Raw genomic sequence first — 70,254 nt, forward strand, 5'->3', positions numbered from 1 at the left:
GAGTACGAAGCACTTCTGCATGGCCTTCGTGTAGCAATATCACTTGGTATCAAACGACTACTAGTATATGGTGACTCGCTAGTCGTCATTAACCAAGTCAATGACGAGTGGGATCACAACAAGGAAAAAATAAACGCCTACTACAAGGAAGTCCACAAGCTAGAGAACAACTTCTCAGGCCTTGAGTTTCACCACGTCGTCCGCAACAACAACGTAGCTGCTGATGTGTTATCAAAAATGGGCTCCCCATGCAGAAGTTCTAGCATGTGTTATCCAGGTTCTGGATTGATAGGTCCGCTGCAAGGTGGTGGCGGCGCTCCGCTCTTGCGGCATTTCTTGCTCGTCGTTGAGTTCTTTGAGCTTCGATCTCTTCTCGGACAACATTGGCGGTGAGTTCATCTTACAAGACATCATCCGGGTGATGCTCATGTCGCATTTCTTCATCCTCTTGTCCAATAATGGCAGTGAAGAGTTCTTACTCTATAGAGTGGCTTCCTAAGCTTGAAGTGATGACCTCTGTGGTGCCACCTTCCTCGTAGATGGGCGACAAAGGAGCTCCCTCCTAGTACGGGAGAGTGTCGAAGTAGGCGATGAGGCGCGAATCGTCGTCTTTGGCAAGAGGGGGTGGCTTCATGTTGGACCAATAGATGAATCTGCCTTGGGGAGTTGATGTGATTACCAGGCCCTGTTGCAGACTTCATAAGGGAGTCTCCTCATCCGGATCTGAGTAGTAGTCAAGGTTCACGATCGTATCCGTAATGGATTGTGATCTGGATAAGGGAGCCTGATAAATAATGGTCGCATTACGGAGTTCGAATGAGAATCGACCCGGGTGATAGTCCAACTCGCACAATGGCTTATGTGCCAGCTCATGAAAGTCAATCTGACTGGCAGAAAAAGTCAAGTTGAACTTGAACTCGTCCCCCAGCCTCTGACTAGGTCAGGAATTGTTAATTCGCCGAAATTCTCGATGAGATCCCCTAGAGTTTGGCGCTGGAGCTTCATGGTTTGCTACTTCTTCTCTGGGATGCAATGTGGCAGTGGAGATTTCTAGCACCGTCTGCGATTCAAACCCAAGAGTTGAATACAAACATCGTGCCTACTTCAAACGTGACGATTGGCTTCATGATGACTTGTGCCATCAAGTTCGCTAGTGGATTCTCGGCGAGTCCCCCTACCTGGCGTGCCAGCTATCGGTGTTTAAACCTGGCAACCTACCGAGGGGGTGCTCGAGGTAGTGTTTTGGTTAGGGGGGCTCGTTGAGATCAAGAACACGAAGGTAAATATAGACACATGATTTAAATAGCTACGGGCTGCTAGATTGCGTAATACCCTACATCCTTTATGTTGGTTGGATTGAATCGCTTAGGAGGGGGTCCCTGCTTCACCTTATATTGTTGTGGGCAGGGTTACAGGTCCATTGGTTACAAGAATACTAGTCGGATATGACTAGAGGAGTTCTACTCTTATTATAACGAGTACTTTCCTAATCCTCGACTAGATCCTGTCTTTCCACGTAGACTACGCCGTCATGTGCCATGGTCTCCATGTCAGATGCATCTCGGTGTCCAACCCCATATTTAGGACTGTCCAAACCTTCTGGTGGACCCATAGATGTATGTACGACACTACAGTCTAACTACGTTTGTCGACCCGTAGCAAACATACAACACTCCGTATAAATTTGGAGCGACGAACCCACGACTAAGAGAACTAATCTCACTTATAAATAAGTACTGAACCAAAGAAGGAATCACGAATACTCACTTAACTACAAGGAAGCCAGCATCCGTAGAGGTACATGCCCGGGGTAGAGTGCTGAGGAACTCAGCACTCCTCTGAGCCACTCCCCCTCTCTCTCCATATCCTAAGCACTAGCCTAAGCAAGGCTTCACCATGGAGCTCTTCTCGTGATAGGAATGGAAGTGGAGTTGAAAGGTGTTGGTGGCGTTGTGTTTTGAAATGATACCCCTCCCATCATATTTATTGGCTCTTGGGGTTGGTTCCTGAAGGGAATATCTGGGGAATCTTCCACAACTACCTTAGGGACACCGTCAACCACCGCCACGTGGCAGATGGAGATGAGAGGAGGTAGGGGTGGTTCAGCCGAACCAGAGGTTCGGCCGACCCCCTACAACCTCCTTTCACACCGCCTTTGCTCTGGGTCTCTACCCTGTGGGTCCTCGTGTGGGTACAGGGTGCTTGGTGGTGAATGTAGTCGGTTTCCTTCCGATTGTGGGCCCATGGATCCGCGTGCTTGCTCCTGATTGGTTGAGAGTGTGTTTCCTTGCTATTGAGGTGTATTTTTTTCATTAATGGACCTGCATACAAATATTCATCAACACTTATGGAATTCATTAGTACTAACTCCTACCACTATTGTTGATGCTCATTCTTTATGTGCTTATGCAGGAGTTGATGGCGTAGATTTGGTACTTAAGAGCCATCAACAACACCCCCACACTTAGCTGTTGCTCATCCTCGAGTGAAGGAGAAAGGACTAAGGTGAAACATAACTTTCAAGGTATGAAGCGAGCATAAGAGATATTCCAAGCCTTACCTTGTACTTGTGAACTTTGAAGTGTCTATCATGCCATCTTGGGTAGTTGAGGAATGGAACGGTCTTGAATCAAGTCACCTCAACTCCTTATGTCAAGTAGCTTGGGATTTTTCAATAATTTTTCAAAAACAAACCTTGCTTAGCTCCTCATTTGATTCTCTTAGATCGCTCAATGTGTATATATCCTCACCAAGGCATATGAATTACCTTTCTTCATCCTACTTCTAATTATGGCTATATGTGAAGCTCAAGGTAGGGTACGAAGGATAAGACATACTTGTATCACATATATTACAAAGTCAAAAATTGGATTGAAGGAGGAAAAACAAGTCATATAATAAGATCAAGATGTGCACGTGTATGGATATGGTGGATGGTACATGAAATGGAAACTCCTTTTTGTATGACCTCTCTCCCTTTGTAAATTCTTTTTGAGAACATGACTATCTTTCTTTTTCTTTTTCTTGGACCTTCATGTGTCCAATTCTCTTTTTATTCAAATACTTGGACCTTCACGTGTCCATATTTTTTTCGATAGCTCATGTGTCTTTTGTAACAGTAAATTGAGAGAGGGACCAACACATACAATGGAGCATTTATTTTGTGGAGTGGATGGTACAATGCTAACTTCTCATAGAAGCATAGCAACGGATATATGATGTGCACATGAATCTTGATCATGAAAGTATGAAAAGAATTCTTCACAAGGGTCACAACAATTTGACAAAGCTCAATGCATGGACAAGCAACATATGCACAAGGTTTTTGGGATAACTCATCATATGGCGTTGGTAGGACTTTGGCAAGGACTTTGGCATATCAAAGAGGAGCTTGCAAAGGCTTTTTAAATTTTCAAATAAATTTCCGAAGCACTTAAACATCAAGAGCGAAGATCATATCATCAAATCATATCACAAACATCAACTACTTAGATGAGTATGATGTCCTAAAGATATTGGTTCACAAGCATCAAGATATTAAGCATGGAATAAAACATATCTAAGCCAACCATAGAAAGCATGTAGAGCAGGTGGAGCTTGTTAATTCATTTTATTTGAGTTTGATTTAGTTGATCGGATTTAAAATTCATTCAAACTCATGAACCAGGGAGATCAGGGATAAAGAGACACAAACCGATGCGGTGGATGAAAATGGGCCTGAGTGGGCCGAACCATGGGTTCGGCCGAACCCCTATGGGTTCAGATCCGGCTCCCCTTTCGCTTATGTGCTGGTGCAGCGTAGTGTGCTTTGTTTGTGGGTGTTTGTGCATCGTTTCAGCTCTAGAGAGTCCATGGCTCTCCCCCACACTTATTTTGTACCTAGGTGCTTCTTCCAAAAGACAAGCAGTGACACAAAGACTCTACCGGGATGGATGACCGGTGAGTCTGAACTTTATTGAATTTAAAAACAAAGGCGCTTACAAATTTGATTGGAAGATAAAATAAAGGGAAATAAATAAACCTATTCTAAAAGCGCCTAATGGGAAACGATACAGGGGGCACGTCTACTTAGCTGCATCATAGAGATCGTCATGCCTTGTGGCCTTGTACAAACACTTTATCTTAGAGCAAATACCACGGCGGAGGACATAGAAGTTGTCCTTAAGTTCTTCTATTTCTAACTTCCACTCCGCTATGCATCGCTAAGCCTTCTATTTCTAAACGCAGGTCTACTATCATGGAGGTTAGCTGCTTAACCGTGGGAGCCTTTGGAGATTTCTCATCGCTGTCCTGGTGTTGGCCCCCCGGCCTTCTGATTGGCCACGGTGAGAGGTGCTGCCCGACCTTGCCACCTCCCGAAGACGAACCAAAGAATCCGACCAACTCCTTCTCCATAGGAGTGAGAGCCAACTTGAGTCCATTTCCACTTCCGTCGTTCGGGGTTCACACCCCAAACACCTCAAAGTGAGATGCCCACAGTGGCATCTCCAACGAGTAGGACGCTGAATCGGAGCTGCTGCATCCACCGGTCTTCGATGGCCCCGAGATGTCAATCTCCTGGGCCGGCTAGACTCTTGCAGCCTCCCTTGGGCGAATGTCGCCAATCGTTGGCCTTATGTAGGGGCTCGTCCCACGCGCACGTGATTTTGGTGTCTTCCTTGGCCCCTCAAACGGTATGATGACTAGGGGGCTCGACCTCTAGTGTCTGGACCTATTCCATCGACAGATCGCCGATAGGGACAATGACATTCGTCGGAGCGATTTCCCCGTAGAGATCAAAGGTTGAACCTGAGTTGGTGAAGGGAACTGTGGCAGAACCATCCAAATTAACAAGATTAGAGTTTACTCAACTTTGCCTCACATGTGAACCAACACTTTAATCAAGTCAATCTGGTAGTCTGTCAAGTTATACCCGATAAACCACTTGTTTCGGATCGAAACGAAAAGCATGCTCACATGAAGGCGAGTCCAGAGATTACAACAATCAAGTAAATTTCAACCATAGGTCCCACTTTAATTATTACACCACAATAGTTCAAAAGTGCATAAAGTAACTTGTTCAAAGTTTGAGCAGCGGAAATAAAATGGCAACTAAACGTCGGAGCAAAGATGTCATGGTGAAGCCTACCATGTCATCGGTTACCACAATCCTCACCGACTGAGGATGCGTCCCACTCGACCGTCCAACCCGGAGGGAGCTGGGTCAGCCAAGTCAAACTAGCAGCACATTCATCGATGTCTACCACAAAACCTGAAAAGATAAGCCACAAGCAAGGCTGAGTATACTAATACTCAGCAAGACCTAACCATCGGGTGGTAACTACTCCACCAACTTCTAGACATGCAAGGCTTTTTGGCTGAGGGTTTTGTTTTAGCCGAAAGCAGCTAAGATGGGTCCTTACTTTCAAGTTTTAGCATCAGGTTCTAGTAGATTAACCAATCTAGGTAAGCACCTATTCTAAGCAACCAAGTTGAGCAAACATTTTATTCCAAGCATCATCATAAAGATAATAATTCTCTGTTTCATTCTTACTCAGTGCAAAAGTGGGTCAAGCAGTCTCAAACTATGAGAGGCACACGATTCAAATTGAGTTTTTAAATCTTGCAAGGAGAACCTAACCCCACGACATTGCGTACCACGATGGGTCCACACATATCAGCCGTCCCCATCAATCCCCAGGCATGTGTCAGGGCCACTTCCCTTGGATACAATGCCCCACGGTCCCGGACGACGCCATACCATGACTGCCCTTGTACCCACATGATGCATCAGGGGAGCTAAGTTCCAGAGAGAGTGGGACGGGATGCTCACGTCACGGTTCAATCAAGTACTAGGCTTCCCCATCCCATACTAGGTATGAGATTAGTACTTTCAAACACTTGACCACAGCTCTAAACACATTTCGACCTTCGCATCTTTTCCTAGACAGACGGGGCAAATTCCACCAAATCAGAACCAAAGCCCGACCCTATCCGTCATCCTTGTGGTTGCAGTATAAGTAAGCAAGCAACTCCTATAACTCGTGAGTGATAGGAAATCACTTGACTTTTATCGATTCCCTATTTAGCATAGCAACTACACAGCTTAACATACTAGTATTCAGTACATAGGTACCTAGGATCATGCAGCTAAGGTTTCAAGCAACACCTATGAACTTAAATGCACAAACATAAGTACCATAGATATTACATGAACTTTAAAATCAGGGTTATACTTTGAGGCTTGCCATTATGCTCTAAGTTAGTAGGGAGCTCGTTGGATGCTTGGCTAGGTTCTTGCTCAGCCTCGATGTGGTGCAGCTCGGCAGGTACTTCCTCAGTCGTCGGGAGCAACTTGTAAGTTTCGTCTGCGAGGTTCGCTTCTACACAAGATGCATATGCAGTAGTTCAAGATTTCACGATTTCATATGCAAGATGCATTTCATGAATTACTGAACAAGTCTAAAATGCATTTCGACCACATTCACCTAGACAAGATTCCCAACGTTCATTTTCTTCATGAAGTAAGGTGTGTTGTGATTTAAAACCCGGGATTGACTTTGATGGTGATTGTGTACACATATAAGGTTTTAACAACTTAGACTTCACAAAAAAAAGGTGGGGTCACTCTAGGGTCGCTCAAGGTTCATTTGGAAAGTTATCATGTTTCTGAATTTCTGAACAACCTAGATGTACATTTCCCATTTTACCCTTCTCATTCATTATTTGTTTTTATTCCATTTAACTAGCTACAACTTCAAAAATTGTTTCCGGTTGCATCAAGTGTGGTCTGGTGCTGGAACTTTTACAGAGGCTCCTTATCATCATTGGTGGGCTATTGTAAAATTTAAGACTCATTTGATTTCTACAAAAATCATCAAAAATTAAACAACAACCTGTAGCAGATTTCATATAACTATTTTTAACTCAAGTTTCAGTGGTAGCTTGGCTCTGAAATTTTTACAGTGGGTTCTCTATGTTCAACAGAGGTTACTGTAGTTTTTCCATGATTTAATAAGAATGACATCTATTTTCCATATTTTACTCTTATTAAACCATGCGCACAAGTTTAAGCAAGATCAATCATGCCCCCAATAGAAACCAATATTTTTCTTAGGGAAGTACTTGTATCAGGAACTCAACAAAAGTGGTTTCACATTTTTATCAATTTTCTTCCATTTATAAAACAAAAAGCAAGATCAAACCTAGGATTTCAATGTGTGACTCAAATCAGTGTGTTTATCATCTATACTAGTGCCACAAAATTCATATCTAGAACAAGCATGACACAAGTGTTCTAACAGAGGTGGATTTACATTTTTACCATTTTTGTGTGATTTATGGGGCATTTGTTGGCTTAAACACAAAATAAAACCTAGAGAAAAACCTAAAATAGTAACATAACCTAAACTATTTTTCAATGACATTAGTCAGCACCAAGAGTCTAACAAAGTTGGATTTGTAGTTTTAGCATTTTTTTACAATTACCTATGCATTTTCAAAGTTCCAGCCATTTTAAAACAAAAGTAAAACAGAAAAGATAAAATGCTTCGCGAACAGGCCCTCGAAACCTTTGAAACCTTACAGATAGGTCTTGTACTTTTACGCGATAGACCTCCAAAAGAAAAGGGACCTTGCAATGTGGTCCTTGCTCGCGGCTTGCTGGCGTAAATTCAACGAGCGGCGACGAGGAAAAGGTCGGGAGGAGGCTCAGGCGCGACGAGGAGCTCACCTTGAGGGGTTGCACTGAAAGGCTTGAGGGCGGAGGTGGCTCAACGGCAGCAGTTCACGGCGGGGTTGTTGCAGCGGCGGGAACGTGCTCTGTTCTGGCGCCGGTGGTGGCAGTGGTGGTCGAGGGAGGGCTCGGGGAGCTGTGCGGGCACGTGCGTGATACACCTATGGGCTCAGCGGGCGGCGGGGATGGCCGGAGGGCCAGGCTCTACGGCGAGGTGCATGGCATCACTCTGGTTTTGCCCGCGGAGGGGAGAAGTAGCTCGATGAGGCACCGGTGAGGGCCTTTGAGCTCCTTTTATAGCGTCGGGGTGTGAAGAGGGTGCTAGGGGTGCAAGGATGACCTCGGGTGCGCATTGGGGAGCAGCGGTGCCGGTGGGCATTGGCGCAGAGCCATGGCGGTGGTGGTTGGCGGTGATGCTACGGGCGCGTGGGCTGGCAGTGGGCATTAGTGAAGCGGGATCGAGACGGGATCCTTCTCCTTTGCCTCGCGCACGGGGTTGGTCAAGAGAGGGAGCCCGAGTTGTTGCCTCAACGGTGGCATTGGGTGCGGCGGTGGAGCAAAGCAATGGTGGCGGTGGCGCGCGCTGTGTACTGGGGGCGTGTGCGTGGATGCCGTGAATCCATTGGCTGGGGAAGCTACAGAGGAGGGGGATGCGCTCGCGAGCGCGTTGGGCGAGACGGCGCTCGAGCCATCACCTCCTAGCTAGTGGTTGCCCGGAGTAGCTGCGCCAGGGGCACGACGCCGCCTGGCGACGTCGCGGTGGAATGCGCGGTGACCACATACCGGGCAGCAAGGTTGGAACGTGGTGGCGTGCAAAGTGGCAGGTTTTGAGCCGCGGTTTGGGGAGATTTCGAAACTGAACTCAAAATTTTTCAAATCTAGAAGTTTTTGGCCTAAGTTCAAACTACAAGTTCTATAAAAGCCTCATAACCGAAACTCTGCTAGATCAAGAGATAAAAGATTGAAAAGTTGGGAGGAACGCCGGTTCAAAAGAGTTAGTTAAATTTTGGGATTGAGTTTGAAATTCACTAAAGTTTAACCCAACTTTTCAACCTCTTCCACTCCAAACCAGGAAAAACTCAAATAATAAAAGTTGTTTGTTTTGAAAAGTTCTATAACTTTTGTATTGGCAAAAATTTAAGCTATTATATAAAAAAACTAATTTATCAACTGCCCCCAATTACTGCTTTTTAGGGCATTTTTAGCCATTTAAGGTTTTGCAAACTTAATTTAAATTTATCTTTTGGATTTTTGAGATGTTTTCTACATTTCCATCCTAGTTTGGGTGTTTTTTACACTTAGCTTTTTGTTTGACCTATTTTGAATTTAATTTGCCCCCTTTTTGTCAACGTTCATGTACATTTGAATTTCAAACATGACAAGGTTTAAGTTCTAAGTGTGATTTGTGACTCTTAATTTCTTTAATTATCCTTGTAAGGAGCATACTAAAACTAGGGATGTTACAGCCTACCCCCTTAAAAAGAATCTCATCCCGAGATTCGAGTGATGAAAAACTTAGGGTGGCCGTGCGTGTCCCTTTTTGGTCGAAAAGTAAACCGTGGAAAAACTGGTTGAGATTTGAAGGACAGGCGAGTTATGGATAGAGAAAGTATCCGTCAAGGCTGGTGCACCATATGGAAGGTCCATGAGATTGGTGAAGTTCAGCATTCCTTGTCCGACTTGCACCTTCGGCCTTTTGCCCTTATTATTCTGATTCGAGCTATGTCCCTGACTTTGGGCCATGTTCTGCGGACAGTCCTTGGCAAAGTGATTCAAGCTCCCACAAGTGAAACAGCGATTCCCATTGCCAGGGCAAAGCGGTTGTGGAACATTCGGCCTTGGGCCCTATTGCTAGAAATCAGGGAAGTGAGGAGCTCCCTGCTGCTGCGGCGGCCTGACGCCCCATCTGCCCTGTTGCTGAGTCCTCTGAGGAACTTGTAGTGGAACTAGTCTAAACTTCTAAGCAGGGGCACTGGGAGATGGCATCGGGGCCTTCCTCTTCTTGTCGGCCTTGAGGGCCATGATGCAGTCCTCCTAGGAGATGGCTAGATTCACTAGCTCATTGAAGGTATTCACCTTTATAAGGTTCAGTCTCTCCCAGAGTTTGAGACTCAGGCCTCGGCAGAAACGATCCCGCTTCTTCTCGTCCATGTCAGCATGACAACCAACGTACTTACACAGGTTGTTGAAGGCCTGGGCATACTGCAACACGTTGAGCATGCCCTGGGTGAGAGCGAGAAACTTGTTCAGCTTCCTCTCCAACAGACCATCAAGGATATGTTGTCCCCTGAAGGCGTTCTTGAACTCCTCCCATGTCACCACATGGTCAGCGGGTAGCATGGCATGGTAGTGGTCCCACCAGAGCCACGCAGCTGCTGGGCTGCGAACTTCACCTTGTTCTCATCGAGGCAAGGCAAGGTGAGGAGCGTGAAATTGGACTCAACAGTCCGGATCCAAGCATTAGCGTCGAGTGGCTCCTCTGTTTTGTTGAACAGAGGGGCTGGGTTGTTGGGATCCGAGGTAGGCTACACTAGCGCAAAATAAAATTTTTCTACCGTGTAAACCAGGAATGACTGTTGCATACGGATCACGGGATTACCACTAGATGCGTAGATGCGGAAGTTGATGAAGCGTGTTGGGGCAGTGTAGTCGATCACACGTCGACGTCGAGCAGCTCCTCAGCAGCTCGTCCACATCCAGCAGCGTCCTCCTCGTGCACTGGCTCGTCAGGTTCCTCATCGTAGCTCTTGTGCGGCAGCTCATCTAAGTCCTGCAAGTGCTGCAGATGCAACACCTCCAAGGTATCCACATGTGCGAGAAGGAAGCATCGCAAGCCGAACTGCTAGGTCCGTGAGTTGCAACAAAGGCGAGGGCGTGGGAAAGGGCACGGCTCTGGTTCGGCCAAAAAGGGTTAAACCCTAGGGCGCCCCCAACCCCTCAATATATAGGGGTTCCTAACGGGCCTCTAGGTCCGAGGCCCATTAGTACAACTAAACCTAGTCCAATTCGGATCAAATCCTCATTAGGCTTCCAGCCCCTTAAGTGTGTGACCCTATAGGTTTGTATACGTATAGACATGGCGCGAGTACTCCTACTCGCCCAATAGTTGGTAGCGGCCTCTAGCAAGACATGCCAACTCCTATACGCACACGAAGATCATATTAAATGAACCATCACAACATCACGTACATGTTATTCCCTTTGCCTCATGATATTTGGTCTAGCTCCAAGCTGACCACTCTTTCTCGATGCTGTGATTCGGAATCCCTTTCTAGGTTAACTCTTAACCTCACATAGTATGGCCATGCATTTTTGAATCCGATCACTCGAGGGGCCTAGAGATATCTCTCCCAAATAAAGAGGGACAAATTCCATCTTCACTAACCATGCCTTACAGCATGCTTCTTGACAAACCTGAAAGTTACCTTTATAACTACCCAGTCACGGTGTAGCGTTTGATAGCCCCTAAGTAAGTCGATCCACATCTTGAGTACATGCGACAATCTCAGGTCTAAGGACAAAGCGTACACATTGTGTAAAGAGAGAACTATGTAACTCGCGTTGGGTCAGTCCTAGCACATGTCTCTACACATGGCCACATTATTAGTTTGACATCTCCATGTCCATAACTTGTGAAACATAGTCATCAACTAGTACATGTGCTAGTCTAATATTCATGTGTGTCCTCACATGAACTCCGACTAGGGACAACTTTTAAAATAACCATACAAGTAAAGAGTTTCACACACAATTCACATAATTGCAGATTAATTCAAGTAGCCTTTAATGGATATTCAATGAACACAATATAAATCATGGATACAAATGGAATATCATCATTTCTATTATTACCTCTATGGCATACCTCCAACAGTCTCCCACTTGCACTAGAGTCAATCTAGAAGATATCTAATACCCACAGCTCTTATGTGGGCATCATGCTTAGCTTGCGGGAGAGGCTTTGTCAAAGGATTGGAAATATTTAGATCCGTGTGTATTTTGCATATCTTGATCTCACCCTGATTCACGAAGTCTCGAATGAGATGAAATCGCCGCATTTCGTGTTTGTTCTTCTAGTGATTCCTTGGCTCCTTTGCTTGCGCAATAGCTCCATTGTTATCACAGTAGAGATTCAATGGGCTGGAAGCATTCGGGAACACACCAAGCTCAATAAGGAAATTCCTTATCCAAACACCCTCCTTCGCAGCTTCCGAAGCCGCGATGTACTCAGCTTCTGTCGTAGAATCAGCCACCGTCTCTTGCTTGGAACTCTTCCAACTAACAGCACCACCGTTTAGCGTAAACACAAATCCTGATTGTAATTTTGAATCATCTTTGTCGGTTTGGAAACTAGCATCGGTGTAACCTGTTACAACGAGTTCCTCCTCACCTCCATAGATGAGGAACATATCTTAGTCCTTCTGAAGTACTTAAGAATGTTTTTCACCGCCGTCCAGTGACTCTCACCCAGATCAAACTGGTGTTTGCTTGTCATGCTTAGTGCATATGGCACTCTACTCATGCGATCCCGCTCATCAGTGGTCGAAGGACACTAAGTCTTGCTAAGGTGTATGCCATGTGACATAGGCAAGAACCCTTTCTTTACCTCTTCCATGCTGAATCGTTTCAACACTTTATCAATGTAAGTATCTTGGCTTAATCCTATAAGCCTTCTCGATCTATCTCTATAGATTTTGATGCCCAGAATATATGCTGCTTCCCCTAAGTCCTTCATTGAAAAACTATTTTTCAGTGAGGTCTTTATGGACTCAAGCATAGGAATGTTATTTCCAATCAGTAATATGTCATCCACATATAAGATTAGAAATACTAAAGAGCTCCCACTAACCTTCTTGTAAACACAAGCCTCTTCTTCGTTCTTAATGAAGTCAAATCCTTTAACGAACTTACACATTTTTCAAATAAAGTTTCTTGCAAGTTTTATTCAAAAAAGGTGTTTACGACTTGTTGCTTTCTCTAGGTATGCTTTTCTAGCTTTGATACCAGCTGTGGCAGAACCACCCAAATTAACCTAACTAAAGTGTACTCAACTTCACCTCACATGCGAACCGATACTTTAATTAAGTCAATATGGTAGTCTGTCAGGTTATACCCGATAAACCACTTCTTTCAGATCAAAACGAAAAGCATGCTCACACGAAGACGACTCTAGAGATTACAACAATCCAGTCAATTTAAACCATAGGTCCCACTTTAATTATTACACCACAATAGTTCCAAAGTGCATAAAGTAACTTGTTCATAGTTTGAGCAGCGGAAATAAAAGGGCAACTAAACGTTGGAGCAGAGATGTCATGGTGAAGCCTGCCATGTCATCGGTTACCACGATCCTCACCGACCAAGGACGGGTCCTACTTGACCGTCCAACCCGGAGGGAGCTAGGTTGGCCAAGTCAAACTAGCAGCACATTCATCGATGTCTACCACAAAACCTGAAAAGATAAGCCACAAGCAAGGCTGAGTATACTAATACTCAACAAGACTTAACCGTCGGATGGTAACTACTCCACCAACTTCTAGACATGCAAGGCTTTTTGGCTGAGGGTTTTTTTTTTGCCAAAAGCAGCTAAGATTGATCCTTACTTTCAAGTTTTAGCATCAGGTTCTAGTAGATTAACCAATCTAGGTAAGCACCTGTTCTAAGCAACCAAGTTGAGCAAACATTTTATTCCAAGCATGATCATTAAGATAATCATTCTCTATTTCATTCTTACTCAGTGCAGAAGTGGGTCAAGTAGTCTCAAACTGTGAGAGGCAGACGATTTGAATCGAATTTTTAAACCATGCAAGGTGAACCTAACCCCACGACATTGCGTACCACGATGGGTCAACACATGTCAGCCTCCCCATCAATCCTCAGGCACGTCTTAGGGCCACTTCCCTTGGATACAATGCCCCACGGTCCCGGACGACGCTGTACCGTGACTGCCCTTGTACCCACATGATGCATCAGGGGAACTAAGTTCCAGAGAGTGGGACGGGCTGCTCACGTCCCGGTTCAATCAAGTACTAGGCTTCCCCATCCAATACTAGGTATGAGATTAGTACTTTCAAATACTTGACCATAGCTCTAAACACATTTCAACCTTAGGAACTTTTCCTAGACAAACAGGGCAAATTCCACCAAATCAGAACCAAAGCCAGACCCCGTCCATCATCCTTATGGTTGCAGCATAAGTAAGCAAGCAACTCCTATAACTCGCGAGTGATAGGAAATCACTCGACTTTTACCGATTCCCTATTTAGCATAGCAACTACATGACTTAACATACTAAAATTCAGCACATAGGTACCTAGGATCATGCAACTAAGGTTTCAAGAACCTCCTATGAACTTAAATGCACAAACATAAGTAGCATAGATATCGCATGAACTTTAAAATTAGGGTTAGGCTCTTGGGCCTGCCTTCATGCTCTAAGTTAGTAGGGAGCTCATTGGATGCCTGGTTGGGCTCTTTCTCGACCTCAACATTGTGCAGCTCAGCAGGTACTTTCTCGATCGTCAGGAGCAGCTCGTAAGTTTCGTCTACGAGGTTCGCTTCTACACGAGATGCATATGCAATAGTTCAAGATTTCACGATTTCATATACAAGATGCATTTCATGAATTACTGCAGAAGTGTAAATTGCATTTTGACCACATTCACCTAGATAAGATTCCCAACGTTCATTTTCTTCATGAAGTAAGGTGTGTTGTGATTTAAAACCCGGGGTTGACTTTGATGGTGATTGTGTACACATATAAGGTTTTAACAACTTAGACTTCACAAAAGAATGGTGGGGTCACTCTAGGGTCACTCAAGGTTCATTTGGAAAGTTATCCTATTTCTGAATTTCTGAACAACCTAGATGTACATTTCCCATTTTACCCTTCTCATTCATTATTTGTTTTTATTCCAATTGACTAGCTATAACTTCAAAAATTGTTTCTGGTTGCATCAGGTGTGATCTGGTGCTGGAAATTTTACAGAGGCTCCTTATCATTGTTAGTGGGCTATTGTAAAATTTAAGACTCATTTGATTTCTACAAAAATCATCAAAAATAAAACAACAACCTATGGCAGATTTCATATAACTATTTTTAACTCAAGTTTCAGTGGTAGCTTGGCTCTGAAATTTTTACAGTGGGTTCTCTATGTTCAATAGAGGTTACTGTAGTTTTTCCATGATTTAATAAGAAGGACATCTATTTTCCATATTTTACTCTTATTAAACCATGCGCACAAGTTTAAGCAAGATCAATCATGCCCCCAACACATATGAAAGGTTCGAGGGCGCAACGAGGGGCTCACCTCGAGGGGTTGCGCTGAAAGGCTCGAGGGCGGAGGCGGCTCGACAACGGGGTTGTTGTAACGGCGGGAGCGTGCTCTGTTTTGGCGCTAGCGGTGGTAGTGGCGGTCGAGGGAGCGCTCGGGGAGCTGTGCGGGCGCATGCACTATGTGGTGGTAGCGTGTGCTGTGTGGCGGGGGCGCGCGAGTGGGCACCGTGCATCCATTGGCCGTCGAAGGTGCGCTGTAGAGGAGGGGGATGCGCTCACGAGCGGGTTGGGCGAGACGGCGCTCGAGCCGTCACCTCCTAGCTGGCGGTTGGCCAGAGCAGCTGCGCCAGGGGCATGACGCCGCGTGGTCATGTCGCGGTGGAACGCGCAGTGACCACGTACCGAGCAGCAAGGTTGGAACGCCGTGGCGTGCAAAGTGGCAGGTTTTGAGAGCCACGGCTTGGGGAGATTTTGAAACTAAACTCAAAATTTTTCAAATCTAGAAGTTATTGGCCTAAGTTCAAACTACAAGTTCTATAAAAGCCTCATAACCAAAACTCTGCTAGATCAAGAGATAAAAGATTGAAAAGTTTGGAGGAACGCCGGTTCAAAAGAGTTAGTTAAATTTTGGGATTGAGTTTGAAATTCACTGAAGTTTAACCCAATTTTTCAACCTCTTCCACTCCAAACCAGGAAAAAATCAAATAATAAAAGTTGTTTTTTTTGAAAAGTTCTATAACTTTTGTATTGACAAAAAGTTAAGCTATTATATAAAAAAATTTGAATTTATCAACTGCCCCCTATTAGTGCTTTTTAGGGCATTTTTAGCCATTTAAGGGTTTGCAAACTTAATTTAAATTTGTCTTTTGGATTTTTGAGATGTTTTCTACATTTCCATCCTAGTTTGGGTGTTTTTTACACTTAGCTTTTTTTTGACCTATTTTGACTTTAATTTGCCCCTTTTGTGAGTTTTCAAAGTTCATGTGCATTTGAATTTCAAACATGCAAGGTTTAAGTTCTAACTGTTATTTGCGACTCTTAATTGCTCGAATTAGCCTTTTAAGGAGCATACTAAAACTAGGGATGCTACAGGAATGAGGCCTTTGCCAGCCATGGTGGTGAGCAGGGATTTCTGGTGTGGATCTTGGTGGGTTTGATGGTGATGAGAGTGGAGTGAATGAGGAGAGGAGGTAGATGAGATTTTAAAGAAGGATCTCCTCTCCTGTGATGCTCAAATAAAAAAGGACACTGAGGGACAAGTCAAGGAAGGTTGGAGGAGCATCTATGCGAAGGCTAGGAGGCAGCAGTGCTTAGACTAGTTTGGCCAATCCAAGGGTTCGGCCGAACCCTCTTGGGCTCTATTGGGCCTCCCATTGCTCGTGTGCGTGCGTGCAGCAGAGGGGAAGGCAGAGAGAGTGGGCCCAACCACTATATGTGCTGGGACTTTGGTAAAAGCTAGGATAAACCACTTGATTTGATTGGCATCGATCGGTAATTGAGGATAAGAGTATGAGTTTATTTCACTCGATTCGATCGGCATGGCCCCTGTGATCCCTTGACCATGAAGGATGAGTCATACAGACTATGATATTGTGGTCAATATCGAGGTATATTCCTTAGTGTATACGAAACACCTTGGATGTTACCTTGATACGGGAACATGATGGGCTTCCTACGATACCTCTTTCGGGAAGTTGTGGTTGAAACAGACGAGTCATTAAGAATGATCCTCCTCTTTCAACCACTCCTCCCTGAACCACCCTCAAGACATGATCTCAAGGAAAGTTCAGAAGGTAGCCCTGTAAGGCAGTTCAGTGGTAGGACTCGCACGTAGCACTCTTTCCCCAAGATTCCTGCGGTTCAGGAGAGGTATTTTCAACAGGAATTTAGATATAGTCGAGATGAAAGCTCGAACTCTGCTGACGATAATCCTCGGTTGCTCAATGTACTCTCCTCCTAATGGGGCATTGTCATGCAGATCAACCAGGGGAGTAGTTTCTTGGATATGCTCCAAGATTTCCTTCCCCTCTATCGGATCCTTAAGCAAAAATGAGCCTTCGAAGAGGGCATCAAGTTGCAGGCCAGCATCCTCCAATAATCCTAACTAGAAGTGTGGGAGAAATAGGTGGTCGGGTATGGATAAGAATGGGTAAATCTCCATGAGGGTGGAGAAACGAGCCCATGTTGCACCTAGTGATTCCTCCTCTCACTGCTTGATGCAGAGGACCTTAACTCGCAAAGAAGCGATGCAGGATAGAGGAAAGAGGGAGAAGCACAATCTAGCCCTCAGCTCTTCCCAATTATTGATCACAGTCTCTTCTAAGCGAAGGTACCATTTTCTCGCTCTCCCTGAAAGGGAAAATGGGAAAAGCTTCTTCTTAGGAGCGTCTTGTGTCAAGCTGGATATTCTCTGGCAAGAACACAACTGCTCAAAATCTCGTAGGTGATGGTAGGGGTTCTCATAGCTTAACCCCGAGAAGGAATTTTCCTGAACCAACTCTATGAGTGAGGGATGAATCTCATAGCCGAACGAGGAATTGGGTTCCAGAAATAATGGCTCTAAAGACTCACCCCGAAGGATCAGAAGGTGTGTATGAGCATAACGTTCCATGGATAGCGGGGTAGATGTAGAAATAAAGAAAAAACAAAAAGATACGAGGACCACTAGGTTCGTAGATAACAGCAACCATTCCCCGGCAACGGCGCCAGAAAGCTTGTTGGGTATTTAAGCAATGCGTGAATGAATCCACAAGCGCACGAATACCATTGTAGCTTTCACCTTAGAGTATTAATTCCAAGGGTATCGAATCTAGGGGAAGGTGTGTGTATACCTGCGACTCTAGTATCCATGGACAACCAACCAAAGATAGGTGAGGGTAGAGAGGATTCCTATGGGTAGTAGTTAAAGGTCGATCTCTCGGGTTAGAATACTCACTTCGGGCACCGGCTTACCATGAATGAGTCAGGCGCATCCGGCCAACAGCTCTACACTATATCCAAACATGGAGGATTACGAAGGACCAATAGGTTGTCACCACCTACGGCCTACCTCTACGGTCCATGGGATATAAGGCAAATGAAGGATAACCCTTAGCCTAGACACCACGTCTATGCTACTGATTACTATTGCAGTCTAGCTACATCTGTCGACCCATAGCAGACATACAGCACTCCGTATAAATACAGAGCGACGAACCCACGAGTAAGAGAATTGATCTTACTTATAAATAAGTACTGAACCAAAGAAAGAATCACGAATACTCACTTACTTAACTAAAAGGAAGCAAGCATCCGTAGAGGTACATGCCCGGGGTAGAGTGGTGAGGAACTCAGCACTCCTCCGAGCCACTCCCTCTCTCTCTCCATATCCTAAGCACTAGCCTAAGCAAGGCTTCACCATGGAGCTCTTCTCTTGATAGGAGTAGAAGTGGAGTTGGAAAGTGTTGGTGGTGTTGTGTATTGAAATGAGACCCCTCCCCTCATATTTATTGGCTCTTAGGGTCGATTCCTGAAGGGAATATCCAGAGAATCTTCCACAACCACCTTAGGGACACCGTCAACCACTGCCACACGTCAGTTGGAGACGAGAGGAGGTAGGGGTGGTTCGGCCGAACCCGGCCGACCCCCTACAACCGCCTTTCACACCGCCTTTGCTCTAGGTCTCTACCCTGTGGGTCCTCATGTGGGTACAGGTTGCTTGGCGGTGAATGTAGTCGGTTTCCTTCCGATTGTGGGCCCATGGATCCGCATGCTTGCTCCTTATTGGTTGAGAGTGTATTTCCTTGCTATTGAGGTGTGTTTTCTTCTTTAATGGACCTGCATACAAATATTCACCAGCACTTGTGAAATTCATTAGTAATAACTCTTACTATTATTGTTGATGCTCATTCTTTATGTATTTATGCAGGAGTTGACGGTGTAGATTTGGTACTTAAGAGCCATCAACACCTACCTCTACAACCCCTGGGGCACACGTCAAATAAAGGTAACCTCTAAACTAGATACCGTGTCTACACTATCGATTATTACTTTACCCGCGCACAAGAACATCCTCTTCATCAGGGGTCTTAGATTAAAGCATTCGTTAACATAATGAACGATGATCACACGTAAGCAATAAAGAGCAGAACTTACTTAATCAAGAAGCTTAACTACCATATGGAAGTCCCGAACACTTACTTAAAAGAAGGCAAGCATCTTTCAAGGTACAAACTTGGGGAAGAGTGATGGCAGGCCCAGCACTTTCCCAGACTACCCCTTACTCTCTCCCTATCTCTAAGCACTATCTAGGCAGCAGCACTTTGCCTTCGAGTGGTGGCTCTAATTCTTCAATCTTGTGTGTGTAAAGTAATCCTACCCTCTCCTTATATAAGGTCTTTAGGGCAGTTTTGAGGCAACAATTATTCGGGAAGTGACAGTAACCATCATTGGGGAAGGCATATAGAGGAGACACATGGACGGCAGTGGCGAGAGGCAATCAAGGTGGTTTGGCCGACCCTTGGCCACCGCCTCTCGACCTCCCCTTCGGCGAAGTTAATGTCATGTGGGCCCTGACGCGTGTAAGCGGTGATGGGCGTCAGTTTCCACCCCTGAAGTAGGCCCATGGATCTATGTGCTTCCTGTAGGGATACGAGGTAGGCTATGCTAGCACAAAATAAAATTTTCTATTGCGTATACTAGGAAAACTGCTATATATGGATCACGGGATTACCACTCGATGCACTAGTGCGGAAGATGTAGAATCGCGTCGGGGCAGCGAAGCCGATCAGCGTAGTCGAACACGTAGTCGATCACATCGACGTCAAGAAACTCCTCAGCTGCTCGTCCACGTGCAGCAAGGTTGTCCTCATGCCGCGGCTCGTCGTGCCTCATTGGCGGCTCGTCGTGGCTCGTCGTGGTTCGTCCAAGTGCTGTAGGTGCAACACCTCCAAGGTATCCACACGTGTAGGGAGGAAGCGTCGCAAGCTGGACTGCTAGGTCCGCAAGTGGCAAGAGGGCGAGGGCGTGGGAGGTGCGGCAGATGTGTTTTTGGCCAAAGGGATGAAACCCTAGGGCGCCCCACCCCTCTATTTATAGAGGTTCCTGACGGGCCTCTGGATCCGAGGCCCATTAGTACTTCTAAACCTGATCCAACTCGGATCATATCCGAATTGGGCTTCCAGCCCCTTAAGTGTGTGACCCTATGGGTTCGGATATGTATAGACATGGCCCGAGTACTCCTACTCGGCCCAATAGTCGGTAGCGGCCTCTAGCAAGATGTGCCAACTCCTATACGCACACGAAGATCATATCAGATGAACCATCACAACATCACGTACATGATATTCCCTTTGCCTCAGGATATTTGGTCTAGCTTCAAGCCGACCGCACTTTCTCGATCCTGTGATTCGAAATCCCTTTGTAGGTTAACTCTTAACCGTACGTAGCATGGCCATGCATTTTTGGATCCGATCACTCGAGGGGCTCAGAGATATCACTCTCAATCAGAGTGGGGAAAATCCCATCTTGATTGACCATGTCTCACAGCATGCTTCTTGACAAACCTGAAAGCTACCTTTTTAACTACCCTGTCACGGTGTAGCGTTTGATAGCCCCTAAGTAAGTCGATCTACATCTTGAGTACATGCGACAATCTCAGGTCTAAGGACAAAGCGTACATGTTGTGTAAAGAGAGAACTACTTCTCGTGTTGGGTCAATCCTAGCACATGTCTCTACATGTGCCTACATTATTAGTTTGACATCTCCATGTCCATGACTTGTGAAACATAGTCATCAACTAATATATGTACTAGCCTAATATCCATGTGTGTCCACTCATGAACTTTGACTAGGGACAACTTTTAGAATAACCATACAAGTAAAGAGTTCCACATACAATTCACATAATTGCAGATCAATTCAAGTAGCCTTTAATGGATATTCAATGAACACAATATAAATCATGGATACAAATGGAATATCATCATTTCTATGATTACCTCTAGGGCATACCTCCAACAGTCTCCCACTTGCACTAGAGTCAATCTAGAAGATATCTAATACCCACAGCTCTTATGTGTGCATCATGCTTAGCTTGCGGGACAGGCTTTGTCAAAGGATTGGAAATATTTAGATCCGTGTGTATTTTGCATATCTTGATCTCACCCTGATTCACGAAGTCTCGAATGAGATGAAATCGCCGCATTTCGTGTTTGTTCTTCTAGTGGTTCCTTGGCTCCTTTGCTTGCGCAATAGCCCCATTGTTATCACAGTAGAGATTCAATGGGCTGGAAGCATTCGGGAACACACCAAGCTCAATAAGGAAATTCCTTATCCAAACACCCTCCTTCGCAGCTTCCGAAGCCGCGATGTACTCGGCTTCTGTCGTAGAATCGACCACCATCTCTTGCTTGGAACTCTTCCAACTAACAACACTACCATTTAGCATGAACACAAATCCTGATTGTGACTTTGAATCATCTCTATCAGTTTGGAAACTAGCATCAGTGTAACCTTTTACAACGAGCTCCTCCTCACCTCCATAGACGAGGAACATATCTTTAGTCCTTCTTAAGTACTTAAGAATATTTTTCACCGTTGTCCAGTGATTCTCACCCAGATCAGACTGGTGTCTGCTTGTCATACTTATCATTGCATACATGATAGATCCAATAGCCGAGGCATATCAAACTCTACTCATGCGATCCCGCTCATCAGCACTCGAAGGACACTGAGTCTTGCTGAGATGCATGCCATGTGACATAGGCTAGAACCCTTTCTTCGCCTGTTCCATGCTGAACCGCTTCAACACTTTGTTAATGTAAGTATCTTGGTTTAATCCTATAAGCCTTCTCGATCTATCTCTATAGATCTTAATGCCTAGAATATATGCCGCTTCCCCTAAGTCCTTCATCAAAAAACTATTTTTCAGTGAAGTCTTTACAGACTCAAGCATAGGAATGTTATTTCCAATCAGCAATATGTCATCCACATATAAGATTAGAAATACTACACAGCTCCCACTAACTTTCTTGTAAACACAAGACTCTTGTTCATTCTTGGTGAAGCCAAACCCTTTGACCACTTCATCAAAATGAATGTTCCAACTCCTAGATGCTTGCTTCAATCCATAAATGGATCTCTGAAGCTTGCATACTTTTCCAGCATTTTTTGGATCGACAAAACCCTCCGGCTGTATCATATACACGTCCTCAGTTAGGTTTCCATTCAAGAAAGCTGTCTTGACATCCATCTGCCATATCTCATAATCGAAATATGCAGCTATAGCTAGAATAATCCGAATGGACTTAAGCATCACTACGGAGTCTAGTGCTCTCTCAGGAAAACCTGTGAAAGTAGTCATCAACTAATATATGTACTAGTCTAATATTCATGTGTGTCCACACATGAACTCCGACTAGGGACAACTTTTAGAATAACCATACAAGTAAAGAGTTCCACATACAATTCACATAATTGCAGATCAATTCAAGTAGCCTTTAATGGATATTTAATGAACACAATATAAATCATGGATACAAATGGAAAATCATCATCTCTGTGATTGCCTCTAGGGCATACCTCCAACACTTCCCTCTAATTGGCTGGAGGTGTGTTTCTTCCCTGGTTGACTGTGTTTTCTTCTTATTCTGATAATTAATCACCTGCATACAAATATTCACCAACACTTGTGAATATTGTTAGTAATAAACTCCTACCACTATGTTTGGTGCTCATATTTTTTATCTTTTATACAGCAATTGATGGTCAGATTTGGTAGTTAAGGACCGTCAACAGTCGCCTATCAAAAGATATAGCTATGTGCAAAAAAGGGATATATATCCAATAATAAACAAGGTCTTATCAATTTTGCTCATGCTGAGGGACTTGAATTCATTTTCTTTGATCACACCATTCACACCTTCCTCTCTGATACCTTCGTGGCAACCACCTTCGGCATTATGCCTTCTTCACTCTGATCATCTAATGGGAAGAACTCTCACCACCGAAGGTGATTGACCCCGTCGTTGATCGAGGGTCACACCTCGCCTTGTTACTGTGTCATGATCCAATCTGTCACCTTCACTCTTGGACCTCCTACCTACATACACTAAATAGATGTGGTTCATACTTTGAAAGTTCAAATGTTCAACCAAAGGTAGGTTCTCATATCAGCTCAAGGTTTTCCCCTTGTAGAGCACCTCCGATCCTCTTTATAGTGCCCTAGAATGGCAACCTTCCGAGGTGGCAAGCAATTTCCACAATCCCCAACATGGACGAAAGGTAGATGGCAAGTCGTCTTGTGTTGAGTTGTCTTGGACTAGATCTGATCTCTCTTGCGTACTCCTATAAGCTATAGTGTCCGTTGTTTGTAAGGTAGATCAGCCTATAGAGTTGTTGTAAGGTAAACGACGACTCTTCTTGTTTCCAGAATTTCCACAATCCCCAACAATTTGTTGGCATATTCCTTTTAGAGTCATTTCTTCTATAGTGTCCGTTGCTTGTAAGGAATATCAGCCTAGTCACATCCGATACTCGATAACCTACTTATTTGGCATTCTCATTAGCCCTTAAGCTCACCTGTCAAAAGAGAACCATTCCTACTAAGGGTACAAATTTTACCGACCAGGCCCTCCATTTTTAGAATTGGGGTGGTTCCTGCTTTTGTAGAACTCCGGTGGTTCTGCTAGTAATAAAGAGCAGATCGCATATATGTTCCTATTTGATTGTACGCATTGCTACACGAATTGAAGTTAAACTAATTCTCAAACAAGGTAAGTTTATTCGAGACTTGGTGGTCATCTTGTCTTCTGATTTCTTCAATCAATGTCTCAAAACTTTGTACTTGGGACTTTTTAGTCGGGTACTTGTATATCTTGTTACTTGTATATCTTGTCCAGAATTGTTCTAGTCCAATACTTTGTTCTTGTATATTTTGTCCAGAATTGTTCTAGTCCAATACTTTGTTAAGAGCATTCTCCGAGAGTTCTGTGCTCAGTAGTCAGCTGTTCAGATTTTTAGTTCAGGACCTCAAAAGTCGGTACTCCTAAATTAGGAACCTTTCAGAGGTTGTGTTCGGGTTCTGCTGGCAATACAAAGTCCCTTGAGATACGTTCCGTCCATGAATATAAGCATTTTAGAATATTGACATGGTCTTCAATACATCACTTTGACCAATAATATCTATAAAAATAAATTACTTCAAATAGAAAGAATTGCCTAGTCGGTTTCATGATGAATTTAGAGACATCATTTATACATTAGTAACCTTTATAATTTTTTTGCTATTTATAATGGTTAAAGTTTAAAACTTTTAACTTCTGAAAAATCCAGAAATACTTATATTCGTGGACAAAGGGAGTAGATTTGTAATAACAATTTGAATACATAGCGTAATATGTTCTAGATATATCATGCAAAATATATCATAGCTAATAATTTCATAGTTTTTACTGCCATTTACTGAATTGGTGGTATTTGAATTTATCTCCACGGTTATACCTATACGTTTTTGGAAAATTCATCATTCATGACACTTGACCGAAAAGAACGCGGTTTGGCAAATCGGGGGGAAAAGTAAAAAGGGTATAGCCAGCCAACAAATCGGCTGCAGAACTGAAAGACCCGCTCGGAATCTCCCAATCCCGGCTGCCGATCTCAACGCCGGCCGGCCTCAACCCCAAGCAGTAAAGGCCTCAATAGCTGCGATCACCGACGTTCTCCCTTATTCCGACGACGGTAAGTGGGCGGAAGGCGAAGCAGAGGAGAAAGCAAGCGCCAGGTAACCGCCGCCGGAGGAGGGGAAGATGATACTCCCGGTGGCGAAGCTCGGGACGCTGTTGCTGAAAACGATGTCGAAGCCCATCGCGACCAGGCTCAAGACGGAGGCCAGCCGCCACCCCAAGTTCCGGCAGCTCATCATCAACCTCGCTCAGGTGCCCTTGCTGCCCACCCCCCTTTTCTCCTTGCGGCACCTCAGTGTACGGACTGGATTTGGCAGCCGTGCAGGGTTTGAGGTTCTGAGCTCTGTGGTTGTCTGATTTAGTTCAGCTCACCAGATCCTGGACCGACGGCCAAGGAATAGGGGGTTTAGCCATAGTAAATCTTGGATACTTGTTCTTGTTTAGAAGCTGGTTAGGCGTTATTCAGATCGTTTTTGCTAGCTTGTACCTTGGCTGGTGCTCATTCATCAAATCTTGGATACTTGTTCTTGTTTAGAAGCTTGTTAGCTGTTATTCAGATTGCTATTGCTAGCTTGTACCTTGGCCCGTGCTCATTTCTTGACTTTCTGGCCTGTATATGAGGGATGCAGTTTGGTATCTGAAGCCATTGGTACTGGTTAAGGGCATGGTCAACTTATGCGGTTACTAAGTTTGAGTTGGATCCAGAACATGATTGCCCGAAATGTTTTTTTTCCTAACCTCTTGAGTCTAGACTAAGCAGCATGTCCATCAAAGGTTTGGAGTATTGGCAGTTACCAACATTTCCATCTTTATGTGCAAATTTGGAAGCTGAATTGATCACCTCATTTCAGAGAGACCGTCATTTGAACCCAGCAGTCCAGAATATAGAAAGAGAAAACAGACAAGAATTGTGGTATCTGTATAATTGTATGATTTTAGTGTAGACACTAAAATGAGCTGTGCTAAGGTATTTGAATGTAGGAGAGTTGAAATATAAAATAATTTCTGCGAAAATTAAGTCAATGTAAAACAGTGAGGCCTTCAATTGATCGATTAGATATTAGATTCCTAATCCAGAAACAGGAATTGTTCGATTGGAACATGCTTTATATGAAAGAGCCAAATGATTTTGGAGAGAAATGCCCAAAGGAAAATTCCATGACCTTTGACATTGTGCTTAATTTTCTTGGATTGTGCTAATTGTTAGATAATTGCTCAGCCTAAGCTTCTCTCTTCCTTTTGCCAAGGTCAATGGAGCAGGTAGAGCTCCATGCCCGGTAGTGGGCTACTGTCTGCTGTATGTGGCAGCAGTGCCATGAGTAGAGGGCAGTATGCCCTGTCTTGTAGATAGTACAAGTAGTTGGTAGTGTAGTGGGTAGATACACTCATGCTTTTGTGTTCTCTACATGGACTTGTGGCTCTATAAAGAGTAGATGAGCAGCCGCAGCTCAAGTCAGTTCTGCAGCACCCAATTTGTGCTCTCAGTTCTCACCTATCCCCTTCTTCTACCTCCAACCCGTGTGTGTGTGGTGTGTGTTAGTGAGTTCAGGGAACTCACCTCTGCCATTGCCAACACTAATTCTATTCTTTTGTTCCTTTGCTTCAAGGGACTACTAAGGAAATTTTCCATAAAGGAATCTATCCTGGTGAAATTTCTTTAAAACTCATACATTCAAATAGTTGAACATGAGAAGTTATCTGCTTTACTGGGTTTCCAACTTGTTAACCAGAACAACATGAAGATGTGATAAAGTCATAGTTCCATTTCTCACCAATTAAAAGTAGCATCTAGATGGTTGTTTGGGACCTTCAGGTGGCAATCCGCTCCAGGGACCATGAAAGTTTTCTGGGACAAGCGTTTTCAGTCCAGAAGATACAATTTCAATTAAATCGGGAACACCACTTTGTATATTTTTTTACTGCATAGAAGTTGGCAACTTAAAACAAGTACCAGCCTGGGATTTTTATCATATGCAGTGTGCATCTTCTTTATCTGTCCAAACCTTAAATTTGATGATCTAGAGAGCTCATGTACTAGTGGATTCACCTGCTGCCATTCAAGATGCTGGAACTAGAGTTTAATCTAGCCAGCAAAACACATAAAGATGAATAATATATGGCTTTCAGTATTACTCGGTAATTTGCTGCGTGGGCTGCCGGGAAATTACACAGTAAAAGAGATCATGTTCTCTTCTCTGTTCTTTAAATTCTTCTTGCCTAACTTTCATTTCCTACATCATCCAAAGAAACAACAAGTGCAAGCTCTCATAGGAATCGTTCCGTATGTTGATCGTTCGTTTTTACATGATGTATGTGGAGATTTCATGAACGGATTGATGTATTAGTCTTGCTCTGTAAATAACACACAGCAACAGTATATATATTAAAATATTCAAAATTTAAATTCCAGATTGACTGTTAACTGTTGTCAGCCCTCGCCCCATGACCAGCTCTTTCTTTTGATGGGAACATTGGACATAACAATAGAAAATGGCAACTGAATAACAGAGAGATTATTTCATGACCCACTGGTTTGTTTTTGTAGATTGACCTGGTGTGGTTAAACAGAAAATCAAATCAATTTGGGGATAGAAGCGCACTCCGTGCACCATAAACTCAAAATGCCTGATTGTTAACAGAATAATTTAGAAAGTTTGATCAGTATGCTAGTCTGAGTTAGTGGGTTCGGTGAATAATGGGTCATCGATGTCCATGCCATAGAGGAGGGGAAAATAGATGGGCACATGGAAAGCATCACCCTAGCCAATTATGGCTTACCTTACCTTGTTTAGATGCTTTCGTCACCTTACTTAGCTTGTGCATTAATCCCGTGCACTTAATAGCTTCTGAATTAAAATAAAACACTGTTTTACACCCTTCCACTCAAAATTTTGTAATCTTATTTTTTTTCTTTGCTATTATTTTATTTCATCACTTATTTACATAGCCTTTCTGTACATATACTCCTTTTGTAGGCAAATCACCGCATCTCCACAAACATCCAAAGAAGAGTCTATGGTCATGCAACTAATGTTGAGATTCGACCGTTGAACGAGGAGAAAGCTGTTCAAGCTGCTGCCGATCTTATTGGGGAGCTCTTTGTTTTCTCGGTATTCACCATGTCAAAGCTAATTTATTCTAAAACCTGCTACATGCTTTCCTTGATTCTCGTGATATTCATGAGTTATTTTTTTCAATACTCACTTTTTCTATTATGATTCTGCAAGTGCAATGCAAATCTATAATTTATACCCGACAGCCCAATAATATACGTTGTGCTTATCTACAAACTGGAAATACTATTGAGAGTTCGAGACAAACAAGAGTTATATTCTCAGGAATTTATTTCACTTAATGTATTTTTTCTCCTCGAATACGCATGAGATTATTTCACTAAAAGTATTTTTTTCCTCAAATACGCAGGAGAGATTCGGTATTCGTTTTTGTTTCGGTCATCTTCTAAACTTTAGCAAACCTTGTGTAGTAGGTTGCTGGAGCTGCCGTAATCTTTGAGGTGCAAAGAAGTGCAAGGTCAGAGGCCCGGAAAGAGGAGGCTCGAAAAAAAGAAATTGAGGTAATAGCCCTCAGATGTCCAAGATTAGTATATTCTCTATTTCTCCACATGTTCCAGCTAATTGAATAGTTATACATGATGATCTTGAAATTGAATCCCAAAATGTTTCGCATAATTTCTTGCTGTGTGGAAACATCAAATTTATCAACCAAAAGAAGCAACAGCAGTTGGTCTGTCTAAATGCTTGGGAACATTTCCGAATGAGCCCTTGAATAAATGTTAGTTACCTTGACTGAAAACTGCTACGATTTAGTAGGCTGCTTCTTTTGTCAAAACAGCAAATTGACCTTAACTGATTTGGAACAAACATCCCTGAAGGCATCATGATTTCCAGGTTATCCAAATTAATCAGAACCGCAAGGATTGAGTAAGCTGTGTCTAAGCTTAACATGTCATATTTTTACTTTTGATGAGTATAACATTGAGTTCACATCTTATAACAGAGTTATTCTAGTCTTCTGTTTTTGCAAATATTAGCTCACTAATCTGTGTTGCCTACTAATGTCAATAATCCTAAATTCTTATGAGGATGTTGTCTCTATCTTGAAGGCAATAAGGCAAAAGGAGGATCAGCTGGCTGAGGAGATACTGAATATGAAGCAGAAGCTTAGTGAATTGGAGCGCTTTGCCAACTCGCAAGGTCTCTCTGGACTGTTCAGGAGCAGCAGCGTGCCAGACCAAACGAAACCCACATGACCAGTTTGTTTGACTAGAATAAATTTACCGCTTCATGGCCAAAACTCTAACCAGGTGAATCAAAAATACTCCTGCCCAGTTTCTTGAAGCTCCCACCATATGGGTCGCATGTGTTATCCCCAATGACCATTATGGGATGATCCCGTCAATAGGTCTTTGGGGTTCAAAAGATCGGAGTTTCTTTTTCTGCATTTATCAACTTGGTTCTTGCAAGTTGTAAATGTGAGAGATATAACACCTCGAATTTGTCGTGGAAAATCGCTGCCAAAATGTTTGTAGCAACTCCCATTCAGATGCCATCATTGTGGAGGGTTCCTCTTCTATGCATTGATTCAGTTTGCCGCTCTTGTGTACCAAGTTTTTGTTTTCGGTGCGGAAAAGGAACCATTATATATGCCTGGAAGTAGAAGTTCTGGAACCAAACTAGGGATAACTGCGCTATTTTTTATTGCGAAAGTACAGTTTTGCAGCCTATCAAACTATCCTAGCAGCTGCTTGACACCAAGATAATTACAATAATGTAAAAGCAAAAATTGTAATGTGGTAAGTAAAGAGGTGAGCAAAGGGGGTATAAACTTGGCACTATGATTTATTATATGGTATCGATGACTATAAGTATCACTTTTAGTTCACGATGGAGCATCCACTGTGGATTATGCTCCGGATGGCACATCCACCAACTTACACTCAGGTGGTATCTTTAGCCACAAAGGCTTGGGCCTCTAAATCCTCGTACACGGTGCTTGCCAGCTGCCACTCCTCAAAACAGTCTGCAAACTACTGTAGCAGCTAGACCAAAAAACCTTGCCACTAGCAGTAGACTTATAGGCATGCAGCTTAAAGATAGCCAAAGAGAACTGTGTTTGGTAAAACGTTACACCTGGGAAATAAAGCTGTACGTCCAATACGAGGATAGCATAGGCCTTTCTCTCTTGCCTGATGTATAGGGAAGTTTGTGCTGTACCAGATTCCTTGCAAAGAACCAAACACATTGTGTGCCTTCATGAGAAAGAAAGGCTCCACACTGCAGTTGAAGCGTACAAGTTACAACATGTCCAATCAATGAATGAAAAGTGGTAACCAATGCGTTAGATAAGTTCCGATACAGCAGTCAACCGTACATGAAAGAGCCAAAAAAAGACAAAAGTGCCCATACTACGAATGTAAGCAGTAGATTCCTAATCACTGAATGCCAATATGAACCAATGCAAGGATTCATTTGTAATTAACACACAGATAGTAATATTGGCTACAAGCCTACATACACCGGAAGCACTGGGGCTTATCAATTTGAACCCACACAGGATCTAGCAGCAACACAACACGAACGCAAGCAATAGAAATGCAAGAGCAACTCCATGTTGTATACTGCCGACTCATAGGATCCAGCAACTCCTCTGCTTCCGGGCGCTCTTCTTCTTTGGCTTGGGCGGGCACAGCACGACCTTTATCGCGGAGTCGAACACCGCCTTCACATTCTGTTCCATCCATGGAGAAAATCATCGTTACAACCAGATGTGATAGATTAAAATCCAGTTAAAGCTGGTTTCAAACAGCAGAATCAGTCTGGTATTTTGTTCTAACATATTCGATTTCTCCCGTTTTCGGATGCTTTTGCAAACTTTGGTCAGGACAGCACAGATATTCAACGTTTTATAGTTTGCATTTGGTCTCCGTTGCTTCCTTTCTTCTCTAATCGTCTTTACACCAACAAAAGCTATACGCTATGGTGTACGGATGAATGTAATGTAGCTGTACTAAACTGCTAACAACATCAATAATGTTTTCCCTGCATCATCAGACTACTAAAGTACTACTGCTACCAACCAGTAGTGATCAGTCCATGTCCACAACATACCTGTTGCGTCTTGGAGCTGCATTCGATGTATGCAGCTGCGCCTATCATCCTTTTCAGCTCCTCGCCCTATTACATGAGAAGAGCAGAACGAAATTAGGAGCACACCAATCTTTGCGCTTACATGCGTGACAGATGCCGCAACCGACTGCGGTGTGGAGAGATGTAACATTTACATATGGCGCGTACGAAATCGCATCGGTGGGCACACATGTTGGATGCCATTATGTATGTTTGTTGAACTTGCCTGTGCAGTAGTGATAGGGGCTAAACCAGGGTGGTCCAGGAAGAACTGCTTGTCCTCACGCAAGTCTGCAAGTACTCCTTATCAGTTTCTGTGACATGTTCTGGTTTTGGTAGGGTTCATAAATTATAACTTCAAAAGGAAGCCTAGTTTCTTATTCAGCAATGGTAATTGAAATGTGCTTCCTATTTTTTTTTCTGAAAATGCAATCAAACTTAAAAAGGGAAAGAAAACCTGAAGTTTTTTCTTTTCGTCAGATGAAGTATGGGCTGTTTACTTACCAAGTTTTGTTCCAACTAACACAATCGGCACATTTGGAGCATAATGCCTTAGCTCTGGTATCCACTGCTTGTTGAAGAGGAAGAAAGTTCCAAAAGTTAGGTAAAGTGTGTTAAACAACAAAACAGAGATTTCTCCACAATTCATTTAGGGAGAAAAAAAAGGGTCACCTTCTTGTGAATATTCTCATAGCTCGCTTTGCTGATGAGGGAAAATGCTAGCAGAAAGACATCAGCCCCTCTGTAGCTAAGAGGCCTAAGCCTGTTGTAGTCCTCTTGTCCTGCAAAAGGCCAACCAAACTGTAAGAACACCACCGTTATTTTTGTACCATCAGAAAAAAAAAAGGTCGAAGGAACACTTTTCCAATTATGGGTTTAAAAGGGTAGCATTTGTAATCGCCTATAATTAGTCCTGACGTAGCAATAGAATCTGAATATAAGGTGGGCCTCCATGATCATTTCCTCTAATTTATGAGCTTTCGAGAAATGAACCAGGAGAAGGAGCTATTTGCCACAAATAATCAGGAAACTCACAATCCTACTGCCGATTGGAAAACACATGACACCTCTTACTACTGTAACAGGCTACCGAAGAAATGTTCCGAGATTTCTGAAATCTAACACGCCGATACGAAGATACTGCAGGTCAGTCAGTCCACACGTACCGGCGGTATCCCAGAGGCCGAGGTTCACCGTGTTGCCGTCGACGACGACGTTGGCGCTGAAGTTGTCGAACACCGTGGGCACATAATCCTGTCCACCGTCAGACAAGAATTCTCAGAGGCCAAGAACGCGCATGGCTTGCCTCCTCGCAGCTAGCAGGAGGAGGCCGCAACCAAGAAGAAAAAAGATCTCACTCACCGTGGGGAAGGTGTTGCTGGTGTAGGAGATGAGCATGCAGGTCTTGCCGACGGCGCCGTCGCCGACCGTGACGCACTTGATGAACCTCGCCGTGCTCATCGTCGCCCTTCCTCCTCCTCAGCTCCTTCCTTCCCTGGCCTGTTGTTGTTGGTTGTGGTGGATGCCTGGCTCTGCCTGCCTGGTCTCGGTTGGTCTGGTGGTTATGGGCAGGTGATGCAGGGCTACCGATACATATATATTTATATATACAGACACACGCGTACATTACATATAGTTGTCTTGGACGGCCTTGACAATTACTCAAAGGATCATGCTGCGATAAAGGGAGAAGAGCAGCAGGAAAGGAAAGCGAAGCAAGCAAAGGGACAGAGTGGCCTTAGTGGGCATTCTGTTGGCTGGCCTAAGTGCTGCGCTGTGTGCTGTGCAGTGGGGCCTTGGCCCTCAACTGAATCCCCTCAAGACGAGCAGCTGCGTGCTGCGGCGGCGGATGATGAATCATGCATGCGTGCTTCCTGCGCATCGCGCCGCGGGGACCCACCAAATCGGCCGTCAAATGGCGAGCATAATGCTGCCGTTGGGTGAGCTTGGGCACAGCTAATCATTAGTTTAAGCAACACAGGGATTGCAACTGAACCCTGGAACTCAAACCGTGAGAACGGAACGGAACCATTATTGATTTGGGATATATGCTTGTCAGTCTGGGCAAGAAATGGGTTCTCAACATGGGTAGCGAGAAGAGACCACGCGTGCGCATGCCATCATGCTGAAGAAACTGCATTAGTTTTTTCAAAGGCTTGTCTAATCCAATTTTTCGCGGTAGTCCAGATTGTTTTTTAAAAGGCCTCTATTATATAAGTCCGAAATTAAATATGTTTCATTTTGGGGCTAGGAGTTGGATTTCTTTTTGAAAGTTATGAAATTTGAGTCGAAAGTCTCTAACTGTATGGCACAAAGTATTACACTGTTAGTTGAAACTTAAAAACTTTTCTATCCTAAATGGGCCCTCGACCTTCATGGCAAACGAGAAGAGAGCGTGCATGTGTGTGCCATTATGAAGAAGAGACTCCACTAACCACTAGTCAAAGAAATAAGAGATTAAGGTGTTCAGTTGATTTTCTGTCAGACTATCACCATGTTATACACATGCAGTTGCTCTACCAAATGCTAAGACAATTTTTTTGGAAGCTTCTCTGGAATAAAGCAAAAATATTTGAGGACCAACCAGGCCAAATGAAGAAATTGGGTCCTCTATCTTTTATTTGTTTTTAATGAAGAAATATATATGTTTTATTATAATTGCTACAATTTTAACCAAGTTATTGGCATTCAATCTCTTGTTTTTGCTGTTTTATGCAATCTCAAGTCTGCTCTGATCTCACCTGTAGTAGAGGGAAATCATCCGCGAGAATTGGATGGAACAATTTTGGAGAAGCACAAGCAGTTTGAAGATAGGCTACATGAATCACTTGGAGCATCAGTAGAGCCTTTTATGTTGGGTGCCACCATGCCAACACCAATGCTAGAGCGCCCCTTTCAACCGCCATGACATAAAAAATGTGGACTTTGCAATTTTCTTTGGTGGGTCCATCTCTATCCAATTCTAAATGTGTCTCTCTTTCATATTAGAAGTTTAAATTTTTCATATGAAAGTTTGAAAGTCCGAGCCGAAAGTCCCTGATTCCATTGTCGAATTATATCTAAAAATTACTTTTTATAGTAGTTTTTCCCACATTGGAGAGCCGAGAAGCTGCTACCGTCAAGCTGAAGTGCCTGGGCAGGCTATGCAAGGCCATGATTGTAGGGGGCACCAGGAATCGCTGGTTGTGTACGTCGCCATCTTATTGTTCTGTTAGCAGAGCTGGTTTGTGCTGCCGGCTGTTGCCGCCGTTGCTTGCCTTGGAGTGCAAGGGCCACGCCAGCGCCGGAAGCCGCCCCTTCACGGGATCATCAAGCCAAATCAAATCAAGCCCATCGCCTCCTCTGCCTAAGTGCCGGTTGGTTAATTGCGGCACTAGGGTATAGAGGGATGCGTTACAATGATGCCCTGCGATCGAATGGCATGCGTGGAATTGTGCAAACTCGCCCACCAGATTATGATGATTACAGATGTTGCCCTTTGAGCCCTTTTGCGCCGTATTGTTTGGTCGTAGGAACACATCTCCATGACCTGAGCGCCTGGCCGGGGGCCCCTTCCTTGCGAACGCACCGGATACGGCACCCTTCATATCAACCAGGAAAGAAATGGATGTGCTAAATCTTTGTGCGCATTGTGGACTATTGCTCGGCTTGAATTGGCTGTGATTTGCATCAAGTGCATCAAGTGGACACATGCTGCTCAGCATATTGTGTTCTCCATGCCATTTTGCATAAGGGGGAAAAAAATCTATTTTACTACTCCGAACGATCCATTTTCTCCACAGGATCTTTGATAACACCTCAGCTCAATTTACTCCAAAACTATTTCAATTGTCCAATCTATACTCTATTGAAATTTGTCACTTTTTTCCCTTCACAATCCACGTATAAGTTGAGGTTTAAACTCACATTTTGTGAGGTGATATGGAACAAAGATATCGTATGTTAGAAAAAAAAAGATTTTAATAATTTTTCATTAGTACTTTGCATGCAATTTTCTATCCCTAGTATTAATTTAGTGATGAATGCTCCTAATCTACGAAAAATAATCATGAAAAAGAATCTTAATGTATTTTTAAACATAAATAATGACGTCCACTGTTTCCGACACCAAATTTGAACTTGTATTAATTTTAACTTCTACACAAAGGTGAAAAGGATGGATCTCATTAGTAACAGATCTGGCAGTTTGTTAAATAAGTAGACTGAGTCAAAATTTTGTTCACGGGTAAGCAAATAAAGTGTATTATTGTTCGGATAGTAAAATGAACGAATAAAGTTCAGCCTCCTAGTGTTCAAATAAGTATTGTGCTGATGCCATCATAAAGCGCCATATTGTGTGGCAGATGGTTCCGTTAGGCTGCCTCCTTGTTCCGTCACATTCCGACTAATCAGTTTAGCTACCTCCACTCAAAATTCTAAGCGCTACTATGGCCACCGGACTTCCGTCCCAACCGTATGTAGCGCTCTCTCACAAAACCAAAGTCAGAACGGCAATCGCTTTTCCTCTCAACAAAGGCCAAATCAAGTCCGAAGCACCAAACTGTCAGCTCATTTACACAACAGGAGCCGACTTCCGCGCGAATTCACGGCTGACTTTTTATTTGCTCTGCCATCAACTTTGCCACAAACAACAACTTTATGTTTCCATAAACTTATTAAAAAATAATACACCAAGACAATATAAGTGCTGTTATGGATCTAGTTGGCTAGAAAGAAACAACAGGAAATAGCTAGGGAATTTCTCCTGGCACGTCAAGTCCACATCTGCTTAGCACAATCAAAATTTTCTAATGACGTTGTCAGTCTGACAAAGTCCACACAGAATTCTCAGTCAGCAAGATCAGGCGCCTCCATCTTACCGCATTCAATACAAAAAAAAGCAATCTACAGTGCCAAATTGAGGTGACAAAAAGCAATCTACAAGTCCACATCTGCTTTTGAAGCTTGTTCGCTTCAGCTTATTCAGCCGGCTTATCAGTCACCAAACAGTGTTTTCCTCTCACAACAAATCAGCCGTTTCAGCTTTTCAACCGGCTTATAAGCTGAAGCGAACAGGCCCCACTGGGAATATTTGCTATTGGTTGGGAATTAAACTGGTCACATGGTTGGCATATCAAGAACTTGAAGAACATCTTTGAATTCAAACTCGTGGGTCTCTTTGTTGAAGCGCTCCACGAGTCTGTACCTCACATCATTCAGGTAGAATGAGTGAGCAGTCTCCAAAAGGGTCTTTGCCTCTGAATCAGTTAGCTTGCTGGTGAAAACAACATCTCCTCGAATAAGCACAGTGTCCTTGGTTTCTGCGAACTCTGTGTAATGGGTGACTGTGTAGTAAGGGCTTGCTTGAGTGCCTCTTGCTTTATAGTCTTCGAGTCCTGTGAAGATCATGTATGGCATCTGGACTGGGACATTGAATCACAAAGGTAGGACAAATTAAGTCCATAATGTTAAAAAAAATAACATTGCAACCAATGGTCAAATAAATTAGACCCTCCACTACAATGTGCTAAAAACAGTAGGCCGTGGCAATTGTTCTACCTTTACAGGTGGAGTTAACACTAAATGTTTAATAAACAGGCCATTTCAGGTTAAATTATTTATTGCATGAATGGATGCCCTTTCCCTCTTCAACAGCTACCACTTTGAAAACAAAACAAGGGCAGGATAATTTCTTGTTCCAATACCCTAAGAATATGGATACCATGAACTTAAGTTAAATGGTCAAATTTAGATGAACTAATCATGGAACTTGTGTTACTTAGCTAGAATTAACCATTGGCTTCTGCATTAAAATTTGTGTGACACATAAAAAATAATAGAAGCACATTATCTTGAGTGTAAGAACAGAAATATCAACCATGCTGATGTCAACATCATATCATAATTCAACTCCCTACTTCTACAATTTTTACTACAACGGCTGTATTGTAAGGGTCCATTTAACCAAAGTACATGTAGTTCCACAATAAAGAGATGCAATTTAAGAATGATCAAAGCCAGCTATATTTGTAGTGCTAATTGCTAAATCAATGGGGGGTAATGCTAAGAATAAAAAAGTGACTAGGTTAATCATAATTCCAATATCCACAAAGAACTTAACACTAACCTTGCATGAACATAGTGGTGTATCCACTTCCCTTCCACAAAGGAATAACAAAGTGACGACTACAGAACAAACAAAATTAGATCAGAAAATTCATTGGTACTACAAAATGTGCAACAAATAACTCGAAGTTGAAGAATAAATACCACGTAGATGATCTTTGTTCCAAGAGATGGTAAAGCTTTGTTTTCATAGATGCACCTATATGACCTCTTCCCAAATGATACTAATATTCAGAAAAAAGAAGAGAAACAAGTAACAAAAACACAAAATATCAGGACAAATCCAATAGTCAGCATGAAAATAATGCTTTAACGGCATAAGCCACAACAAAAAAAATGTATTAAACCATATCAATTGCACATTACAGTCAGATTTATTCAACCTGGTTTTTCTTTTGAGGTTAACAGGCCAACATAATAGAGCTGGAAATTCCAACATTCGCCTAATCAGGTAAAATTCAACCCACCCACCACATACACGGAGAGGGAGAGGAAACCATGCATACTATTTTACATCATATGGTAAAAGTTCTTTTATGAGCTCAAGAATGATCTGTGAGAAGTGTGTTAATTATGATCACATTGCTACTCCTATCCTCAACACATCCTCTGCGGTAGGTTGTGGCAAGAAAATTCTACCACGAAAGGTAGTTAAAAGTACCATGGTAATTTTATTTAACTTTGAATACAGTGAAGGACATGGTACTCATTTGATTCCTAGAGTTGAGCCACCACTGATTTGCCCAATCCCTCCACTATTTGGTAAAAAAAGAAAAAAAAAAGACACAATCAGATGTCAGAGGCTCAGAGCACATGCCACTATTGTTCTATGACAATTGGGCAAATGCTGCCGAATAAAGAGGAAGTGAAAAGTCAAAAGTACATTGAAATTTCTTAGCAAAATTTATCCTACTCCAATCATTTTAATGGCATGCAAATTGACCAAATGGTAAATTTTTACCAGTGTCAATATCACTGCTATGCAATATGCATATACTCTCATTTTCAAGGAAAAAAATAAATTTACTAGTAGGGTTGCCTGATACGGTCTTCCATTAGTAGTAATCTAAGTTTTAGGTTCCGCATTATCAAAGATCCTAGAAAGTAAACTGCAATAGAAAAACCCTGCACATTTCAATGAATGTTTGGTTCCTTTTATCTCTTCCTTTATAACAGATCATGTGGATACATGACAAACAAATCGCTTCTAGCAAACTGCTTGAAATAAGTACTAAGCGTGCAAAACAGAATATCATATTTTCATGCTTATCTACACGGTCGCCAGAGGGCATCTCATTTTTATTTATTTTGAAGCCAGATCTCCTCAATTCTAAACACGAATTGAAACGAAGGAAACGACTAATGAGGGGGGCCAGGGACTGACGTCATCCCAGGCGGCGACGAGGTGCTCAGGCGAGAGGCCCTTGGCGCGCTCGACGTCGATGATGGATTCCAGCGGCTTCGGCTTCAGCGGGGTGAACCCGCTCGCGAACTGGGAGTAACCCCTCCGCTGCGGCCACCGGGAGAGGTCGGCCGGCGAGGAAGATGGCGCTGCAGAAGCCGCCGCGGGATGCAGCGCCGGTGTGGCCGGTATGCCTCCATGGGCGGCGGCCGGGGCGCGGAGAGCGGCGGCGGCCGGGGCGCGGAGAGCGGCGGCGGCCGGGGGGCGGAGAGCGGTGGTGATGGCACCGGTGAGCGCGGCGGCCGCGTTGGCGGCGGTCGTCGTGGCCATGGTGGCGGCGGCTGTCTCGGAGGCGGCGGCGAGGGTTCGGGGCTTGGGGGCGAGTGGCACGGAAAGGGAGAGCCGGGTGATGCGCGTGGGAGCCTGGCTGTTTTGTGCGCGTGGCGTGAGAGAGATGTGTGGCTCAGATGGGATGGGAGTAGGAAAGCTTCGGCCACACTCGTTCGTCGCCGGGAGCCGTACACGCCAAACACTGACCGGTGGAGCATGCCGACGTGGGACCGACGTGTCGGCGGTTGTTGGAAAGGTGCTTTCCGCCGCGCGCTGGTACACGAGAGTGTGAGGGACCGACTTTTTTGAATTTTGGCCCTTTTCGCGAAAAAATCTGACAAATAGACCCCTGGTGAAACCAATTTCGAAAATGGACTCTTAGCTTGGCGCCAGGATGGCTGGTGCCAAGGTATAACGTCTTGGCGCCAGGAGGCATCCTGGCGCCAAGGTCCCCCCACCGCGCCTCCGACGTGGCGCCGGCCCGCTGACGTGGCGCCGAGGCTTGGTGCCACGATCTGTGGCGCCCAGGCTTGGCGCCACGATGCTTGGCGCCAAGCCTTTGCGCCAGCCTCCCTGGCGCCCAGCCTCTTAATACAATACCGGGGTCCCTTTCCTTTTGCGCGTCCGTTTGCATTGTGGTCGTTTCGAATCGCGCCGCCGCCACCCAACGAAAACCGCCTCCGCCGCCGCCGATGCCCAGAGGCCGGCCGCCCCCGCCCGGCGCCCGCCCGCCCGAAGCTCCCCGCGTCCGCGCCCGGCCCGAAGCTCCCCGCGGCCGCGCCCCCCCGTCCGGCCGCCGCCCGCCCGAAGGCCCCACGGCCGCGCCCGGCCGCCGCCCGCCCGGCGCCTGAAGGCCCCGCGCCCGCTGCCGGCCGAAGGCCGGCCGGCGGCCGGAGCTGCCCTGGCCGGCGCCCCCCGCGCGGACCCCCGCGGCCGCGCCCCCCCCCCCCCAGGACTCAGGGTCGGGCGAAGCGGAGCTTCACTCAGGGTCAGGCGAGGCGGAGTTCCACCCTCAAGGGGTCGGGCGCATCCGACCCCGGGACCAAGGGTCGGGCGAGGCGGAGTTCCATGCCGCAGCTATGTATACAGGCAAGAACGCAACCTCGATTCCGATCCAAGTCGGCCTCGATTCCGATCCGATTCGGCAGCGAACTCTCCTGGCAGTCTGGCCCCGACTCAGCCTCGATTCCGATCCGAATCGGCAGCGGTCGCGGGGCCTTCGGGCGCTGGGCGGGCGGCGGCCGGGCGCGGCCGCGGGGCCTTCGGGCGGGCGGCCACCGGATGGGGGGGGGCGCGGCCGCGGGGAGCTTCGGGCCGGGCGCGGACGCGGGGAGCTTCGGGCCGGGCGTGGACGCGGGGAGCTTCGGGCGGGCGGGCGCCGGCCGATGGTGGCGCACGCCTTCGGGCGGCCAGGCGTCGGGCGGGGGCGGGTGGGCGGGCGCCGGGCGGGGGCGGCCGACCTCTGGGCGTCGGCGGCAGTTTTCGTCGGGCGGCGGCGGCGCGATTCGAAACGACCACAATGCAAACGGACGCGCAAAAGGAAAGGGACCCCGGTATTGTGTTAAGAGGCTTGGCGCTAGGGAGGCTGGCGCCAGCCATCTTGGCGCCAAGCCTTGGCACCACAGATCTTGGCGCCAAGCCTCGGCGCCACGTCAGCGGGCCGGCGCCACGTTGGAGGCGCGGTGGGGGGACCTTGCTGCAAGGATGCCTGGCGCCAAGACGTTATACCTTGGCGCCACATCCTGGCGCCAAGCTAAGGGTCCATTTTCGAAATTGGTTTCGCCAGGGGCCTATTTGTGAGATTTTTTCGCGAAAAGGGCTAAAATACAAAAAAGTCGGACCCCTTGAGGGTGGAACTCCGCCTCGCCCGACCCTTAGTCCCGGGGTCGGATGCGCCCGACCCCTTGAGGGTGGAACTCCGCCTCGCCCGACCCTTTTTCCCGGGGTCGGATGCGCCCGACCCCTTGAGGGTGGAACTCCGCCTCGCCCGACCCCGAGTGAAGCTCCGCCTCGCCCGACCCTGAGTCCTGGGGTCGGGAGTGTCCGACCCCTGAGCAGAACGTTGGAGTAGTCCGAGGCGAAGTCGAATCCGACGCGTAGTCGAACTCGAACTGGTTGACTTTGAACGTCTCCTCCTCCTCCACTTCCAGGAGGAGGCTCCCGCCCGTCGAGAATGGCCACAGCCACGACAGCGCGGCCGTCACCTCCAGGAGGTCCTCATGTCCACCGACGACATCCCGCCGTCCTCCGACGTCGACGCAATCATCCTCCGATTCTTACGCCACTTCAGGGACCCGCACGACGCCAGCCGTGTCGACCAGGTAATGGCCACCGCATCCTCGAGGCGGCAGCGAAGCGGGCAGCGATTGGAGTGGAGGCCAGACTGCCAAGAGAGCTCGCTTCCGAATTGGATCGGAATCGAAGCTGACTCGGGGCCAGACTGCCAAGAGAGTTCGCTGCCGAACCGGATCGGAATCGAGGCCGACTCGGATAGAAATCGAGGTTGCATTCTTGCCTGTATAAATAGCTGCGGGGTTGTGGCCATGAGCCTAGGACCTCCTTGCCATCAAGAAACTGCTCAGCAACGCGCGCAGAGATCACCTCCATCAACGCCAACACGTGAGCAAGTAATGACCCGTAGCAACGCACGGGCGATACGGTCTTCCATTAGTAGTAATCTAAGTTTTAGGTTCCGCATTATCAAAGATCCTAGAAAGTAAACTGCAATAGAAAAACCCTGCACATTTCAATGAATGTTTGGTTCCTTTTATCTCTTCCTTTATAACAGATCATGTGGATACATGACAAACAAATCGCTTCTAGCAAACTGCTTGAAATAAGTACTAAGCGTGCAAAACAGAATATCATATTTTCATGCTTATCTACACAGTCGCCAGAGGGCATCTCATTTTTATTTATTTTGAAGCCAGATCTCCTCAATTCTAAACACGAATTGAAATGAAGGAAACGACTAATGAGGGGGGCTAGGGACTGACGTCATCCCAGGCGGTGACGAGGTGCTCAGGCGAGAGGCCCTTGGCGCGCTCGACGTCGATGATGGATTCCAGCGGCTTCGGCTTCAGCGGGGTGAACCCGCTCGCGAACTGGGAGTAACCCCTCCGCTGCGGCTACCGGGAGAGGTCGGCTGGCGAGGAAGATGGCGCTGCAGAAGCCGCCACGGGATGCAGCGCCGGTGTGGCCGGTATGCCTCCATGGGCGGCGGCCGGGGCGCGGAGAGCGGCGGTGGCCGGGGGGCGGAGAGCGGAGGCGGCGGGGCGCAGGAGTCGCCGCGGTAAACGCCGCATGGGCGGAGCACTGAGGACGGTGGAGGCGGAAAGCGTTTTTGGGCTGGGCCGGTTCGCTGCTCAATCACACTGCACTTGGGACGGGCTTTGAGCAAACATTTCAGTCATTTGTTTATTTATTCGTTGTATTTTTTTAAGTGATACGGTCAATATGGCTTGAGTAAAAAAATACATGAAGTGTACAAGGAAAGGATAAATAAATCTTAATATACACATATACTTCCTAATACCCGCCCGCAGTTGAAGCGGGAGGATCACGGACGCACAGACTAGACCTAAATTCAGTAAACAAACGAGTTGGCAGACCCTTCATCATGATATCCGTGAAGAGGTGAGAGGATGGCACATGGAGGACCCGGAGCTTACATAAGGCCACCTTCTCATGAACAAAGTGAATATCAATCTTGACTAGCAGAAATGCCCGTGCGTTGCTACGGGTCATTACTTGCTCACGTGTTGTCGTTGATGGAGGTGATCTCTGCGCGTGTTGCTGAGCAGTTTCTCGATGATGAGGAGGTCCTAGGCTCCTGGCGACAACCCCGCAGCTATTTATACAGGCAAGAACGCAACCTCGATTTCTATCCAAGTCGGCCTCGATTCCGATCCGGTTCGGCAGCGAACTCTCTTGGCAGTCTGGCCCCGAGTCAGCTTCGATTCCGATCCAATTCGGAAGCGAGCTCTCCTGGCAGTCTGGCCTCCACTCCAATCGCTGCCCGCTTCGCTGCCGCCTCGAGGATGCGGTGGCCATTACCTGGTCGACATGGCTGGCGTCGTGCGGGTCTCTGAAGTGGCGGAAGAATCGGAGGATGATGGCGTCGACGTCGGAGGACGGCGGGATGTCGTCGGTGGACATGAGGACCTCCTGGAGGTGACGGCCGCGCTGTCGTGGCTGTGGCCATTCTCGACGGGCGGGAGCCTCCTCCTGGAAGTGGAGGAGGAGGAGACGTTCAAAGTCAACTAGTTCAAGTTCGACTACGCGTCGGATTCGACTTCGCCTCGGACTACTCCAACGTTCCGCTCAGGGGTCGGACACTCCCGACCCCAGGAATCAGGGTCGGGCGAGGCGGAGCTTCACTCGGGGTCGGGCGAGGCGGAGTTCCACCCTCAAGGGGTCGGGCGCATCCGACCCCGGGACCAAGGGGTCGGGCGCATCCGACCTCGGGAAAAAGGGTCGGGCGAGGCGGAGTTCCACCCTCAAGGGGTCGGGCGCATCCGACCCCGGGACTAAGGGTCGGGCGAGGCAGAGTTCCACCCTCAAGGGGTCGGGCGCATCGGACCCCTGGACCAAGGGTCGGGCGTATACTCAAAATTGGATTGTGGGTTGATATCACGAAATATCAGGGTTTTTTTTTGAAAAATAGCCTCGGACTACTCCAATGTTCCGCTCAGGGGTCAGACACTCCCGACCCCAGGACTCAGGGTCGGGCGAGGCGGAGCTTCACTCGGGGTCGGGCGAGGTGGAGTTCCACCCTCAAGGGTCGGGCGCATCCGACCCCGGGACCAAGGGTCTGGGGAGGCGGAGTTCCACCCTCAAGGGGTCGGGCGCATCCGACCCCGGGACCAAGGGTCGGGCGAGGCGGAGTTCCACCCTCAAGGGGTCGTGCGCATCCGACCCCGGGACTGCGGGTTGATATCATGAAATGTCAGGGGGTTTTTTGAAAAATAGCCCGACGGACGATGGACGGGGAGCTCGCCGGCTTACAGCTCCGCGGCGGTGACCTCTTCCTGGACGCCGCGCACGCGCCAGCAATGCCGCCGAGGCTGCGCGCAGGAGCAGTGGCGGGGCGCCCCCATGCGTTGCAACGGGATTCATTACACACCCTAACCCAATAAATATGTACCAAACTCGCATTATATCTTGATCTATGTCCCACATTACTTATTTCCAAAACGGCACTAAATTATAAGCAGAAAATTTTAAGAAATAATAATAATAATCAAAATAGTAGTGCAAATCATTCCTTCGCTCTTAGCCTATAAAATCCTAAAATTAGCAAATACATGGACTTTAGCCCTATTATTCTTATACAATTTGGATTTCAAATACCCAATTATTATTTTATCCTCTATATCTTTATGTACATTTCAAAATTCCAAATATGAGCTCTTGCTCAAATTCTCAAACCCTAAATCAATTTCAAGTGGTATTTAGAAAATCACTAATTCATATCCTTTTTATTGTATGGAAAAATTCTTTCAATGGTTTGTGATATTATTTTTCTAGCTCCATGAATTAATTATATTATTTTCTAATTTTGTTTCTAAAACGAATAGATACCAACTTTATTTTGCATGTTACATTTGTTTGGCTTCTAACCTAGTCCATCTAAATACATAACCGCCTAGAGAACTATATAGATTATTAACATACGTGAAGATACGTATCAGCGTATGGATGATGTCATATACGGATATAAAGACACAAATTATGCGACTGGTTTTTTTATTCTTGATAGCATAATGCCCGTGCGTTGCTACGGTGAAACTCATTCTTAATCTCTATAGTTGGTTGATGTAAAGTGTTCCTTTTCCTTGTGTTTGATCAATGGAATACACATGTTGTATGGCTGCCAAAAGAGTATTTGGATGTTGCCAAGCTTTTTGTGCATGCCTCGTGTATAATCTTCTAACACTAACACCTTTGTTAGGGCAGTTTCTACACGTTTTGTTTTTATCCTTCATGACTAAATTTGGGCAATGTATGATCTTTTCCCAGTCCATCTGAGTTGAGTGAATCTGAGTTGGGTGGCTGAATCATGAGCAAACTGAAGCTCCTTTCTTTTCTTCCCATGAACGAAATATGGTTCAGTTCCTTATGATCAATCGGTTTGTTTTCCTCAACTCTCATTATCAGTTCCTGGCAAAGCACTTCAAAACTATAAGTGCATATAATGGAATGGGCAGCGCCAGCAAGGGCACACCACAGACATAAGCTCAGAGTCCGCACCAAACATCCACACCACCTTAATGCCCCGACTTGGGTTACAAGCCCGCGCAACTGAGCTCGACGAGGATGGCTTGCGAGGATGAGCATTTTAGCTGGTGCGGCGCTGCTTCGGATGGCGAGGTGGTACTAATCTAAGGAATAGGAAAATTATAGGTGATCATATATTGGCAACTTTTTCTCTCCGTCCAAGATGGGCCACCGCTTTTTCTGTTTTGAAAAAAAACACAGGAGGCTCTTCATTGTTGTGCGAGTCTCGATAGCTTGCAAGCTTCTTGCTTCCCCTGCTCCGTTGCACGGTTCGCTTTTACAGATCAGCTCATCTACGGCACGGCTAATCACGAACGCATCAATGATGGTTCGGTCAAAAGACCGTGTGTTTAATTGCTGAGCACGTAGCTATATTATACAGAGCCTCTGGTGGACAGCTCACGCTGACCTGTGGGCGCCCACCATTCCCGCGGATAAGAATCAGGAAGCAACCGCAAGGCGCTAGTGCTCCGGATCCCTACTCTGCTCCACCATCCATGGGGAAGGCTCATCCCCTCCTCTCCTCCGCTTCTCCTCGCCTTCGTCTCACCTCCGCAGCAGGTAGCAATCAAAATCTCTTTTATTGGCGGTGTTTCAAAGACTCGATCGCTGGCCATGATTTTCTTGCACTTCCCTGCTCGCATCTTCTCCTTGCAGGCAATGGCGTTCCCCTGCTGTCCGTGACATCAGCACGCCCCACTGCTCGAGGTAGCAGGAGGAACGCAAGGTCGAGGGCCCTTAGTGTGAGGTGCGAGCAGGGAGCCAAGGGCGGCGGCGGCGGCGGGCTGGACGTGTGGCTAAGCCGCGGCGGGATGCTGGGCTTCATGGGGGTGGTGGCCGTGGAGCTGACCACCGGCAAAGGGGTGCTTCAGAACGTTAGCCTGATCGCCCCACTGCCGACGGTGGCGCTGGGGCTCACCGGCGTGGTCGGGATCTTCACGGCCTTCATTATCTTCCAATCCGGGTCGCAGGACTGATTCCTGAATAGGATTGCATCCTGAGCTCCGGCGCTTCCATTATTCGAGCGTGGAGATGGGGAAAGAAAGTGGACCCGTTAATCTTACCTATTACCACGCCGTGGCCTCCTCGTGCACGGCGGCCATTGCCGCTGCCGGCGGGCAGACCATGCCATGGCCTCCTCGTGCGGGACCCCCTCGCTTTCCCACCGTCGCGCAGGCTTCCCGGAGATGGAGGCGGAGGACCTCCTGGAAGCGACGGCGGCACCGTCGTGGCCGTGGAGCGGAGGTCGCGGCGCCCCACTCCGGCATCCGGCATCGACGCCTTCGTCTTCTACAGCCCCCGCATCTTCATCGGCGCCGGCATCACCGACGACGGACGGGGAGCTCGCCGGCTTACAGCTCCGCGGCGGCGACCTCTTCCTGGACGCCGCGCACGCGCCGGCAATGCCGCCGAGGCTGCGTGCAGGAGCAGCGGCGGGGCACCCCGCTCCAGCCGCCGCCCGCGCCCGATCCCCTCCTACGCCTCTCTGTTTTGGAGAAAGAGAAGCATTTTTCTCTTTAACCCCTCCCTTCCCTCCTTTTTCCACCCGAGCCATTCCTCTCTTTAGAATATGGACTGCGGGTTGATTCCTTGAAAGTTGAGGGACTTTTTTGAAAAATGACCACGACGGACGAAAATTGCTGGCAGAAACGTTACTCGCTTTAATAATAGGTAAAGATGTGCTTCGTGCGCCGACGATGCACAGGGTTGGCTATCATGTAGACAGCACTCACGTTGTCACAGTACACAACAGTGGACGAAGCAAGCGGGACATAAAGCTCCTGAAGAAGTTGACGCAGCCAGCAACATTCTGCCACAGCATGAGCCACAACCGGGTACTCTGCCTCAGCACTGGAACGAGACACCGTGGTTTGGCGCTTGAAGGACCAAGACATCAGATTGTCGTCGAGGTAGATGTAGAAGCCGGAGGTGGAGCGTCTAGAGTCTGGGCAGCCAGCCTAGTCGGCGTCGGAGTAGGCAGTCAAAGACTAAATAGGGCCGGTGCTGATGTGGAGCCTGGAGGAGAGCGTGCCCTTCACATAGCGCAAGATGTGCTTGATCAGGACCATCTGGGGCTCGCGTGGGTCATGCATGAAGAGGCACACCTGCTGAACTGCATACGTCAGGTCAGGTCGAGTCAGAGTGAGGTATTGAAGTGCCCCAGCAAGACTTTGATACTCAGAGCCATCTTGGAGTTTGGCGCCATCATGTGCTGAAAGCCTGGCATGAGTGTCAACGGGAGTCGCTGTAGAGTGACACTCAGTCATGCCAGCACGCTGAAGAAGATCCAAGACGTGATGTCGCTAAGACAGGAATAGGCCCTGGGAGGAACGCGTGACGAAGATGCCGAGGAAGAGGTGTAGGTCGCCAAGGTCTATCATGGCAAACTCGGAGTGAAGATGCCCCATGATGTGCCGAAGAAGAATCAAGGACGAGGCGGTGAGAACGATGTCGTCTACGTAGAGCAGCACGTAGATACAAAGAGGGAGGTGTCGAAGGTGGAGGCGACGAAGCCGAGCTGGGGAAGGAAGGAGGTGAACCGCTAGTACCACGCCCTCAAGGCCTGCTTCAATCCATACAAGGACTTCTGCAGGAGACAGATGTGATCAAGGGCGGCGGGGTCGACGAAGCCGGGAGGCTGCTGGCAGTTGACTGTCTCCGCGAGGTGTCTGTGAAGAAACACATTCTTCATGTCCAGCTGGTGGATCAGCTAGGCGCGAGAAGTGGCGATGCTAAGGACGGTCCGTATCATCGCCGGCTTGACAACCGGACTGAAGGTTTCGTCGTAGTCCATGCCGTGACGCTGGGAGAAGCCAAGAACCACCCAACGCGCCTTGTGCCGGGCGAGGGACCCATCGACATGGAACTTATGCTGGAAGATCCACTTGCCCGACACGACATTGGCACCGGGCGACTGTGGGACGAGGCGCTAGGTGTCGTTGTTGATGAGGGCCTAGAACTCGTCGACCATGGTGGCACGCCAGTTGGCGTCAGCCAGAGCACTACGATAGTTCATCGAAATCGGAGAGGACGGAGAAGAAGTTGAGGCTCTCATGCCCTGGTAATGGACCCGCTGGATTACCCTAGTCACAAACCGAGTGATAGGGCACGGAGGGGCAGGTGTCGACGAGGAGGGCGCAGGAGGCGCTAGGGCCGCGGGCGTAGGGGGTGGACCGTAGGCGCTTGCCCGATCGGTCGGAGCGCTCGCCGGTACGGTCGGGGAGTTTGCCGATGCGGTCGAGGCGCTCGCCCGACCGATCGGAGCGCTCGCCGGTGCGGTCGGGGCGCTCGCCCAACCAATCGAAGTGCGTGCCGGTGCCGACGGTGTGATCGGGGCCGCACCCACGCGTGACGCGGTCACGGTCGGAGCAGTCGGGGGTGCGACCGCGCACGTCGCTGTCGCGGTCGGAAGCGCTGCGGTCGTGGTCGGAGCAGTCAGGAGCATGGTGGAGAGCAGTGACCCGCCCGCAGACGGAGCGGGGTACACGGTCGGCCCGTGTAACAGGATGGTGGGGTTGTCGTTGGTGATTTCTTGCAAAATAACTAGTGAGAGCCGCGGCTGCTCAACGTCTGACAACGGAGCGACCGAGGTGGAAGCAGGAACATCGGAGGGGCTCGACGAAAGGAAGTCGAGCTGCGATGGGTGAGTAGGATAGGAGGAGAAGGGAAAGGCGGACTCGTCGAAGATAACATGGTGAGAGATGATGACTCGACGGGTGGATAAGTCAAGGCAGCGGTACCCCTTGTGAGAGGAGGGATAACCGAGGAAGACATAGTCTGCGGAGCGAGGAGCAAGCTTGTGGCGTGCTGTGGCTGAGAGGTTGGGGTAGCAAAGACAACCGAAAACACGCAAGTGAGAGTACTCGAGAGGCTGGGAGTAGAGGAGGCGGTAGGGGATGTCATTTTGAACAGCAGAATAGGGGTGCCGGTTCAGAAGGTAGGTGGCGGTGGCGAGTGCCTCGGCCCAGTACGGGCGGCCATGGAGGCGTGAATGAGCAATGTGCGAGTCACGTTATTAAGGGTGCGTAGGACACGCTCGGCTTTCCCATTTTGGGAAGAAGTGTAGGGACACGAGAGGCGCAAGTGGATATCTCGAAAAGTCAAAAAGGATGTGTCTTATTGACAAACTCAGTCCCGTTGTCAGGTTGGACACTTCGAACAGGAAGACTAAACTGCGTGTGAGCATAGGCGCAAAAATTAGTGATGTGTGAGGCGACTTCAGACTTGTGAACTAGAGGAAACGTCCAACCAAAATGCAAGAAGTCATCCAAAATGATTAGGTAGTAGCGATAACTAGAGATGCTAGCTACGGGAGAAGTCCAAACATCACAGTGAACTAACTCAAAAGGAGCAGAACTGCGAGAGCTAGAATGTGAGAAAGGTAACCACACATGTTTCCCTAACTGACATGAATGACATAGAGTATGACTATCTTTATTACAAGCAATGGATGAAGTTTGTCTAAGTGTGGTGATGGCATCAGGATTAGGATGACCAAGACGGAGATGCCACAAACTGGAGGAGGTGGCGAGGCCAGCATGGGGCGCTACAAAGCTAGCTACTGGAGGCATGGTGTAAACATCACCGGCGCTATTGCAGCGAAGAATCACACGTCTGGTCGGAAAATCCTTGACAGAAAAATCAAAAGCGTCAAACTCTATGGTGCAGTTATTATCCTTAGTAAACTGACGAACAGAAATCAGATTACGAATCAGAGAAGGAACAACAAGGACATTGTTAAGACGAAAGTGAGAGGTGGGGGTGGTAAGGGTGGAATTGCCACGGCATGTGACGGGAAGGGTGTGACCGTTACCGATAGTAATGGAGGATTGAGAAAGAGGGAGTCGGGAAACAAGAATACCATCCAAGGATGACATGTGGCCAGATGCACCTGAGTCAACCACCCAACCACTGTTATGCAGTGCCATCTGGTTCAGGGCGGCAACAAGACCCGCCTGGTCCCAGGTTGACGCCTGAGTGGGCGCCTGAACAAGGGCATAGGCGGCGTGGGCTTGCGGAGGGGGGCCGAGGAGACCATGGGCGCCGGTGCGCCAGTCCCCACCGCCCAACGGGTGCTAACCGCCAGCCTGCTGGAAGCCCATGACGCCGTAGGAGCCGGCCCCTGGACTGAAGCAGAACCACGGGCCGGTGGGTCGTGGGGGCCCACCGTCATGAGAGCTGCTGCCACCAGGGGACGCCTGGAAGCCGCCGCCACCCTTCTTCTGCCACTTCTTCTTGCCGCCACCGCTGCGGCCGCTATTGCTGCTGCTGCTGCTACTGCCGCCGCCGCCGGCACCAGTCTGGACAGAACCAGATGACGGGTGACACCCGCCAGTACAGCCGGAGGACGAAGACGATGAGAAGGTCCCGGCGAGGAGGGCGGTGGAGTTGGAGATCTTCTCCTCGTTGGCGAGGCGAAGTTCCTTCAAGGTGAGCATGTCACGCGCCTGGGCGAAGGACGGGAAGCCGTCGGTGGAGTTGGTGATGTCGTTGGCAGTGTTGGAGAAGCGCGAGTTGAGGCCGCGAAGGAGATTCAGGACAAGCTGGAAGTCCTGAACGGGATGGCCAACATCGAGGAGGGCGTCGGCGAGGGTCTTCATGCACTGACAGTACTCGGAGATGGAGGAGTCGCCCTGCGTCATGGAGTGGAAGTCGTGGCTGAGGAAGATCGCCCGGGACTGCTTGTTGGTGCGGAAGAGTCCCTTGATGGCAAGCTAGAGATCCCGAGCGGTCTGATCGTCGTCGGTCATGGCGAGGTCAAGGACAGAGTCATCGACGAAGATGAAGAATCAGGAGCGGACGCAGCAATCCGCTTGATCCCAGTCGGGGTCTTGGGGATGAGGCGCCGCCATGCCGTCGATGTGCAACTTGAGACCAAACTTGCCGCACATGGACTTGAAGAAGGTCGCCCACTTGAAATAGGTAGAGGACTTCATCGTCAACGTCATGGGAACGTGAGACTTGATGGAGACAGCAGCGTAGGAATGGGCGGCGGGTGGGGGCGCCTCGTACAAGAGGAAGCCGTCGCCGCCATGGCCGAGCGCATCACCGGTAGGGGGAGGGAGGGACACGCTACCAGAAGGAGGACCACCGCTAGCACAGTGAGACGGCAGAGGGACGCTAGAACCACCAGGAGGAGCGGTGGCATCGCCGGCAAGAGGTGGGTGACCACCGAACAGGGAGGAGTCGGCGGAGGAGTGGGTTGCCATGGTGCGCGGGGCAGGAGGTGCAGCGGAGGGGGGTGGCGGCGGTGTGGCAGAAGGGGCGCCGCCCTAGGGTTTCGCGCGGGACAGGAGGGAGGCGCGAGGGAGATGAGGAGAGGCCCACGATCTAATCTCGTGATACCATGTAGAGAAGTAGATGGGAAACACCACACACCCTAATGAGAGGGGGTGGCCTCTATATATATGGCTAATGTAGCTTGGAGTACGAGGAACACATCAAGTGTACAAGAAAAAGATAAATACATCCTAATATATACATATACTTCCTAATATGTACCTCAACTGTGAGCTCACATGATGTTAATTCATGAATATGTGGTAGAGATATCAACTCCAAGTTTGAATTATTCCAAACATAACTCCAATATTCAAATTTATTTGTAAATCTATGTTCAATCAACCTACCAACTAGAATTTTGAGTTCGGACTATGCAACCCAACACCGAAGTACTTGAACACTCCTTTATAGAACACACCCTTACAGGCAAGACATTAGGGGCTGCTCGGTTCTCCGCCATCAAAAGCCACGCGCATACTTGTGGCTACCATCAAATGATGGCTGTTGTTTGGTTCCCACCAAAAAGTTTGGCTACCATAGCTTTTACTGAGAGAGGGCGTCGCCACACCTATGGCGTCATTTTTTCTCGCCACCAGCTGTGGCGTCGCTACAGGTGGTGTGGCAATGCGAGGCTGGCTACCAAGCAGGCCTAAAATCCATCCAGCTTACCAACACTTTGGAAATGAAGCTCCCATAGCGAGGAGCATGTGGGGCTATGGAAGGGAGCAAGGGTAAATGGGGACAACTATTTGTTGATGTTCTCATTCGAGTTTTGAAGCTCATGCGGTGTAAAAACCACTTCTTCATAAAGAAAGTGAAACTAGCTCCGTAAAAGACGTTTAAGAATCTTGAGGCAGTCCCCTCTAAGAGAATCTCCTATATACAACTAGGAAAACTTTGGAAACATGGTTCTCAAACCTTTAAAGAAAGGGAAGGTTGGTGCTTGCGCAGTAAAACTCGACATGGCAAAAGCCTATGATCGGGTTGAATGGAACTACTTGTGGGGAATTATGCTCAAACTTGGCTTCCGTCAGGAATGGGTGGAGCTGATCATGAGGTGTGTAGAAACAGTATCTCTTTCTGTTCGGGTCAATGGTCAGGTGTTTGGAACTTTCCACCCATTGAGAGGAATTCGACAGGGTGACCCGATTTCCCCCTACCTCTTTCTTTTGTGCAGTGAAGGTCTGTCCTGCCTTCTCAAATTCTCTGGGCCTCATTTTATTACAAAGAGGGTAAGGGTGGGGATCCATGCTCCATAGGTGTCACATTTACTCTTTGCTGACGATTGTGTTATTTTTACCCAAGCTTCAGCTAGAGGAGGGGAAAGATTGGTGAATGTACTTCAAAGGTACCAAAGGTGCTCTGGCCAAATTGTTAACATAGCCAAATCAGCAATCTTCTTCGGTGCCAATTGCGAGGAGGGCGCCAAAGAGGAGATGAAACAAATTATTGGTATAAATTCAGAAGCTCTTTTTGAGAAATATTTGGGACTACTGATTGCGGTTGGCAGATCAACCAAAGATGCTTTTTAACATATTCCTACCAGAATTCGAAGCCTCATGGGAGGATGGGGAGAAAGGCTCCTGAGTTGTGCTGGAAGAGAAACTCTGATTAAATCTGTTGCTCAGGCGATACCAACATACTCAATGAGCTATTTTTTGTTGGCCCCTGATGCATGCAAGAAAATCACCTGTTCCATTTTGAATTATTGGTGGAGCAGTGGTGTTGACAAGAGGAGTATTCACTGGAGAAGTTGGTCGGAGTTGAATTGGCCAAAATCTGCTGGAGGAATTGGTTTCAAGGATTCCAAGCATTTTAACATTGCTATGTTGGGCGAACAAGGTTGGAGAATGCTCACTACTCTGGGGTCCCTATGTGAAAAAGTCTTGAAAGGGAAATATTTCCCCAACTCTGATTTTATGGGTGCAAAAACAAAATGAGAGGAAACGGTTGTTCGCTTCAGCTTATAAGCCGGCTGAAAAGCTAAAACGGTTGATTTGTTGTGAGAGGAAAACACTGTTTGGTGGCTGATAAACCGGCTGAATAAGTTGAAGCGAACAGATCAGAAATTGCTCCCAGACCTGGAGAGCAATCGTGGCTGGGAAGAAAGCCCTAGAGTGTGGCTTGATCAGACGTATTGGCAACGGTGAGACAACCAGTGTTTGGAATGATCCTTGGATTCCGATTGGAATTGGAAATAAGCCGGTTTGCCGGAAGGATGGTGCTACTGCTGTAACGGTTGCCGATCTGCTATCCTCTGATGGGAGATCATGGAACGAGGATGCCCTCAAGGATAATCTCATGGATTTTGATGTCGAGGCAGTGAAGTGTATTCCGCTAGGAAGGCTGCAGGCGGACATGTGGGTATGGACTTAGGAGAAAACTGGGATCTATACAGTACGATCATTATAGGTTGATCTCATCCCGGGAACATCAAGCCAGGGACTTTACACAGTCCCGTGCGTCCTCATCTAAAGGAGAAAACTGGTTCTAGAAGAGACTATGGTATGTGCCTATTCCACCAAAGGTTCGTGTATTTTGGTGGCGTGTCCTGCATGAGTATATCCCGTCGCGAGCGAATCTGCATAGGAAGCATATTGATCCGCTAGCCACTTGTGAGATATGTGGTGCTGCTGCTGAAACTACATACCATGCTCTTGTTGAATGTACGTTTGCGAGACAGTTCTGGCACTGTCTAAAACTCTCTGAAGGAATAAAGCTCCCAGCACTGTCCCCGGTTTCATGGGCAGCGGACTTGATCAGAGGTGACCTGATTGAAGAAGACAAGTTGGGAATTATTTTGTGCGACATGTGGTCGTTGTGGTGCTCCAGGAATGATCAACGCCACGGCAAGGACGCAATTGAACATCGACTAGCTATCAAGTGGACAGTTGATGCTTGCGCTCTACCAGGGCCGGCCCTGAGGGGGGGCAGGGGGGGCGGCTGCCCTGGGCCCCCAAATCCCAGGGGCCCCGGTGTCAGGTAGCTGGACGTCAGGTTAGGGCCCTCCGTCAGGTACTCAGGTGCCTTTAGGCCGGCCTAGAGGCCAAGGCCAACGCCTAGATTGCCAGGCTAAACAAGTAAACATAGACTATAACCGAGACACTGCTCCAATTGGTAAAACTTTTCCTCGTGGGTCTCTATATAGTGGCTGGTACGAATTGACCTGCCGATTACCTTCGCCTGTTAGTAGATTGAGTACCGCTCCCGTACGCCGCCGCCACACGCGCGCACTCGAGTACCGCAGTGCCACCCAGGGCCGCCGCCGCACGCGTGCAGCGCCCGCACTCCTGCCGCCTGCGCGCGTGATCCCCGTCGTGCCGTCGAGTTGTTCCTGTCCTGTTCGACTGCGTCGGACGAGATCAGACTGTTCCTGTTCGACTCCGTCGGCACCTAAGTACGCTACTGGATTGCCAATTTCCTAATTCTCCGTATCATTAATTATTAATTCATTATCATAAGTTATTTAATCTCAACTGATTTATAACAATTATGGGAAATATGAATCAGGCTGCGAGAAAAGGAAAAGGAAGAGATGTGTGGATGAGTTGATAGAATCACAGGGAGAAGCTATAGATAAATTTGGCAAGAGTTATCAAGGCCCTGCGAGGAATACGGGCGCTTCGACGAACCCAAATGAGTTGGCAATAGTTGTTGCGGATGAACCAAGAAAATGTTAACACCAACGTCGATGATAACAATGTAAGTGACTCTAAGAACATAGTAAATGCATCAGGTGCACATTATGCATCATGAGAGGGTAAATGGTTTTGGCAACATTATGCATCGAGAAGAACTTGTTGGATGAGATTGACATCATCCTTATCATAAGTGATTTTGCATCGAGAAATGTTAAAAGAAATTTTTAAGGTAATATGTATAAATAATTTGATATAAATATTGCTTTTAGATACATTTAAATATTTATCGGTAACATTTTATATATATTTGTTATAATGTTTATATGAAAGGGTCCTGAGTTTTACTTTCGCCCCGGACCTCCCAAATCTCAGGACCGGCCCTACGCTCTACTACAAGCCTGACCGTAAGATACCATCGGGTGCAAATCGACAAGCATCGCTGATACGGTGGAATCCCCCTCCTGCAGGAACAATTAAAGTAAACACAGATGGTGCTTTTGTTTGCTCAAGCCACCAAGGGGCAACGGGTGTAGGCATCAGGGGAGCAGAAGGTGACTTCTATGTGGCAGCAGCTAGGTGGCTCCCTGCGGTAGCCTCAGCCCTTGTGGCAGAGGCGGAGGCATGCCGCGATGGCCTGCTTCTCCTTCAGGGCGACGGCAGGCGCCATGTCATCATCAAGGTGGACTCGAAGGAGCTGGTCAATCTTTGGGCAAACAGGAACTCCAGGTCGGAGATTGGGACGATCTTAGAGGACATTAGGGAGCTGAGTCGTCACCTGCAATATTTTGAACTAGTGCATGTAAATCGTAGCGCGAATTGTGTAGATCATGCTTGTGCTCAGCAGGCTGTTGTTAGCAGGGCTAGCAATGTGTGGTCCGGCGATGTGCCTGCTTTCTTACTGCAGCCTCTGCAGAACGATTGTAATCATGTTGATTAATCTACGCTATTTCCAGAACATATATATCTCGAAATCAGTAAACCGAAGGGAAGTGGAAATTTCCAAGCTCATGAAAATCAAGCCCATCCTTTAAAAGTACGAACAGTATATAAGTATCGATAACTATTTAAAAAATTAATAAGGAGCACTAGGTAATGAACATTATGTAGATAGGGCACCCAGATCAAATGGAGTGCCCAACGAGTCAACGGGACCCACCCCCAACCAAGCCCTTATTTACTTCACCCCCAACTCCCAACTTTGGTACTATGCAAAAAGAAGATTCTCCATCACATCAAACTTACGGTACATGCATGAAGTACTAAATGTAAATGAAATTAAAAACTAATTGCACAGTTTTATTGTACTTTGCAAGACGAATCTTTTGAGCCTAATTAGTCAATGTTTGGACAATAATCCACAAATACAAACGAAACGCTACAGTGCGCTACAGTGCCGGCACAGTAATTTTGGCACCCCCAATTTTGGCAACTAAACAAGGCCCAAGCATTCCCTCGGTTCCTCAGTGGGAACTGGGAAATCCTGGGTGATATGTTCTAAGGAAACCAGAACCTGCGATGAAGTATTGATACTAGGAAGCAAAAATGTCCTCAAAGAAACTGGTGTTGCTTCCTAAAGATATGCAACACAGATGCATATGTGAAATACTCACCGGATATGCAACATAGATTCATAAGTTGTATCGCCATCTTTACGATACACCAGAGGGGATAAATAAAGCCATATCACATATTTACAGGGAGACAGTCATGCCACGATGAGGCCAAAATATGCAATCATTTTTAGGATTATATCACTAGCTAGAGTTACACCATCTGATCCTATGTACCACACCCAAAGTCTATCTTTCATCATTCATCAATTTCCTAGTCAACGCTGCAGCAGTAAACAGAGCTTCTTTCTCAAATGGTGAGATCTGGGTATTCCTGCAGACACGATAAAATAAATCCATATCAAAGTCAAATTAGTTTTCTGAAACTTCTAGTGATTCACTGCCTATCATGACATGCAGTGACAGTTTCTTTTGTAGTGTCGTATAACTGGCTGTTATGCAATCAGACTCCTCAAAGCTTTAGAAACATGATGGTACATAGTACAGTGTTAGAAAACTTAACATACTCACGGGCTAACTTTTTTGAGATTTTGAAAAGCAGATATGAAGTTGCAAGATATCTCTTGGAGGCTTGCTCCAATCTTTTCAGTTGTAGTAGAATCTCCAGAGTCACCTTGAACAGATATGCACACCTGAAAATATGTAATAAAACCGAACTGGTCAGATATAGCAGCTGGAAATATATCAAAAGAACATAAGAAACAAACTAAGAACGTCAAACACAGTTAATAGCTCCAAGTTTAACAATAATATCACCTTAAGATTGTTTACTTGAGTTAAAAGGTAAAAGATGTGCTATAGATTTCATCACTGGAATTAGCAGTGTCATCAGTAAAATGAAAATTTTAGTTGGACATTGGTAGCACACAAAGTAAGAGCATGCTAAATGATAATATCGCAATCACTGTTTATGTCACATACAGAGATCCGGATAACCCTGGACCGAGTAGCCCGACCTCGCCGATAGGCGGCAACCGGACTGCAAGGGCAGGGATAGAAGGGGCTAGCCCTAATAGACTGATATTCTCATTGCTTGCCTTCAATTGGTACAACTCCTCTCCTTATATAGAGAGGCTTACTAAATGCCTAAGCAAGAGATCTAATCTTATATCTAAACCTAACACATCTCGGTTCATTATTCCAAAATCCTAACTAACATGCATAATAAACTTGAACTATTTATTTGTGTTGCTTTAACTGACAGTGGACCCCATCCTGTAGCACGAAGATACAGACGCAGGCGCCATGTACATTTTGCCACAAAACAGTTGGTCTCTGTGGTTGCCTTGCATGCAGGTGCACGTCGTGCTCCCCCTGGATCCCACAGAAATAGCACTACCATAGGCTTCATATGGGCTGAAACGAAGCTGTGGCAGCCCACCAATCCACACAACCTGACGCTCTCAGCCAGCCAGATATGTTTATCCAATCAAAGGAGTTGGGTGCCGCCGTCACAGCCGGAATCCACAGCGAGGCATGCGCAACCTCCTGCAGCAAATCGAAGACGGAGGACGCCAACTTGCTTGTAGAGCCCGGAGCACCGTCGCCCGGAGAGGCCGTCCCCAGCAGCCAACAAAGGCGAGTGCGCGGTGGGCGGCACCGAGACCCGCTGCTGCCGATGGGCACGCAAGCACCCTCGCAAGTGGGCGTTGCCGGCCGTCAAAGAAGATGAGTGTGGCCACCAGATTATGGAAGATGTGGCGGCGCTGGATGCAGCAGGCTGCAGTGGGGCTTGATGACGCCTGCTCCGCCCGTGCGTGACGCCATGCTAGGAAGCCATGAGGCACAGACTGAAGCTGCAACGCTGCCGCCACCTCCATCATCTCGTTCATGTCCACAATAGATGATGGTGTGTCGAGTTGAAGGCTTGGTGATGATCGGCGGAGACGAGCTCTCACTAAGAAGCCGCGCACTGCTGCTTGAAGCCGCAACATCGCCGCCTCCCGTCTCTCGCGCTCCACGATCTCCTGACGCCCAAGCACCACCCTATCGGGCATCTTCTTGGCCAATGCCGCCATCACTGCTGACAAGTCGGTCATCTGCGCTGCCAGGTCAGTAACCATCTTGGTGATGTCGGCAAGCGTGGTGGGGATGTTGGCAACGGTGGTGGTGAGGTGGGCGACATCTAGTGGTGGGGAATCCATGGACACGTAACCAAAGCTAACTGATACCAATTGTCACATACAGAGATCTGGATAACCTGGACCCGAGTAGCCCGACCTCACCGATAGGCGGCAACCAGACCGCAAGGGCAGTGATAGAAGGGGCTAACCCTAATATTCTCATCACTTGCCTTCAATTGGTACAACTCCTCTCCTTATATAGAGAGGCTTACTTAATGCCTAAGCAAGAGATCTAATCTTATATCTAAACCTAACTCTAATGGGCCTGGCTAAACGATCCAGCCAGCCCAGCCAACTGCCCATGACAGTTTATCCTGGGAAATGACACTCTAGTGGCTAAAATGCTGTTTTTGCTGACGTTATTTTGGAATTCACCAGAAAACTCACAAGTGTTAGCAGCAATGGGCTGGTTGTAGAGGAGCTTGCAATGGTCACAGAACTGGGGACGGGTATTCATGACATTTAAATAAAAGCTGAGAGAATATTCAAGGGGAAACATTATTTCCAGAACAAAGATAACATCATCCTGCAGGTTCAAAGCTACGTTATCTCTGTAAAATTGCCTATCTGCTATGTCACTGACTTAATGTTACCAATATTCTATGTTATGTATAAAAAAAAAGTGTCAGCCAGACCTACACAATTATGGATCATTTGGAAAGTACGGGGCCGAACAACCTTCAGATTGGCAAGTAATTTAGGTTGGGCGAATCATACATCTACAATAATCAGGTCACCTTAGAAATTAATAATATAGCGAGGTCACTACATTGTAGATTCCTAAGATGGCCCTTTATCTTCAAAAACTAATTGTGCACACCAGCACCATCACAAGATTACATATGAGCATCCATGAAAGGACACACTAGCTTTTGCACAGGCCGCAGCTTGCATGTCACAAAAAAAGTGCTCACTAAACTCAATGCATTTTGTATATCAAAATTTTGCCCAATAAACTATTTCTTGGGGAGTGATGGCACATAATATTTTGATTCTTATCATAATGTCTACAAGGTAAACATAAAGTGGCTGTAAGTTCTGCAGTCACTTTGCTTCTGCCACGCATCCGAGTAACACTCGTGAGATCTAACTCAAGGCATGATAATAAAAACTTCATTTAAGAAGGAAAGAAGAAGTTTTCCGGATCTCTAACCTGGTAGGCGTGTGCTAAGAGAAGCTGAGCAACTTCTGTGCCCATCTTTTTGACAATAGCTTTTGTGCTTGTGGCTGTCAAAAAGAAACTCAGGACTCTTTCCAATTTCAAATCTTGTTGTGAATTATCTGACCTTCGAGTACGGACTGCGCCCTGCAAGGAAAAGGGGCAGAAACAGCAAGTATGACTTTATGGTCAGTAGAAGAAGGAAAAATGTAATGGAAGCTACCAAGCATAATGGCAAGTCTCAATTCCAAGTACTGGAAGTTTAATTTAATCCCTATCTACGTACATGTAGCACATATAAGCCTATCAACACAAATTACCAATGAATCAACAGCAATTATGAGAGCCACTGGTTCAAAACCAGGCTGACATACCAACAAGCCTACGAGAGATCAGCATAAGCCACAACAATCAACTCATTTTTATCTTAACCAGATTTAAAAAACTCATTTTAGAGATACATAGTAACTGAGTAGAACGAGTAGAATGATGAAACACAAACAGCAGCTCGTAAGCTGTCCCAGGTCCTAGAAATCATTACTTTGTGTGGAAATAATGCTCCTTGCTTGTTAGCACAGGCTTTGGGACTAGGGATATCATTGAATAATAAATTTAGAATACAGGAATGCCATTGAGTAATAAAGTTAGAATACCTTGCCGCAGTATTTTGAAAAGTACTGCAGAATAATCTCCAGTTTCCACTTCCATTCCACAAAGGCCTGTTAAAACTAATCGAAGAATCACTTGTTTGCAATGAAAAGTGTAACCACAAGAAACTTAAGGACAAGAGTCGTGAGAAAATGGGCAATGCGAAGTTATTAGTATTAGTTTCTGTTTACTTTTTCAATTTTGTTTTTCTTCAGAACTCACTGCAGCAGAGATGCAGTTAGATTGCTTACATCAAAGATCTTACTTTTCTGTATAGAGCTACTAAACATCAAACAGCTACTATTTGGTCTAAAATTTTCAATTTCACCAAAAGGGAGTTACTATTGGGTCTGAAATTTTCAATTTTCAATTTGGTCTGAAACCCTTGACTCGCAGAGAATCACCATGAATGGATTTTACAAGAAGCCATTGATGCATAACCAGTTCAATCTTTTCATGTAAGTTTAATGCAATAACAATACGTACGAACATAGAAATCGAGCTATTCATAAAAGAAATGGTCAAGAGATGGCAATGAGCTGCAGTTACCAAGAGAAATGGGGATAAGTAACTGATGTTGTAAGTTAGATCATCCAAAATAACTTCCATGATAGGGTTTCTACAGGGAAGGAAATATAGTGTCAGTGCTTAATAATTAACAGCACCTTCAGTTCAAAAAGTAAAATAACCTGGCTGACCTGAACCCATCAGCTCTAGAAGTCAGCCCTAATGCGTCTGCTTCTTTCCTGATCAAGTCAAGTTCCATAACCTTGATAAGAATGAGGGTTAGCACTGGGCTACAACAAGGTACATGTATCACCATTGATAAGAATGAGGGTTAGCACTGGGCTACAACAAGGTACATGTATCACCAAATATCAAATACTTACCATCACAAATAATTTCCGGAGAGACACAAGTGTCCTTTCTGACTCCAGCGATGAATAATTTAGGGAAGAATCAAGATCAGATGCTGACCTAGCTTCTCCTTCAAAAGGTATGCTATCTTCAACTGCATCTTTAGCTTCAGGGTGATACTGGCTCAGTAGAAGATGTATGCAGTTCTGTACAAAAGATTTGAACACGAGCTTTCGTGATCCCTGTTAATAATTGTCAACAAGAATTTTAGCCTTGTCACAAATCACACAATACATTAGTGTCATGCAACTCACGGCAACATCTCCAGATAATTAATATCTTTTAATGATGCTGGGTTTAAATCCATGCAAAAAGAAACAAGAAAACTAGTACTCCCTCTATTCCAAATCGTAGGTTGTTTTGGCATTTTTAGATTCATAAATTTTACTATGTATCTAGACATTGTGTATATCTAGATGAATAGCAAAAGCCATGCACCTAGAAATGCCAAAACGACCTACAATTTGAGACGGAGGAAGTACATATTTTATGAGATTAATGTAGGTTATACCAGAAGCATATTTAACAGAGATTCCCTGAAGATCACCCAGTCTAGTGACTCTGTAACACAATCAGAAATTGATAAGGCATCTTTTTAACTGTTCTGACATATAGAAGCCAGAACAAGATAAACAGCTAGGTTTATTAGTAGTTTACCTTTGTATGCAATACGGCGAGGTACAAAATCTGCTTCAAGTGTGTTGACAAGATACTGGAACAACATCATATTCTCGATAGCCTAGATCATAGAACAGAAACAAACTCGAGTCTCAAGTCCAAAGATCAACAAACAAACAGATATATATATTACTTTTTAGACTCATTCATGTAATGCAATGAACAGATGACTTTGATTAACAAAACAATAAAAATATAAGGCTTATTTCATTTAAAAGTAAAAGGTAGAAGTAACTTATTATTATCGCAGTAAATTAAACAGGGAAACTAGTTCGGGCATGTGATACCTATGTAGATCATTACATAGTCATAGCAATCCCTCTATCATTCATTCTTTCGAGCAATCTAAATAGCATCACTCACAGGATTATGGACAATACAGGACAAATCCTAAGGCCCCCAAATCTAGGCAGGTGAAGACGCAAACTAAATCAATCTATAAAATGTGGAGAGGGGACTGCAGCAACCTTATTCTTTTCAGTAAACAAAATATAGTGTGTCAAATTAAACAAACAATTTGATATTAGATGATCAGTTGAACAAAGCATGGCATTTATGATATTATAGAAAATAATACAAGATAATATTAAGCAAAAAGCAGCTTGAAAACATCTTTGAGAGGCTAAAACACTCTGGTTTTACCTTGATTCCATTATTATCATCCGTGGCATTGGTTGGTTCAACAATGGTCTCAATCAGCAACGAGAATCTCTTGGGAAGGGCAAGGCAGAATAAGATATCTTCATGATAAATAAAAAAACACAAAGCCAAGTACGTTGTTCTAATGTACTTACAGCAACTAGTGTCTAAACAGTAAACACGCTGAGGGAATTAATTTAGAGTAAAATGGCAGCCCAAATGGCAATGATACTTCTTCACGCGGTCACGCCTACTTAACAATATCAAGTAGGAGTAGGACTAGCACTTACCACATAAGTCAAAAGGGTCTAAAAACTTTAAAAACAAATCAAAGGAGTCTACCGAGTACTGGGGTCACAAGGGAAAGAACAAGCTACATAAATTAAAAAAAAAAACTCAAAACATACATTACAAGTATACCTGTACCCCAAGTAATAAGGTATGGATTTTGGTCCAAAAAAAGGTTCGAAGAATCATAATGAATATTTCATCATTACTAAAAGAGTTTGAGAAGATAGAGTACAATTACCAGCATAACAAATTATGTAATGTCAGCTTACCAAAGGATCAAATAGGTGGTCTGAGCTCCTTGAATTTCCTCCAATCTCACTACTAACAGAACCATTGCCAATGAGAAATGGTAACCAAGACTGTACAATCAGAAAATATTTATGAGTGCCAAAAGTGCAACTAATATGTGACATTTTCATGAAGAGAGTGTTTGATGAAATTATATTATCTGGTTACCTCTTTAACTACAACTAAAGATTGGTGTCCACCAGAATCTGTCAAATATGTTCTTGGGTATTGCTGCACGGAAAAAAAAAACACCCATGAAGTGAGATACTTTCTGGTGGGAATTTTGCATAGTATTGCAACGAAAATCAGTAAAGCCCCACTAAATCCCAAACAGAAAATGACAGGGGTACAGACTGAATGTCAGTTTGTGCAAATAAATAAAAGCCATGTTGAAGAGCTACTAAAATAGCCATTGACATTTATACTCCCTTTTGTCAAAGTGCCAAGATCAACGGACAAAGGAGCAGCTGAACAAGGAATTTTTTAACTTAGAGTTGCAGTTGCAGACAAGAGGCTGAAAGTAGGACAAATGGTAAGCAACACTTCACCTTGCCCAATTCCATTAAGAGATGGAAACTTGCGACAGCAAGCTCCAGAGAGCTACTGTTTCGAAGAACCTGGAAAACACCATCATACATTCTCCTAGGAAAAGGGGAAACATCACATGAAAGAACACCATGTCATCATAGAACTAACCAAGATAACTTGTGTGCACAATAAATACACCAGTCTCTCAGAAAACCAACAAATATTAAGTAAAAAAGCTGCTTGAACTAAATAAGTAGGCATGAAAGAACAAAATTTTGAGCAGTCAAAGACAGTTTAGTGAAATACTATGAAAGGTATGAACCACATCACATACAGAAATGCTCCAACTCTGAATATGGAGCACTGGAGCAGATGCAGAACGCAACATTATCTGAAATATAACCTTGCCTATAGTCTAAAAGGATGATTACAGTAGAACGCTCTCAAGCTCATCACAGTGCAACGAAACTTATGCAATAGAAACTAGCTGACAAATTCGCACTGAGTAACGCAGCTAAACAGGAAGGAGGTCACAGGTCACCTATCTACTTTAAGAGGGATAAGTCCGTACCACGAGGGGGCTGAGGGATTGTCGCCGGCGAGGCAGGCGGAGCGCACGGCCTCCAAGAAGGCAGCTCCTGCAGAGTTCCGCCAATGACTTAGCGCGGCGGGATTGATAGGCAAATGTCGACGCATAAAATAAACCTAGGGGGCAAAATCGAAGAGGGAAAGGAGAGGGCAGGACGAGGAGATTACGGTCGTCGTGGAGGTCGCGGGAGTCCTTGATGCCGGAGGAGTCGAGGATGGCCATCGCGTTCTCCTCAATGCCGCCGTCCGCCGCGGCGGCGGCGGTGGAGGTCGGTGCGCGAGAGGCCGCCATTCTGCGGGGCTCTGGGCGGGGTTTCGCTGAGACTCTGCGGGAGAGGCAGGAACAAGAGGAGGAGGAGGCCCGTGTTTTTTCAAAACTGAAGGGCCAGTGTTGCATCCTACCTGCGTGGCTGCGTCGACCCCGCTGGCCTAAAGAGCCCTCTAAGTTAGCGAACGGGTTAGGCTGAAAAACTATATAATTTTAAGCTAAATATATATTGCTAAGTTGAATGGTGAAGAAAGTATAAGGACTTTGTTTTTAATCCAATTATATTTCATTAGAATAATTTCAAGAGATTGCAAAAAAAAATTCCCCAAAACTATCTATTAGGGCCTCTACTGAAATTTTCTTCCCCAAAGTTATGTTATCCCACGAATCCTCAATAATAAACTCTCCAGTACTTCAAAACTGGCTTCAATGACTACTGAACTCAGTACCGTGGCTCATCCTCGACGACAAGGAGACTTGGCCACGTTGCAGGCGCCGCGAGCGGCGGCTCGACCACAGCGGCCGGCAACAATTAGCGGCCATGCGTGCGCGCGGTGGTGGCAGTGGCGGCGGCAGCGGCGTACGGCAGGCAAGCGAGACGGCGGCGGCGCTTGCGCGCAACAACGGTGGCGCATGCGCATGACAACGTGGTGGTGCATGCGCGACCATACGTGTGCGCATGCGCTGCGTGCAAACTGCATAGGCTTGGTGGTTGCAGCGACCGCGAGCGCCGGCGAGGGCTCGAGGCAACAGCGATCCATCTACTAGTTCATACGAGGATGCTAGGTGGCAGCGCAACGTTAAGCAAAAGAAGGTTGAAACTCTGAACTTCTGAAGCTTTCGACGAAGAGAGACGAGGTGAAGACCAAACCAGTCGGTTTGAATCTAATCTACTTGGTAGATACATGGAAAGTAATCTGAGTCGGACTAAAATACACATTCCGAAATATTCGAGCAGATTTGAATCGCCCGACCTTCTTGACTTGTACTTCAAGTATCTTCATGTCCTCGGCCCGCACGTTCTGGTCGGGCGGGCCCACTTGTCAGATCGGCCAGTATCCTGGTCGGTGGGGACCCATGGGGTACCCATATCCCTCAAGTCCCCGAGCGATGTGTAGGCGAACAGGAACCTAAGGTCATCACAGCGAAGCTTGAAATGTGGTCGGCTGAAGCTGGGAGCGCCATAGTGATGGAGAGACTGCGCAGTACTCAAAAAAGAAGAAAATCCAAGCGAACGCAGAGCCATATGCGTAGAGCAAAGCCGAGTGCCGAGTTGGTGGATGTCGGGCATCCAGCAAGTCGAAGCAAAGGACATGGAGGGTGTCGCAAGATGCACTCCATAGGAGTAGCCTCCGATCATTGAAGCGATTGGTATAATCGGTCCAATGGTCAATAAAGAAGAATAAATTGATCCCAGAAGCAAGTCCTAGTACCCGAGCATGAGGACTGGCGGAGCCGCGGAGGCACACCGACCTGAAATAGGCGCCCAGCCCCCGAGGATGAGGATTGACGGAGCCGCGGAGGCACGCCGACCTAAAATAGGCGCACAGCCACCGAGGACGAGAACTAACGGAGCCGCGGAGGCATGCCAACATGAAATAGGCGCCCAGCCCCCGAGCGTGAGCACGAGGACTAGCGGAGCCACAGAGGCGCGCCGAGTCGCATCTCGCCCCGAGCTAGAGAGGTTGGCCGGGCAACGGAAGGCACGCCGAGTTGTCTGCGGCGCGCAGCCCCCGAGCCTGGGAGTCGAACGAGTCGCAGAAGTACGCTGAGTCACCTCCCTCCCTAAGCCACAGAGGTCGGCCGGTCGACGAGAGGCATGCCGAGTCGTTTGTGGCACCCAGCCCCCGAGCCTCGGAGCCGGATGTGGCGGAACCACCCAGATTAACCCGGCTAAAGTGTACTCAACGTCGTCTCATATGCGAGCAGACACTTTAATCAAGTTAAACTAGCAGTCCGTCAGGTTTCACCTGATAAAACCACGTGTCTCGGATCGAAACAAAGCATACTCGCATGAACACGAGTTCAGAGATTACAACAATCCAGATAAATTATTACAGATCGCACATTGAGTTGTTACAAACCAAGAGTTTTCAAAAGCATAAAGTAGATTTTCAGAGTTCGAAAGCAGTGGAAAACAACGGTAAGTCTAACGTCGATACAGCAATACCATGGTGAAGCCTCCCATGATATTAAACACCACGATCCTTACCGATCGAGGATGGGTCCCACTCAACAGTCCAACTCGGAGGAAGTTGGGACGACTGAATCACACTAGCAACCAAGCAAACAACAGCACCTGAAAAAGATAGCCACAAGCAAGGCTGAATATACTAATACTCAACAAGGCTTACCCATCAGGTGGTAACTACTCCACTAACTCCTAGACATGCAAGGCTTTTTGGTTGAGAGGTTTGTTTTGCCAAAAGCTTCTAAAGTAGGTTCTTACTTTCAAGTTTTAGCATCAGCTTCTAATTGATTATCCAGTCTAGGTAAACACCTATTCTAAGCAAGTATGTTGAACAAACAATTTAATCAAGCATCAGTATTAATCATCATTCTTTGTTCCAATTCTTACTCAGTGCAGCACAGTGATCAAGCAGTCTCAAACTGTGAGAGGCAGATGATTCAAATCGAGTTTCTTAACCTTGCAAGGTGAACCTAAACCCACAACATATGCGTACCACACCGGGTCCACACATGTCAGCCGTCCCCATCAATCCCCGACACGTGTCCAGGGCCCACTTCCCTTGGCGTACAATGCCCCACGGTCCCAGTCTACGCCGTACCGTGACTGCACTTGTAACCCACATGCTGCAGTAGGGGAACCAAGTTCCAAAGAGAGTGGGAAGTATGCCCACGTCCCGGACTAATCAGGTACTGGGTTTCCCTATCCCATACTAGGTGTGAGCTTAGTACTTTCAAACACCTGACCACGAACGCCGACACATTACGACCTTAGTAGCTTTCTTTTAGACAGACGCAGCAATCCACCAATTCAGAACCAATTGCCAGGTCCCGTCCGTCATCCTTATAGTTTCAACATAAGTAAACAGGCAACTCCTATAGCTTGTGAGTGATAGGAAATCACTCGACTTTTACTGTGTCCCTATTTAGCATTTCAACTACTCGTCTTAACATACTAGTATTCAGCACATAGGTACCTAGGATCATGCAACTAGGGTTTCAAACAACTCCTATGAGCTTAACGCACAAACATAACTAGTATAAGTAGTGCATAAATTTAGAAAACTGGGTTATGCTCCGGGGCTTGCCTTCTTGCCCTAACTCAGCCTTGGGCTCTTCCAAACTTTGGTTCGGGCCTTGATTGTCTTGATTACATCCACCTCAGCAAGCACCCTCCTGCTTCTTGTTTCAGGCCGAGCTCGTACGTTCCGTCAACGCGGTTAGCTTCTACACAAGATGCAAATGCCAGATTTCAAAAACAAGCTTTTATGTGTAGGTTGCATTTCATAAGTTATTGCACAAGCATAGGGTGTATTTTGGGCCACATTTACTAAGACAAGAGTTAAACTTCTTTTCTTCACAAAACAATTTGGTTGGAAAGAAAACATGGCTTTTAGGTTGACGGTGATTATGTACACATATAAGATTTTAATAACTTAGAAACTATACAAAGAAAGGTGGTGTCATTTTAGTGTTGCTTGGCATTCATTTGAAAAGTCATCCTATTTCTAAATTATTAAACAACTTAAATTAGCATTGCTTATCTTACCTTTCTTATTTAGGCCCTGTTTGGCATGGCTCCAACTCCGGGTGGAGCTGCTCCACTCCAGAACTCCACATGGAGCCAGCTTCGCTCCAAAACTCCAGAACAAAAATGAGGTGTTTGGCTAGATGGGTGCTCTCAGCTCCAAAAAAGATCGATTTCAGTGTGGATTGCCATTGTTGCCCCCCCAATTAAGGCCCCACTTGTCATCCTCTCTATCCCATCTTCTTCTTCCCCTTTTTCCACTGCACTGTGCCACACACGGGAGACCCTCCACGGGCGGCGGCGGGCGGCGACGAGCGGCGGTGGGCGACGGGCGCGGCGGCGGGCGGCGGCGGGCGACGGGCGCGGCGGCGGGCGGCGACGGGCGCGGCGGCAGGCGGCGGCGGGCGGCGACGGGCGCGGCGGCAGGCGGCGGCGGGCGGCGACGGGCGTGGCGGCAGGCGGCGGCGGGCGGCGACGGGCGCGGCGGCAGGCGGCGGCGGGCGGCGGGCGGCGACGGGCGTGGCGACGGGCGGCGGCGGGCGGCGACGGGCGCGGCGACGGGCGGCGGCGGGCGGCGGGCGGCGACGGGCGACGGGCGGCGACGGGCAACGGGCGGCGGCGGGCGGCGACGGGCGACGGGCAGGGCTCTGGCGGCGAGTGGGGCTCGGGAGAATAGAAGGGAGAATAGAATGAAACGTTTTTTTGTGTAACCAGTGGCATTGGTGGATAATTACCCACCAACTCCACGAGAAGGTTCGAAAGAGAGGTTTCTGTAGCAGCAAAAGAGGTGCTCCAAAACTCCACCTCCATTTGTACTACAGCTCCATGGAGTTGGCAACTCCATGGAGTTTTGGAGTTGGGGTGTTTGGCTGAATTTTTTGATGGAGTTGCTGGAGTTTAGGAGTGGAGCCGTGCCAAACAGGGCCTTACTATTGGTTTTTATTCCATTTAACTAGCTTTAACTTCAAAAGTGTTTCTGGTTGCATAAAGTGTGATCTGGGGCTAAAAATTTTTAAGAGGCTTCTTAAAGTCATCAGTGAGTTACTTCAAAATTTGGGACTTATTGGACTTCTACAAAAAGTATTAAAATTGAAACAGTAAATGGCAGATTGTAAGGATCTATTTTTAACTCAGGTTTCAGGGACAATCTGAATCTACAGACTTTACAGAAGGTTCCCAAGTCTTGACAGAGGCTACTGCAAATTTTCCAACATTTATTGAGCATGTTAACTATTTATCATATTTTAATTTTATTAGACCACATTAAGGAAGAACCTTATTAGAAAAAAGTGTTGATTATCCTGCTGCGATTTCCTTTATCCAGTGGTCATTTTATGACTAACCAGGACTAAGTAAATTTGCAAGATAAGTTACTAACTCACACTACTCGAGTGACGAGGTATGGCAGCAAGGCTAGAAAGGTCATCACAGTAAAACATAGGTTCTACTAAAGTGCTAAGATAACTTAAAAGAAACCCATAGTGACACCTAGTTACACATTCATTTTAAACAGTAAGCAACTAAGTGGTTGGCCTTAATTCTTTTTGGGTTCAAACTCAATTTTTATGCCGGTCTTGGCTCAAGGTTTACGTTCTCTGGAAATTTTCTCTCTAACAGAAAGAAATGCGTGCATGTATTAGGGATGATGCTATGAGTGCAAATGCTCATGAAATGCAAGGAATGATAAAAGAAATAGTAAGAAATCACTGAGTAACAAAACAACTTTGCTAACAATGCTAACAACAATACGAAATCACACAAGAACGATGAAAGGAACCATTTTGCACAATAAGCTAAACAAGCACGAATTTGTAAGATTCAAGTCTTTTGTTGAGAAATAAACATGAAATAAATCTCACTAATAGGAGACAGCAACACAAAACTATGTGAGGTGGATTCATTTCAAAATCAATTTTTAATGTGCAGATATAGCTTAAACAAGTTAAACTACCATATAGTATAGGCATGTAAATAAACCATAAAGGTACCCACATCATTTTCC

At 46.4% G+C, this 70,254-nt stretch overlaps 5 protein-coding genes across 6 annotated transcripts; 2 read left to right on the forward strand and 3 right to left on the reverse strand.

Moving 5' to 3' along the window:
• Nucleotides 1–23,558: 23,558 nt before the first annotated feature.
• On the forward strand, nucleotides 23,559–29,280 carry LOC117858745 (OPA3-like protein). The gene is made up of 4 exons (XM_034741874.2): nucleotides 23,559–24,905; nucleotides 27,629–27,763; nucleotides 28,141–28,227; nucleotides 28,777–29,280. Exons 1-4 carry the CDS (start codon nucleotides 24,777–24,779, stop codon nucleotides 28,921–28,923), a joined length of 498 nt encoding a protein of 165 aa, XP_034597765.1. The 5' UTR covers nucleotides 23,559–24,776; the 3' UTR covers nucleotides 28,924–29,280.
• Nucleotides 29,281–29,986: 706 nt separating this feature from the next.
• Nucleotides 29,987–32,393, reverse strand: LOC117858737 (rac-like GTP-binding protein 7). Its single transcript, XM_034741866.2, has 7 exons — nucleotides 32,162–32,393; nucleotides 31,966–32,053; nucleotides 31,472–31,581; nucleotides 31,304–31,367; nucleotides 31,026–31,090; nucleotides 30,782–30,847; nucleotides 29,987–30,401 (listed from the first exon to the last, which is right to left on the reverse strand). The coding sequence occupies exons 1-7, from the start codon at nucleotides 32,258–32,260 to the stop codon at nucleotides 30,300–30,302; spliced, it is 594 nt and encodes a 197-aa protein (XP_034597757.1). The 5' UTR covers nucleotides 32,261–32,393; the 3' UTR covers nucleotides 29,987–30,299.
• Nucleotides 32,394–35,567: 3,174 nt separating this feature from the next.
• On the reverse strand, nucleotides 35,568–38,710 carry LOC117861911 (uncharacterized). The gene is made up of 4 exons (XM_034745434.2): nucleotides 38,289–38,710; nucleotides 37,049–37,128; nucleotides 36,906–36,964; nucleotides 35,568–36,201 (listed from the first exon to the last, which is right to left on the reverse strand). The coding sequence occupies exons 1-4, from the start codon at nucleotides 38,634–38,636 to the stop codon at nucleotides 35,897–35,899; spliced, it is 792 nt and encodes a 263-aa protein (XP_034601325.1). The 5' UTR covers nucleotides 38,637–38,710; the 3' UTR covers nucleotides 35,568–35,896.
• A 6,702-nt stretch (nucleotides 38,711–45,412) lies between these two features.
• LOC117854237 (stress enhanced protein 1, chloroplastic) lies at nucleotides 45,413–45,892 on the forward strand. Its single transcript, XM_034736541.1, has 2 exons — nucleotides 45,413–45,476; nucleotides 45,573–45,892. Exons 1-2 carry the CDS (start codon nucleotides 45,413–45,415, stop codon nucleotides 45,890–45,892), a joined length of 384 nt encoding a protein of 127 aa, XP_034592432.1.
• Nucleotides 45,893–56,463: 10,571 nt separating this feature from the next.
• On the reverse strand, nucleotides 56,464–64,674 carry LOC117866867 (negative regulator of systemic acquired resistance SNI1). Of its 2 annotated transcripts, none has more exons than XM_034751168.2 (15): nucleotides 64,438–64,674; nucleotides 64,253–64,319; nucleotides 63,702–63,795; nucleotides 63,322–63,384; nucleotides 63,135–63,224; nucleotides 62,578–62,646; nucleotides 61,915–61,996; nucleotides 61,769–61,818; nucleotides 61,230–61,439; nucleotides 61,038–61,108; nucleotides 60,889–60,958; nucleotides 60,345–60,410; nucleotides 59,686–59,838; nucleotides 56,916–57,041; nucleotides 56,464–56,722 (listed from the first exon to the last, which is right to left on the reverse strand). In XM_034751168.2, the coding sequence occupies exons 1-14, from the start codon at nucleotides 64,664–64,666 to the stop codon at nucleotides 56,916–56,918; spliced, it is 1,440 nt and encodes a 479-aa protein (XP_034607059.1). In that variant the 5' UTR covers nucleotides 64,667–64,674; the 3' UTR covers nucleotides 56,464–56,722. The 2 variants fall into 2 exon arrangements, with proteins under 2 accessions (XP_034607059.1, XP_034607052.1); XM_034751161.2 differs by having other exon boundaries at nucleotides 56,920–57,041; nucleotides 64,438–64,673.
• Between the last annotated feature and the right edge of the window lie 5,580 nt (nucleotides 64,675–70,254).

The sequence above is a fragment of the Setaria viridis genome, chromosome 1 (assembly GCF_005286985.2).
Source record: "Setaria viridis chromosome 1, Setaria_viridis_v4.0, whole genome shotgun sequence".
In the NCBI taxonomy this organism is placed as follows: domain Eukaryota; kingdom Viridiplantae; phylum Streptophyta; class Magnoliopsida; order Poales; family Poaceae; genus Setaria; species Setaria viridis.

Bases quoted from the DNA above. Each gene is read 5' to 3' on its own strand.
- LOC117858745 (XM_034741874.2), top strand. From the start codon at position 24,777: ATGATACTCCCGGTGGCGAAGCTCGGGACGCTGTTGCTGAAAACGATG. The intron at 24,906-27,628 runs GTGCCCTTGCTG...CTCCTTTTGTAG, and splicing joins TCATCATCAACCTCGCTCAG to GCAAATCACCGCATCTCCAC. The intron at 27,764-28,140 runs GTATTCACCATG...CTTGTGTAGTAG, and splicing joins GGGAGCTCTTTGTTTTCTCG to GTTGCTGGAGCTGCCGTAAT.
- LOC117858737 (XM_034741866.2), bottom strand. From the start codon at position 32,260: ATGAGCACGGCGAGGTTCATCAAGTGCGTCACGGTCGGCGACGGCGCC. The intron at 31,091-31,303 runs GTAAGTAAACAG...GAGTACTTGCAG, and splicing joins GTTAGTTGGAACAAAACTTG to ACTTGCGTGAGGACAAGCAG. The intron at 30,848-31,025 runs GCAAGTTCAACA...CTCATGTAATAG, and splicing joins CCCCTATCACTACTGCACAG to GGCGAGGAGCTGAAAAGGAT.
- LOC117861911 (XM_034745434.2), bottom strand. From the start codon at position 38,636: ATGGCCACGACGACCGCCGCCAACGCGGCCGCCGCGCTCACCGGTGCC. The intron at 36,965-37,048 runs GTATTTATTCTT...TTTGTTCTGTAG, and splicing joins GAACAAAGATCATCTACGTG to TCGTCACTTTGTTATTCCTT. The intron at 36,202-36,905 runs GTTAGTGTTAAG...TCAATGTCCCAG, and splicing joins CACCACTATGTTCATGCAAG to TCCAGATGCCATACATGATC.
- LOC117854237 (XM_034736541.1), top strand. From the start codon at position 45,413: ATGGGGAAGGCTCATCCCCTCCTCTCCTCCGCTTCTCCTCGCCTTCGT. The intron at 45,477-45,572 runs GTAGCAATCAAA...TTCTCCTTGCAG, and splicing joins TCGTCTCACCTCCGCAGCAG to GCAATGGCGTTCCCCTGCTG.
- LOC117866867 (XM_034751161.2), bottom strand. From the start codon at position 64,666: ATGCAACACTGGCCCTTCAGTTTTGAAAAAACACGGGCCTCCTCCTCC. The intron at 63,225-63,321 runs GTAACCAGATAA...CTGATTGTACAG, and splicing joins CTTTAGTTGTAGTTAAAGAG to TCTTGGTTACCATTTCTCAT. The intron at 61,819-61,914 runs GTAAACTACTAA...ATTGTGTTACAG, and splicing joins TCGCCGTATTGCATACAAAG to AGTCACTAGACTGGGTGATC.